This window comes from Hoplias malabaricus, chromosome 3 (assembly GCF_029633855.1).
Source record: "Hoplias malabaricus isolate fHopMal1 chromosome 3, fHopMal1.hap1, whole genome shotgun sequence".
NCBI lineage: Eukaryota > Metazoa > Chordata > Actinopteri > Characiformes > Erythrinidae > Hoplias > Hoplias malabaricus.
In genome coordinates this window covers 43,432,186-43,493,133 of record NC_089802.1, presented here as the reverse complement: position 1 = coordinate 43,493,133, position 60,948 = coordinate 43,432,186, and the positions used below count along the sequence as shown (strand labels likewise).

Here is a 60,948-nt window from a genome sequence, read left to right as displayed (position 1 = left end):
TGTGAGTAATGGACTCTGGAGGGGAGTAGTAACTGCAGCCATAATCTTTAGTTAATGTACAGAAACCTCAGCAATGTTTTGTAACCTCACTAACCTCCTCCAAACGTTACATAGTATAGCTCCTGGAGTGCTGAGCCCAGTGTAGCAAAAACAGTTTCCGCTCTATTCGCCTTATTACAGGTCAAATATTACTTAGTGTTCCTTTAACTCTGATTATGGACATAGACCGTATCTGTGTGTGTTGAAGAACTCAGCTTTTTGTCCTGTACTCTTACAGAGTGTGTTAGACTAAAATCTGTTTCAGTGTATGTTTGTGCCTTTGCTGGCGGCCTGTGTTTCTTCCTCTTCTGCTGCTGATTCCTCCTGTAAAACTAATAATGGCGCCAACCGGCCCCGGCAGCTCCGGCCACACACAGCAGGGGGCGCCACATCTTCCCAAAGGCCAAACGCTATTTTGAAGTAATTGAGAGTCTTCGCTCAAAGAGCTCACATCAGCTCCGTGGAGAAGTTTGTGAACGACAGAACAGCAGAGCTCTCTCTCCTTTTAGATATCGGATGAACGAAACAGTTTTTTCATTCCACTGTTTTTAATCAAAGATTGTTTCAACCTACACTTAAATGACCAAATAATGGTATTTCTAGTTTTGCCTCTTTGTCTTGGTAGCATTCTGGGGTCTTGTGGGACTCTAGTAAACAAGTGGATAACTGAAATTGGCGATAAAATCAGGGAAAATAAGCTGTTTAAAAGAAAAATAACAATATCGTATGGAAGCGCTAAAAGTCCATAGGTCTGAGAATATTCCCAGACAGTGAGTATGTACAGCGCCCTCCATAATTATTGGCACCCCTGGTTAAGAAGTGTTCTTTGGCTTCTAATAAATTCTTTTTTTAAATAATTATGTGGGAAAATCACACATTAAAAAATAAATCTTTTGAATGAAATAACGTGTGCCACAATTTTTGGCGCTCCTCTGGTGTTAGTACTTTGTACAACCTCCTTTTGCCAACAACACAGCACTTAATCTTCTCCTATAAATCTTCACAAATACAGAGATATGGGAGAATAGGAGAATACAGAAAGAGTGATCCTCGACCATTCCTCTTTGCACAACCTCTTTTGAGGACAGGCAAAGGCTTGGGTTTTTCTTGGTTTTGTGTGCACCTAAGGGATGATGTGCGCTAACTGGGTCACATGAAGTTGGTGGTGGTAATGGTTTGTAATATCACCTGTTTACTTGTTAGGTGAGAGGAAGTGGGTGATGGGGGATGCCTACTTTTTGCTGACCGTCCAAAACGCTGTAACCTTGGCTGATGTGAACAGTTTTTGCCTGTGAACTGCTTGAATTGGATTTTATACCGTTGTCGATCGTGGATGTCTGTGGACCGATTCATTGATACTTTTAATGTTTGAACGTTGAAGATTTGATATAAAATAAAGCAACATCAACTGAAGCTTGGACTGGTGTTTTAACAGCAGAACGCGCCGGGCATTAGTTTCCCCTATTCAGCTGCTCGGCGACTCTGAAGTCTATTGAAGTCGCCAAACATTTGTCAGCAAAAAAAGCACGGCAATGGCGGCTTCTGGATTCAGTGCACAGCCTGAACGCTGATGCGAGCCCACACACCACCGCCACTAAACCAACGAAAGCGGCCCGCCCGAGAGAGTCGGGAAGACAACGGTGGTATGTAACCAGTGCTTGTGCTATTTTTGGCTATTGCTTGTTTGAATGCAGTTTGGTTACTTCCACGTTGTGACGGGCTTGTCGCTGTGTTTGTTGGACCATGGCTACTGCCGTTTAGACCTGTGTGTAGACCTGAAGTTCATTGGGAATTTGGCATGTGGGTTGTGGCTTTGCGTGTGCTTAGCGAGCTGTTAAGAAATTGCTACTGATACTGAAGTCGCCTTTAAGCTGGTTTTGAATGTTATTTGTTTGAACGCTAAAAATGAGCGGATCACAAGCTGCATCTGTTGTTGGGTTCGATTCCCGCTCCGGGTGACTGTCTGTGAGGAGTTGGTGTGTTCTCCCTGTGTCTGCGTGGGTTTCCTCCGGGTGCTCTGGTTTACTCCCACAGTCCAAAAACACACGTTGGTAGATGGATTGGCGACTCAGAAAGTGTCCGTGAGAGTGAATATGTGTGTCTGTGTTGCCCTGTGAAGGACTGGTGCCCCCTCCAGGGTGTATTCCTGCCCAATGATTCCAGGTAGGCTCTGGACCCCCGCGACCCTGAATTGGATAAGCGGTTACAGATAATGGATGGATGAATGAATTCAGACAGGAAGAAAAAGGCATGTAAATAAAATGAAAAGGTTAATTCTGTCTCTTAAAGAGCTAATGAAGGATGATAAAAATTATTCACAGCTTGATGAATTAATGCATCTGTCTGAGGATGCCAGTGCACTGCATGAATCTTTGCTGCCTTTAATTCCATCTGATGAGAAAGATAAGCAAAATGCATGGTTTTCAAGCATCACAAATTACAATAAAGGTTTTATTGAGGATGATAAAATATGGCTTTCTGAGGTCGATAAATGTTCAAGCAGGCCATTTTTTGACACTGTGCCATCCCAAGAAACCTCATTAGAGGGGGAAATGTGTTTTCAAGACCATGCTGAAAAGAAACCTCAATTGTTTCTTAATTTTCTACATGACATCTATGATGATGTGTTGCTATCCGATAGTGTATCAAATCAAGGCAGCAAGTTAAGCTCAAAGGTATCGTCAGCTACATCTGCACATCTCAAGGCAGAAGCTGAAATGGCTGCCTTGCTCGCATGTCAACGTATGCTCAAGGAGCAATTGAGGAGAAAGAAAGAACAACTTCAACTTGAAGCAGACATCGCCGCAACGGTTGCAAAGGTCAATGTGCTGAGAATTGGATCAACTGCACATAGTACCGCTTCACGGAAATCCAATGGAATGGAATCATATTTTAAAATGTATTAATACTGATGCAGAGACCTTTTTTTCCACAGAAAATTAATTTAAAAGGAAATACAACTATTAGAAATGTGAAGCCTACTAAAACCAGTGCAGCAAAGCATGAAAAGGGATAAGCCTGCACCTCTCCTAAGGGGGCCTTCTGATCCTTTAAGACCATGTAGCACAATTACAGGTCTGGATGCTGGTCTATCAACAAAGTGTTTCATTACTGCCTAAAAGAGAAATTCCAGTCTTTGATGGCAATCCTCTGCACTTTTATGCCTTCATGCGTTCGTTCGAACTGGTCATAGAAGCAAAAACAGGCAATGCTGACGATTGCCTGCATTACCTCGCACAGTATACCAGGGGGCAGCCCAATGAACTCGTCAAGAGCTGTCAACATATGTCTGATGGTACTGGATATATAAAGGCGAAGACTGCTGTATGACCATTTTGGAAATGAACATGTAATTGCATCTGCTTATCTGAACAAGGTCCACTCACGTGGGTGTATACGTGGGTGTTGCAATGCGATGGAAGAGGTTCATGGCCTCTCTGAATTGAACACGCCTGCCACTATGCTTGCTGTGATTTAAAGGTTACCATATAAGTTGAAAGACAAATGGCGAACAGTAGCGTGTGACGTCCAGGAGAGGCAGCATCTCAGAGTTTCATTCATTGATATTGTTTTCTTTCTTGAGCGTCAAGTTAAAATTGCAACAGATCCTGTCTTCGGAAGTCTATGCGACACTCCTCCAACACATTTAATAGTAAAAGATAGTGATGGAGGGAAACGTCCTTATCCAAGAGCTAAAGGATGCAGCTTTGGTACAACTGCTATTGCATTTGAGAGAAAAAATCAAACAGAGGCCCAAGATCATCACACTTCTGTGGAGATTTGTTTGTTCTGTAAGGGTGGACATACGCTGGAGTCATGCTCTCTGCTTGATAAGAAACCTCAAAATGAAAAGATTTCCTTTCTTAAAAGGAATGGTATCTGTTTTGGCTGTTTGTGTATTGGGCACATCAGCAAAGAATGTAGAAAACGCCTTTTATGTAAAATTTGTGGTTTCAGACATACAAGTATCCTTCATATCCATCACAAGGAGGAGAAAGAGGTCGAGTCTGACACTGAAGCAGATAACATTCCTGTTACAGTTCAGACTAGTGGTCTTACTGGGGCCAGTGAACAAGACTGTAAGCTTGCTATTGTACCAGTTAAAGTAAAAAAAAAAAAAAAAAGGCCAAAGAGCAGTGGAAACGTATGCCTTCTTGGACCAGGGAAGTTCAGCATCATTTTGTACAGTGGGTCTTCTGGACAAATTGAATCTTGCTGGGTGAAAGAACAAGATTATCTTGCATACCATGGGACAAGAGAAAGTGGTGGACAGGACTGGATTGGAAGTTGTTGGGTTGGAGAGTGATGTTTACTGTGAAATGCCTGATCTCTTCACTGAATATAGAATGCCAGTTAATGTGTGTAACATCCCAAGACAACAAGATCTGGATGACTGGCCACACTTGAAGCATGTTTATCTGCCAGGAATTGAGGCACAAGTGGAGCTTTTGATTGGCATGAACATGCCCAGAGCGTTGGAACCTCTGGAGGTCGTCCAGAGTGTAGATGATGGACCTTTTGCCATTAAGACTGTGCTTGGATGGACGGTAAATGGGCCACTTGGCAGGGAGTGCTGTGGAAGACTAGGATGTTCATCAACAGTCACCGCCAACAGAATTTCTGCTGTTACGCTTGACAAGTTATGGAAACAGCAGTTTAAGATGGACTACCCTGAGAGCAGCCAGGATGAGCAGCTGGGACAAGGGAAAATTCCAAGTTCTTGAAGTTGGTCAGTCAGACCACGATTCTGAGTGATAGGCACTACAGTATTGCCCTGCCTCTGAAGGACCGAGATATAAGAATGCCTGACAACCGTGCGATTGTGGAACAATGCACCTTAAGTTTGAAGAGAAGGTTCATCAGAGATAAAGACTTTCACAAGGTTTACACCGCTTTCATGGAAGACCTTATATCCAGGGGGTATGCGCAAAGAGTGCCAATCAAAGACTTGGAGTGCAGTGAGCGCAAGGTTTGGTACGTTCCCCATCATGGGGTTTACCATCCTTTTAAAGGGAAATTCCGGGTTGTCTTCGACTGTGCAGCACCATTTCAAGGCATTTCTCTTAATGCGCAACTTCTAAGTGGTCCTGACTTGACGAATGCATTGGTTGGTGTGTTGACTAGGTTTAGGAAGGAGCCAGTTGTGTTGATGTCTGATATTGAAGCCATGTTTCACCAGGTGCGTGTGCCAGTGGAAGATGCTGACCTTTTGAGATTTCTCTGGTGGCCTGGTGGTGATTTCAGTCAGAGCATGCAAGAGTATAGGATGGGTGTTCATTTGTTTGGGGAGACTTCTTCTCCAAGCTGTGCTAACTATGCCCTACGGAAATGTGCAGAAGATAACAAAGCACAGTTTAGCCAGCAGGTGATTGACACCATCCTATACAGTTTTTATGTGGATGATTGTCTCGCCTCAACAGCCTCAGAAGAGGAAGCCATATCCCTTTATAAGGACCTTGGAGACATCTGCGCTAAGGGCGGCTTCCGCCTGACAAAGTGGATAAGTAATAGCCACCGCATTCTTGCCGTAATACCTGAGAAGGAAAGGGCAAAGGAAGTTAAAAACTTAGACTTGGACTGTGATCTTTTACCCGTTGAGTGAGCGTTGGGAGTGCGGTGGTGTGTGCAGTCAGATGCATTTAAGTTCTGCATATCCATCTCAAACAGGCCAATGACCCGCAGAGGAATCCTTTCCACCGTTGCTCCCGTTATTTTCACAGCCAAGTAGATTCTTCAAGATCTGTGCAAGAAGGGGATAAGGATGGGACAACATTATACCACTCGCAATTTCCCAAGAATGGAAAGACTGGGTGGAAGAGTTGCATCTGTTGGACAACATTAGCATCAGAAGATGTTTAAAACCTCCTGACTTTGGAGAGGTGACCACTGCTCAGTTACACCACTTTGCAGATGCAAGTGAGAAGGGGTATGGTGCTGTTACTTACCTGCTCCTGCGTAACAGTTGCTCACGCACCCACAGTTCCTTCATAATGGGGAAGTCCAGGGTGGCACCCCTAAATCTAGTAACGATTCCTCGTATGGAATTTACGGCAGCTGTGGTGGCAACTCGTATGGATATACTGTGGAGGACGGAGCTAAGGCTCTCTCTCTTAGATTCAGTGTTACCTCTGTGTTGAAATATATCAATAATGAGACATCTAGGTTTCGTGTTTTTGTAGCGAACTGAGTGTCCGAGATTTTAAAGGTCTCCAGGGCCTCCCAGTGGAGGTATGTGAACACAACACACAACCCCGCAGACCTTGTTTCTAGAGGTATGAGGGCAGAGCCTTTTTTAATTAACACTGAATGGATATCTGGTCCTGCATTTCTTATGCAGCCAGAGAAAGAATGGCCTGTAAACCCAGAGAACATGCAGGAACTTCCACATGAAGACCCTGAAGTCAAAGTGTCTGCCGCTATTAATGTTTTACAAGCAAATGATGATGGTGGCCCATTGACTGATTTAATTAGTCGTACCTCTTCTTGGATATGCCTCTTTGGGGTGATGGGTTGGATCCTGAGGTTCAAGACATTGTTTTTGCATTGTGGAAAGGACAAGGCATGTTTTCAGCCTTTATCTGATGCAACTCAGCGTAAGGATGCTCATCGCAAGGTGGAGTTCCGTAATGACTTTCTCTCATTGGAAGAGATTAAGGATGCTGAGATGCAAATAATAAAGTTCTGTCAGTGGAAAAGGTATGCTGAAGAAATCTCCTGCCTCCAAAGAGAGACAGCGTGAAACAAAGCAGCTACATCTATAAACTGAATCCTGTTTTAGAGGAAGGGGCGGCACGGTGGCGCAGCAGGTAGTGTCGCAGTCACACAGCTCCAGGGGCCTGGAGGTTGTGGGTTCGATTCCCACTCCGGGTGACTGTCTGTGAGGAGTTGGTGTGTTGTCCCCGTGGGTTTCCGCCGGGTGTTCTGGTTTCCTCCCACAGTCCAAAAACACACGTTGGTAGGTGGATTGGCAACTCAAAAGTGTGAGTAAATGTGTGTGTTGCCCTGTGAAGGACTGGCGTCCCCTCCGGGGTGTATTCCCACCTTGCGCCCAATGATTCCAGGTAGGCTCTGGACCCACCGCGACCCTGAATTGGATAAGCGGTTACAGATAATGAAAGAATGAATGAATGTTTTAGAGGATGGTGTGCTCAGAGTTGGCGGACGTCTTAGTAGGGCTGTTATGTCAGAAAATTCTAAACATCCTGCCATAATCGCTAAGGATTTTCATATTTCTAATCTCATTTTAAAGGCATATCCATAAAGAGGTGGGCCATAATGGTAGGAACCATATTCTCTCAAGGCTGCATCAGAAATATTGGATTCCTGGTGCGGGCACCTTGACAAGAAGCATCATGTCAAGGTGTGTGGTCTGCAGACGGCTTCATGGATCCTTAGGCCAGCAGCAAATGGCTGATTTGCCTGAAAGTAGAGTGGCCCCTGAGAGACCTCCCTTTAACTTTGTTGGAGTGGATTATTTTGGTCCATTTGAAATAAAGCGTGGGAGAAGTATTGTGAAGCGTTATGGAGCCATCTTTACGTGTTTGGCGATTAGAGCTGTACATATTGAGGTTACCTCATCTCTTGATACTGACTCTTTTATTAACGCCTTACGCTGTTTCGTTGCGAGACGAGGCCAGGTTCAAGAACTGCATTCCGACAATGGTACCAACTTTGTGGGGGCAGAGCATGAGCTGAGACAAGCTATGGAAGAGTGGAATCAGGAAAGGATTGCTGATGCATTGGCTTTGAAGGTGGTTAAATTAATTTTTAACCTTCCAACTGGATTGCATTATGGAGGAGCATGGGAGCGGTTGATTCGCTCCATCAGAAAGGTTCTCAAATCCACCTTGCAGACACAGTATTTGGATGAGGAGGGCCTTCAAACTGTCCTGTGTGAAGTGGAGTCAATCCTGAATAGTAGGCCCATTACACAGGAATCCAACGATCCAAATGATTTGGAAGCTTTAACACCAAATCACCTCCTCCTTCTCAAGTCTAATCCATGCTTACCACCTGGTCTGTTCCAGAAAAAAACGATCTTTATGCACGTAAGAGATGGAGACAGGTCCAATACATATCTGACCTTTTATGGAAAAGATGGGTTAAAGAATATTTGCCACAACTTCAGTAGCGCCAGAAATGAGCACAGAATAAACACAACTTTACTCCTGGAGATGTGTTTCTCATAGTGGATGACTCTACCCCTCATGGTTCCTGGATCATTGGCAGAGTCACAGCAGTTGCACCAGACAAGAAAGGACTTGTACGTCAGGTCTGGGTTAGGACCTCAAACAGCCTTGTACGTAGACCGATCACGAAGCTATGACTTCTTCAGGTGGCTTCTGACTTATGACAACACCTTGGAACCAACTTGATGGGACTACAATATAACTTGATGTTGACAACACTACAGATATATTTCACAGACTGCTTTGATATTTAGGCTAAGTGCTGGTAACCTCTGGCCTATGACTGACTGACAAGAAGAAGAAAAGAAAGAAATAACTTGAATGGATTTTTAAGTGCATTGTATATTCTTTTTTTTTTTCTCTTCCTTTTCATTGAGAATCTGTGATGTAACGTGTTGTATGTCTTGGATTGTGGTGTTAGATGTATAATTATTACTGAGTGGTAATGTGCCTTGGTCATTATTTTGCTGAAAGACCCAGTGAACACTCATCTTTAGCTTTCAGGCAGAGGACACCAGATTCTGATTCAAAATGTCCTGATATTTCTAAGAGTTCATGATCCCATGTGTCCTTACAAGGTTCCCAGGTCCTTTGGAGGAGAAACAGGCCGACGGCATCACCGATCCTCCCCCAAACTTACCAGTGCGTGGTGCAAGATACACTTGCGTCCTCTTCCAGGCTTGTTTGTCACTGTTTGTCACATTTCCAGATGTTTTGAACTTTTTGATGATTGCTCTGTCTGTATATAAGGGCCTCTGCAGGTGAGTGGCTATTTTCTTGTAACCACTGCCTGATTTATGGAGGTCGACACACATCTGCTTTACTTGAACAGTGTGTCCTCTTGTCTTTCCCATGTTTAAAAGTGAGTTAGAGAAATAGGCCTCTGTGTAACGCCATATTTATACCCCAGGGAAACAGGACGTGATACATTACTAATTAAAGGTTCCCAGACACATTGATCCACTTTATACACTACAGTAGAAATGACATAAATGGTTCAAATACATTTATTTCCAAGAAATGTTTAAGGGTGCCAGTAATTGTGGAGCAGGTCATTTTATGTGAAATAATTATTTTTTAGTCAGGATTATTTCTTTCTTTCTTTTTTTTTCACTTGAGTTGAAGATTGCTTTTTTTCTAAATTTTTAAAGAGTGAGATTATGCTTCTGCATTGAAAAAATTAATTTATTTTAAGGCTTTTAACACATTTTAACTAGGTGTGCCAATTTTTATGGAGGGCGCTGTATTGGTCCACTGTCATAAAAAGGCTGGCACACCACTGACTGTAGACCACTGCTGGTCCACCATCGGACCACTCAGATTACTGTCCTTTACAGGATATAACTCATTTATAATCTCCTCAAACAGATTTTACATTCACAGAGACTTTTATTCTGGAAAACAAACTAATACAAATATTACCAACAACTGTAAGAGATATAATAACGAGTATAAGCCTCATATAAAATTATTAAATGCTAAAAATGTTGACACTGTGCTGAATTAAAATTATTTACTAATCTTATTTATAAAGAATAACAAAAGAACCTAATAAAGGGAAAAAAAGGTGGAGCTAAAATGTGGCATTTGTCTAAAATTCTGTTTAATCACCAGCGGTCCGCCCAGAAAACGCTGTAATCAGGTGCTCAACTGATTCTTCTTTCTAATGAAGAGTGTGATGGAAAATTCCATTACACAGTGTGATTAGGTAGGATTCAGTATTTTAGAGTACGAGTCATTGTGTTTAAGCTCTGTGTCTGTGATGCTTGTGCTTTATGATACGAGAAACTACAAGAAGCAATGCCCTGGAACAGAACGTTCTCTTATCATAAAGCTGCTGAAACGTGCTTTTCTGTTCTGTTATATTCTCCCTGTTAGAACCAGAAAGAAAATTTCTGGTTCCCTATAAGACAACCACAAAGGGAAGTGAGGGCTGAATTGCTTTTTGCATTTCTCAATAAAAATGTTACTCGTATGCTGACCTGAAGTATCTTTTTGAATCATTTATTATAATTTTTCCGGGACAAGAGGCATGGGTCTTATTTCTGGAGCAAGTCCTTTACACACTGCTACAGACGTCTTGCCCGTACGCTTTGCTGGTTTAGGGATTGTGGCAGGAAACTTGCCGGCAGACCTGCCTGAAGCCGTGAACCAAAGCAGAGTGGAACAGCTACTTTCTTCAGTTAACTCTGGTCCTGGTTCTCTCCATTTAGGAATCTTTGGAAACCTGATCTAAAATAAGAAACAAAAAGAAAAAACTAATTTCTCATCCTAGAAAAATCTCATGATCACATTAATACAGGCTTAGAACATACTGTCCTAATAAACTGAAATACAACTCCACATTACACAGTATTTCATAACATTATGTAAAATATTAATAATAGGTTTCACTCTGTAACCTGTACATAAATCTCAACCTTTAAAGTTTGGATAACTAATACATTCTCAGTTTCACATGTGATAATCTAAAGGTATTTCCAAGATGTTTGCCTGACTTTTCTGTTCTGCTGAACGTTGTTCGCAGTGGTGGTTTTAATGTTAAGCTTCTCCAAGGTGGGTCTTTTTGGGCAAAGTCTTGAACCACAAGGGTTTGATTCTGCAGGCTGCTTCACTAAAGGATGTACAAATGTTAAGCACATCTGTAATGGCTTTTCCACTGCAGGTTTTATCACCTCAGGCTTCTTCACTGCAGGCCTTTTCAGTGCAGGCATTTTCACTGCAGGTAAAACAGAATATAAAGTTAAACACATTAAAACCTTCTTACGTATTTTGTTTTTAAAAGGTAGAAATGATCTATAAATTAACAAATCATATTTAATTAAATGTTGTAGTTGTTCTCAGATCTTACCGTTTTGTTTTAAGACGTTACCATTATTTCGCTCCTCTTTTTTCACGGTGCCAATGGATGGAAAGGTTACCCCTTCTTTCCAGATGGATTTGGCAACCAGACACTGAGGGATGCTCCCTACAGCAGGAGCCTGAGAGATGAGAAAGTAGAATCATCCTTTATTATAATGATTTAGTTAAATGTTCTCAGACCATAAACATTCAGACACTATGGCAAGACAACATAGAGCTGACACTGAACAAAATCCAAACATTTAAATAATATATATATATATGTTCACTTAAATTAAATGGTCACGTGCACACAGTAACTTGTCTAGCATGGCTGTACAGGCCCTACCGTTTGTTGAAAATTGTCCTGAAGTCTGTTTCTGGGTTTCGGTCCCAGACTCCTCTCTTGCTTTACATGGGCCATTTGAGTGTCCATTGTCCTTCAGCACAAGCAAAACAAAATCTCAGATTAAAACACACTTCACATAAGGCCTCCCTAAAGAGTTTACTCCATTTTGGATTATTGCTTTATAATATTTGATCAAAGCACAAAATCAAGAGGTCAGATTGTCAGAGCATTAATCCATGCCAGTCTAGCCCTGGGAAAAACATTTACAGGCTTGCTTCGTTGGTTGATTTAATATAGCCATGACACTAATTCTAGTGCTTTAACTGGGTAATGAATGTTTAAAATAGGTCAATGTTTACAGGGTGCGGACTTCTCAGGTGGAATTATTCATTAATATATAGGTTTAGGTCCTCATTACATTGTTTTTGTCCAGTCAAAATGTCATATTTGTCTTACACTTGTAGTTTGTTAATGTTATTGTTAATCTACAGAAAATGTAATTATCTAACGTGTAATTCATCTGTGATGTGTTGAGGGACAACGTATGCCGTCAATAAAGCAAAATTATGGTTTATAGCTATGGGGAAGGTAGAGAAAATGAGAGTTGAAGGTATGAGGATGAGGGTCTCTAGAAAGAAAACAGAGGTGGATTAGAAAATAAGGTGAGAAAACAGAAAGTTAGGGGAGGATTAGAATATCTTACATTACTCTCATGGTTCCAGCGCTGTGTCTGTCACCTCCAAGCAGAACTGAGCTTTATATAGAGTATCTCGCGGTGTGACGTCACATGGAGACGTCTATAACATAATTTACATATTCTTATGACGTCACAGACCGAACTCGCTCATAGAAGTGCTTACGTTCAGTGCAGTTCCAGTCTATGGAGAAGTTTCTCACTAATTTGGTCCATCAAAACATGCATGAGCTGAACCAATAGTCCTGCAGGAGGCGCTAACAACCTTCAAATGAAAACGAAGATATATATAAGGGATACATTTTATTTTATTTTATTTTATTTTTATCTGATCACAGAAGGGAAGGCCTTTGTCCTGGTACTCATGTGCTACTAGAGTCAGGCTTTTTTTTTTTTATCTTGGTGTAACCAACAAAACGGTAGCACCATTTGAAGCTTTGGTATTGTGTCCTATTCTTATGGTGGATGTAGACAGTTAAAATGGTGTATGTACACTTCTGAACACTGACAACCTGAGATATTAAAGCTGAAATAAAGCTTTCAAAGTTCAATAGCTTTAAAATGAACTCTGATTTGAACAAAGTAGATCCCTGAATTGACTTGAAAAAATACAGGTTTGATAGCATGACATTTGTAGAGTTGTGAAAGTGACTTTATAAAGTTTATATAACCTTTCTTCCTCATCTGAGGCTTCATACTCCTCTAGCCACTTGGCACTGAGCATGAAGACCTTGGGGTCATGTGCGTCTGATTCAGACACATTCAATATAATGCTTTTCTATAGAAATTATACAAACCATGTTTCACAACAGAACATCTGTCCACAGTGGTTTCACCTATGTTACAGAGTTCACAGATTTTTAAGGATAGCTGTGAAGTCTTTGACATGTAATTATAGCTTGATGAACAGGACGGGTTCACAGCCAAATGCTGAAATTATTTAATCTCTATCTCTTCAAGTAGCTGCTGTTATAGAGGCATCAAACTCCTGTTTGACTTTGTGGGTCGATATGGAAGTCAATGTAAATATTGTATTTGTGGAGCATTTCTATTAGTTCGTTCATTGTGACACTTTCACACAACGCGAAGGGCTGCTGTGTTTAAATGATGTAGTAAACTAAAAATGGACAAAAATGGAGATACATTTTTCCTTTGGGCAGCGACAATAAAAAACTTAACTGACTTAGTGCGGTACACAGCTGGAGTAGAGCGCAGCTGGAATTTACAGTAAAGTAAAATAAATATTTACCAAATGTAGTGTTTATATGTTTATAATGTATATTATTAGGCAGATTTATGTCGGAGCTGCTGGATGTGCTTCTGCTGAATCACAGAGTGCACCTTACCTGGAGCAGGAGAAGATACTGCTCAGACCTGACAGAGGCCCCATCCACACTCCTCTCTCCATTTTTGAACATATCCCCTTCCAGACAAATCCAAAAACAGCTGCATACTCATGCCAGTCCAGTAGAGGGACATGGTAACTCTTAATGAAATTCCTGAATCTAGATATTAATAGTGCATTATATATTTTTAATAAAGCATAATTTATACTTATTCATATGAAGGAGTCTGAAATCTAGTGCTAGCTGCATGTACATTGTAGTTTAATGACTTATGTACTTCATTATAGGGCAGGGGTAATTCATTATAATTCATTAAGGTCCAGTTAGAAAACATAATGTATAACTTGCATTATGATCAGTGCCATATCCTGTACATTAAAATTGGCTTAGAATTATAGCATCATTTTATGTAGTTAACAGCTGAGTGTCAAACCAGATTACACTTTAAATTATGTCTAAAAATATATTTTAACAAGATTTACAAATAATTATAAATAACAAATAGTCTTGTTCTCATTTCAAGTAAAATTTACAAATAAAACAAGGATTTTTTTAAAAAAACAGAAGCCTATTTTAAATAAAGTCCATAATGACTTGTCTTGTAGTTGCAGATGACTTTACTGCTTTTCCATAAATAGCAATCTGATTGGCTCTTATTGCTGAAAGGCAGGACTTTATCCGTAAACAGAATCCATGTTCAGCTTTCCCTTATTTTTAATGTTTCTGGTTTTACCTCACATAACACTGTTGTCCTGAAAGTGTCCCAAAGGAGCTTTTATCATGTCCCTTGGGCTATTTTCACTGGCCTCAGGACAGCGGTGTCTGGAGTCCTCATTGGTGTCAGTCATTGGAGTCACAGTGCTCACGATAATGCACAGCTCTGATTGGCTGAGTAGCCGCTTGTGTGATATGCAGAAACACGTGTGATTAGTCTGTTCCTGGCGCTAAAACTAAACCATAATGACTAGAAGAGTCACACCCCTTAAAACACACACTCTGTTAAAAATTAAACAGCTCTTAGTAGTTTATCTGTTACAGGTCCAGGTCCGGAGAGGACAGCATCTGGGTCCGGACCAGGACTGCGGCCTTCCTATTGGTGACTCCTGTTACAGAGAGACAGGCACGCTGTGTGGCGTCAGCTTTTCTGAAAATATCCATATGCTTTCATCCATAGAAAAGAGTGACAAAGGCATTTTAAAACATCTCCACCTTGGAGAGCATTTTTGAAAACCTGTTTTCAGTGACCGTGTGGATGGGAGGCCAAGACAAATAAACTGAGTTTTTAAAATAAACTGTTAGGTGCTGGATGAGGTGTAGAAAGTGTGAGTAATGGACTCTGGAGGGGAGTAGTAACTGCAGCCATAATCTTTAGTTAATGTACAGAAACCTCAGCAATGTTTTGTAACCTCACTAACCTCCTCCAAACGTTACATAGTATAGCTCCTGGAGTGCTGAGCCCAGTGTAGCAAAAACAGTTTCCGCTCTATTCGCCTTATTACAGGTCAAATATTACTTAGTGTTCCTTTAACTCTGATTATGGACATAGACCGTATCTGTGTGTGTTGAAGAACTCAGCTTTTTGTCCTGTACTCTTACAGAGTGTGTTAGACTAAAATCTGTTTCAGTGTATGTTTGTGCCTTTGCTGGCGGCCTGTGTTTCTTCCTCTTCTGCTGCTGATTCCTCCTGTAAAACTAATAATGGCGCCAACATCTTCCCAAAGGCCAAACGCTATTTTGAAGTAATTGAGAGTCTTCGCTCAAAGAGCTCACATCAGCTCCGTGGAGAAGTTTGTGAACGACAGAACAGCAGAGCTCTCTCTCCTTTTAGATATCGGATGAACGAAACAGTTTTTTCAATCCACTGTTTTTAATCAAAGATTGTTTCAACCTACACTTAAATGACCAAATAACGGTATTTCTAGTTTTGCCTCTTTGTCTTGGTAGCATTCTGGGGTCTTGTGGGACTCTAGTAAACAAGTGGATAACTGAAATTGGCGATAAAGTCAGGGAAAATAAGCTGTTAAAAATAACAATATCGTATGGAAGCGCTAAAAGTCCATAGGTCTGAGAATATTCCCAGACAGTGAGTATGTACAATGCCCTCCATAATTATTGGCACCCCTGGTTAAGAAGTGTTCTTTGGCTTCTAATAAATTCTTTTTTTTAATAATTATGTGGGAAAATCACACATTAAGAAATAAATCTTTTGAATGAAATAACGTGTGCCACAATTATTGGCGCTCCTCTGGTGTTAGTACTTTGTACAACCTCCTTTTGCCAACAACACCACACTTAATCTTCTCCTATAAATCTTCACAAATACAGAGATATGGGAGAATAGGAGAATACAGAAAGAGTGATCCTCGACCATTCCTCTTTGCACAACCTCCCTAAATCGTCCAGAGTCCTGGGTCTTCTCCTATGCTCTCTCCTCTTCAGCTCACCCCACAGGTTTTCTATTGAGTTGAGGTCTGGGGACTGAGATGGCCATGAGAGGAGCCTGATTATGTGCCTTGTGAACCATTTTTCAGTATATTTGGCCACATGTTTAGGGTCATTGTCTTGCTGAAAGACCCAGTGAACACTCATCTTCAGCTTTCGGGCAGAGGACACCAGATTCTGATTCAAAATGTCCTGATATTTCTAAGAGTTCATGATCCCATGTGTCCTTACAAGGTTCCCAGGTCCTTTGGAGGAGAAACAGGCCGACGGCATCACCGATCCTCCCCCAAACTTACCAGTACATTTATTTCCAAGAAATGTTTAAGGGTGCCAGTAATTGTGGAGCAGGTCATTTTATGTGAAATAATTATTTTTTAGTCAGGATTATTTCTTTCTTTCTTTTTTTTTTTCACTTGAGTTGAAGATTGCTTTTTTTTCTAAATTTTTAAAGAGTGAGATTATGCTTCTGCATTGAAAAGATTAATTTATTTTAAGGCTTTTAACACATTTTAACTAGGTGTGCCAATAATTATGGAGAGCGCTGTATTGGTCTACTGTCATAAAAAGGCTGGCACACCACTGACTGTAGACCACTGCTGGTCCACCATCGGACCACTCAGATTACTGTCCTTTACAGGATATAACTCATTTATAGTCTCCTCAAACAGATTTTACATTCACAGAGACTTTTATTCTGGAAAACAAACTTATACAAATATTACCAACAACTATGAGAGATATAATAATGAGTATAAGCCTGATATAAAATTATTAAATGCTAAAAATGTTGACACTGTGCTGAATTAAAATTATTTACTAATCTTATTTATAAAGAATAACAAAACAAACCTAATGAAGGAAACGCTGTGTAAAACACTAGTGGACCTCCAACTTTGCCCTCAGTGGAACAACAGTGGTCCGCCATCTCTTTGCTATCAGGGTTTTACTGCATTTTAATGTGATAAGGGATTATGCATTTCATTATCACGAAATGAACTTTAAGTTATTTTATCATGGCATAGCATATGCTGTTTTATGGAGACAATATATTATTATTATGTCTAATTATTAAAGTTAATCACCACGACCCTGAAATGGAAAAGCGGAAAAGAAGATGATGATGATGATGATGATGTTATCAGGATCAGTTGAATCAGTTGATATTGGACAGAAAAAAAAAACGATTCCTGAATGACAATTTGTAAAACGTTGTGGACGAGCAAATCATCCAATCACAGCTCAACAATAGCTTCCCATTCTCCAATCACTTTCCTGGACTTAGAGTTGGGGGTATGTCCTAAATGACTCGTCGCCCTCGGTGTAGTGCACTACGTAGATCATGAAACCAGGAACGGTTATTATTTTATGACTAATATTAAGCCATAAGTGTTTATCTTTAAATTTGCCGACTTTCCACATAACAGTTAACGTCTTATATTTGTGTAGAAGTCACAGTCTCGTGACCTTTGAGGGGCACTATGTAGGGAGTAAGGACGCATTTGGAACCCCCCCTGGTGTTCTGTACAGGGAGAAGGCAGGACTTCTGGCTGACATGGCGCTGCAGGGGGAGCTTTCGTTAAACGGGACAGTGGCGTAAACAGATAACTGACCAAAACACAGCAATGACATTCATAAATACAGTACGTACGGCGCTGGGAATTCGATATCGTTAAGATATGAACGGAATGTACTTGCCAAAACCAAGCTATATAAAGTGGCAAACTATTATGTGCTGTTCAGTTGTGTTTATGTTGGTCAGCTGCAGTGTATCTAACGGTATCCATCTACTCACGTTAACAATACAGTTATAATAACAATACGACAGCGAGGAGAGGAAACGGAACATTTATGACTCTGGTAGAGTGATTCGTCTTAAGCAGTGTTATTAATAACGACGTTTGTTATCGCAAATAGCGTTATATCTTCACTAATCTGGGTTACGGAGTTAGCGTTGGGTTCACTAGTAAATTAGGGCTCAGTCTCGAATATCTCCATGCTCCCTTTAGAGTGGACGTAGTGTGTACAGTATACAGGGTTGTTGATAACATTCTAGCGTCTGTGCTCTAGTTGGAGATGGACAATTTAGTAACTAGTGCATGTTTTATTTAAGGAAATTTTAATTAAATGCAATTAATTCTTTTGCAGTGTAATATGTAAAGTATTGAGTTTTTGTGACTACTGCATTGGGTTGCTTTAAGAATGTTGTGATCTTTTTGGTTTATTATTAATTTACTTAAAAAAAACTTATCCATTCATCTTCCATTCTTCAGTTAATTCAGTCATTCCTTCATTAATTTTCAGTAAACACTTCATCCTGGTCAGGTTCGTGGTGGGTCTGGAGTCTACTCATAAACATTGTGCAAAAAGGCAGGAACTCAGTGCTCCAGTCAATCATCCATCATGTGGAACGGAATCAGAACTCCCAGAGGAAACCCTCACAGATACATGGATAACATGAAATTGTAATCTGATATGTTTGCCATAAGGCTTGCTCATCCCAACCCAAACCCAGCACTATTTGTCTAGTATGGAACTCTGCACATTTGGCTCAATACCATATGGGTATTTGTGTGACATATCATGCAGTTAGGAAGAGCTGAGTAGGAAATACTCACACACACTCAGGTACATGCACTCAAGAATGGAGTGTGGCATGTGACATGGAAAAAGGAAGTTAATGAAATATTTTCCATGATGTTATTATTATAAAATGTTTTTAGTGTCTGTTAATGACCAAAAACCCTTTCTATACACAAATATTAATAGTGTTAATGAGAAAGCCAGAGTTTCATCAGATTTAACACAAGCTAACAGTTCAGCTCAGTGTATGTCTCACTATTAATTTTATGTTTTTTATGTTATTAACTCTAGATTTATTTAGCCATCGATATTATAAGGCAGATTAGATTGTGAGCAGTCTCACTGTTAAAGACTCTTTTCACTGTTAAAAGATTCTTCTCTTATGGTCCCTCATGGAATAGCGGGGGTACTTTTACTGAATAACTGGGTTGTGCTGACTGCGACCCTGAACTGGATAAGCGGTTACAGACAATGAATGGATGAATGTGGTGATGTATATATATATATATATATACAGGTATCTATAGCTCTCTAAACATGAATCTGTCCTGCTCTCTTGCAGCAGACTGGTGCCCAGTCCTGGGTTTTTTCTCTGTAGGCCCCTGACCCATTTTGATCCTCATCAGCCTCATCAGAATGAATCAATTATTATTATTATTATTTTTAATGTATAGATGTCGGTAGTGATGTTCATTCAACACCTTTTATATTGCATGAGATTAGTAAGAATCATATTAAACAGGGTGACCACATCTAATAAGGTGAAAAAGAGGCCCCTTTTGTTGGGGGGGGCATTCACAGTTGTATGCTTAGCTAAACCTATGTGTGCTCTCAGGTCCTTTACACCTTTATTTGCTACACAAAACATGGGAATTTCTTTTTTAATTAATCCGAGAATTTACATTTACATTTCAGCATAGCTGCTCGAGATGAGGGTAGGTACATGAGTTTTGCCTGACGTGAACAAGGACTACTGACGTGCAGACTGACCAATTAAATGTTTACAGAGAAGATTATCGACCAATAACGGTAGCTCTACAGTCAGACCGTCCAATCAGAAGATTTTAGGCTACTTCACCACGCCCGCTTCTCACTCAAGCGAACCAATCGGAGTAGGGGAGGGCGGGACTAGTTTGTGAACGAAACGCTTCTCGAAAATTCGATGTAAACTCTAGAAAAACAAAATCCCGGACGTTTGTGAAATTCCACCCGGACATTTTTTTAACGGGACGTCTGGTCACCCTATATTAAAGTGTTAAACAAACAAATGGATTTTTGACTTAAGTTAAACTTCACCTCTCACTACAATTACATACAATAAAATAATCTCATTAGATCACGTGAACGATGAGTAAACCTAATTTTTAAGAAGCCTTAAAACCTAAACAGAAGACAAGGAAGAACAAACTCATTCGGCTTTGGTAAACAAATTGACAGCATTTAATAATAAAAAGGTCAAAGGGTTTACTACACAGAATGACTCTAAACCTTATAGTTTTCAGAAAGCAGTTAAGAGAGGTTATGCCAAGCTGCTGTTCAGACAGTAACAGGAGAGCTGATCTTGGATCAGATTCCTCTTTTATTTACAGAGACTTTACTGACAGGAACAGATCAGCACTGAGAAGCTTTATAACCATTGGTCCTGAATGTTTAAAGAGCCAGTGTTTTGTTAGCAAAGAGATGTCAGGGCCAGCTGCTGACTATTGTGCTCTTTAGTGAAAAAGTGTAGTTGACGTGAGTGTTTACTTGTCTGTAGTGTGATGCCAGACTAGAGCTCTATAATTCACACACTGGTTCAGCATCAAGCTTTTCCTGTTTCATTTGATCATTATTAATCTAAATATCACACCCTTTAAAGACTTGAAACATTTGTGTCATAATCAGTCTCTTACAGAAAAGTGTTCATGTGAATAATCACATGTTTTTTAGTCATTCCACTTTTATTTTGACACATGGAAAATGTTTAAACCTGTGCCATGTCGTGACACATCACAAGTGATCAAACATTCACCTGATGTTATTTGGCGTGATGTTATATGGTGTGTTTATTTGTGTATATTTGTGATTTGTTTGTAACTGAGCTAAAGTTTCTGGTAATACACCCAGAAAGGATTCATTTTTAGCTTATTACGTGAGGATCTGTCTTCCCTACGCATGCATAAATATCTTCCTTTTGTACTCGTATTTATAAAAATTTACAGGAACACATGATGTGTTTTAGAGCATGGACAGAAAGAAAGTTCACCAAAACTACGACTGGGAAGATCATGCTGAAGGCATCATTCAGAAATACTAATCTCAGCTTCATAACACTCCATTTAGCATTTTGATACACCAGTGTATCCTTAGTTTTAGAGAAACATTCAGTTAGGGGCTGTTATAATAAGAACCTGCCACTGTGGTCACTGGCACAACTAAAGAGAGCTAGAGGAGCCACAGATTTGCTTTGAAGCCACACCACAAGCAACAAAATGCAATATGGGCAATATGGTCTTGCTTTGTAGCTTAACTACAGTATGTACTTTATTTCTTTTAGGCCTGAGCAGCAGAGATCTCCTGGCCTGTACCTGTCTATCCCATTGAATAATGTCCTGTCATTAAAAATGGGAGGCAGCGGATCCAAGGCAAAGGGAGTCTGGCCTTTCTCTGGCTCAGGGGCCAGCGGAGACTCTCCTGGTGAGGTCAATGAACAATCTTTGGCCCGACTCCGTGGCTCCAAAAACGCAACTCCTTTTGTCTTTACTAGGAGAAGGTAAAGAGTAATTTAACTCTTTAAAGGCTGTTTCCATGAAATGTGTTGTTTTCAGAAGTCACACACTCTTTTGGGAATGATACTTTTTCAGTGAACACTTTTTCATACCTGGGAATTTCTTTTCTTTGCACTGTCTAAACAGCCCAGTTCAGAACGAACAGTTCAACAGCTCTTCATTAAATACTCTGGGCTCTAAGGACACATACTCAACTTTTGCAAATCTTCTTGAATTCACATTTACATACATTTCATCACTGTATGTTTCTTATCATAATATTCAGACTCTAAACAGTTTGTTATGAAACATACAGTGATTACATCGTCTACTCTGAAGTGCATAATCTCTATGTAGGATGCAGCACAAAATCAGAATGATTGATCCAGATCCCTATGCTAATATGCTTCTGCTGTCAAAAAGTGTATTTTGATATAATAATCAAACAGGCATCATGAACCTGTGTATGAATAGTGGCATCTGTTAGGGTTTCACAAGGTTTTGTGTGCTTGCAGTTCCCTGTACTACGACGAAGATGGAGATCTGGCTCATGAGTTTTACGAGGAGACCGTGGTGACCAAAAACGGACGAAAGAAGGCCAAGCTGAAAAGGATCCAAAAGAACCTCATACCTCAGGTAACACAAATCCCAGCAATCCTAGCCTATTCTAAACCAATTAAAAACAAACATACTTTATTTACTACCACACCAAATGCATGTACTGGGCTTTAAATCTATGTGAGACTGAGGAAACCCAGACTGAAGACTGCTTTTACGTCTCAGAGTGAAAGTCTATGTTAGATCATTACTGAAGATGGCAAATTATTATTTCATTTGTACTACTCTTGCAAAATTGTTAATTCATAGATGAAAGCTGTTAACATTCTTATTGTACTCTACACAACATAATGATAATATTCTGAAAAACCGCCTCGAATCATTCTTTTTTGACCAAACTGATTGGAGCGATCATCTTTCACTGCCTCTCGTTGAATGTGCAATGTTTTGTTGTCTTTAGTCCTACTTTAGAGCACCTATGTGAATGTTATATTTTTAATTACAAGTGCCCTTAGCTCCCTGAAGCTTTCATGCATCGTTTTTCTTCAAGGATTGCTTTTATAAAAATATACCCCAAGTATACGGATTTGTTTAATTGTAATTCTTTTTTTAGGGAATCGTGAAATTGGATCATCCCAGGATCCATGTTGATTTCCCAGTCATCCTTTGTGAAGTATAAAGACAGACCACCTGAGGCTAGGAGAGGTTGCAACAATCAAATTTACCACCTCTCTGATACCATCCTACCTTCCTCGATGGGCCTCAACTGCTCTCGATTCATTACGACTGTATGTGTCTGATAAAGGATGAGCCACATTTTCCTCATGTGGCCGGGAGGACTTACTGCACTTTAACAGGCTTTTCAGAGAGGCAGCATTCCAGTGCTGTAAAGTGGCATTTGAAAACCAGGGTGAATTACAGTACTATTTCACACGTCGGTGTACTGATAGACAGTAGACCTGCAATCTCCTGCCTTCTGTGATGTACAGACATGTTAGAGTGTGTGTTGTCAGAGTGTGAGTGAGGGAAAACAGTATTGAAATGCAGGGACTGTACTTAGTTCCTCCTGCATGGTCGTCTGTTGACCAAGTTTGGCATGTTTTTAATTGTATATAACTATTCTATTATATTGAAGTCTGCCTCTGTCTGTTGTATTTGAGCCCAGACCTGCACTAGTAATCATTGATGTATAGTAAGTTATTAAAGTTGACATACTTGAATAAAATGGTTTACCCGGCAAGCTAAGAAACTGCCTGCATTAGGAGAGTCCAGATAACAAGCTGTGACATGGAACACATTAATCATGTTTTGCGAAGTCATTTTTTAGGAAGGTTTCACAAACATGCCCAAGCACTTGCCCGTTGATGTTGATTTCATCTCGGAGACAATTATCCCAGTAAAGACATGCTTTATTTAAAGGGGACATTATATACACATGCAAAACAGAGTTGTAGGGTCTTAATAAAATATCCGTGTTTGGTCACGTTTTGTTCAAAGTACCACAAGGATCAAACAACACAGCACAATTTTGTCCCTCTCCAAACAGAATGGCTGGTTTCACTCTCTGTTCCTTTAAATGCCAAGCAGCCACTGTTTATCCCAATCTGAGAGGCCAGGCTTAAGGAGCGGGGAACGGAGGTTCTTGTCAATAGCCATTCTTGATTCTGGATGTCTTTCTTCTTTGTTTTAATTTTTGTACACCAAAAACAGACCGGGGGGGGGGGTCCTGTTTCACAGTTTGTGGGTTGGTAGGCTTCAGATTCCCAAATTAATCTGGTGATCAATTTTAATCAAATTAAAATGTGATGTTTCCAGCAACCTATATTTTAAAAGCCATAGACTCAACTTAAAATCCAAGGAGGTATTAGCAGATTTTTAAACTAAATGCCCTTAATTGTAGTTTTTAGTCTAATTACATCTGGACAATATGTTGTTTTCTACGTGGACATTGACAGATTGTGATATTTAATATATAATGCACATTATGAAAAGTGTAAGGTTCTGTTTGGTGTTATTTTATGAGAGGAAATGGAACAAAAGGTGGTCATAAGTTAAGACATGAATGTTTAATGTAGAGTAGCAGCGCTCACATGTGTACACTTATTAAATTGAATTGCAAATCAGTCCATTTAATGCTAATCACATGGCACAATATGATTTAATTCACCTATTCTTTTACATCCATTGTCTTTTACATCTGGACAGATCAGCTCCATTCCATCGCGGGGCTTCACATAGTTGCTTAGACACTCACACCAGTGTACAGTCATGAGAAGCCAGTCCACCTAGCCACTTTTATTTTTGGGCTACGTAAGTAACCTAGGGCATGGTGGGGAAACCCACACAGACACGGGGAGAACACAAGAGACTACTCACAGGCAGTGACCTAAGAAGAGGATTGAAACAACCCCAGGAGCATGAAGCTGTGTTGCGCACTTATTTTGTTATTATTGTAGAATTCTTTATAGCAGGTAAGTTTAATATATAAATAATATGTGCACATTTTTAAAGGGTTAATTAGTCATTAGTAAGTAGTGATATTTACAGGTAGTTCACTGTTTCAGGAATTAAAAAGGTTTAAAATGTTTGCTCTTCAGAGAATCCATATTCTCATTCCCATGTGTTATATTTAAGCTATGTGTCGCCCATAGGTTTAATGAAAGACTTGGTGTTTGCAGTCTGTAGCTATGCCACACTGTTCCCAGAGTGTGGAATGTGGGTGCGGTAAGGTGGAAAGGCCAGAGGTTAAGCTCTTTGTTGTATATCCTCTCTTGGTTTGAAGCTTAGCTCTGGTAGGGCCCTCCGGTGGCTTCTACTTTATGGTCCTGGCAGAAGACGCATTATCAGAGCTTGGTTTCTGCTTGAAGGTACATTCCATTGCAAACAGCTGCTTGGGACTGGTGTAAACAACAGGGAGGAGGCTTGCCTGCAGCCACTGGGCAAAGGCCGGCACCGGATACAGTGACATCTCTGAAAGTGCTGGAGACAGGGGTCCCACCCATTCACATATGGTGCGAACACACTGGAACAGGATGGCAAGCCTGTGCACAGTCACCAACACTGATAACGCAGATGAGGTGTGAATGGAAGGGTGTAGCAGCTGAACATTATGAATGTGGAACGTCTCAATCATCTCAGGGTGTGTGTGTGTGTATAGGGGGTTGGGGGTATGACATGTATGGCAAAGGCTATATAACACAGACGAAGGTGCTATCTGTGCAGACTCTATGACACTATGAAGCCTACAGCCTTGTCCTCTAGCCAAAAAAAGTGTTTTATTTGGCCCACCATAAATTACCCTAACTTCACTCTCTCACATATACTGTGTGTGTTTTGTGTGTGTGAATGTAAACATATATGTCCTTTCCCTCAAAATCTCAAATTTTACACATTTTTGTAACATACATATATTAAACTATGTACATTTTTATAAGTATCTTTTTTGTGTGTCTTGGGTCCCCTGGCTCCAACAGCAAAACATTTAGACAACTCCAGATTAGATTAAATAACAATTTTACTTCAAGCTTATTCTCAAAACTCAAACTGGAAGTTGCGGCTACATGTCCTAGGTCATAAGTCAAATTAGTTATATCATTTAAAATACAATATTCTAGCTTGCTCACAATCTTGAGACAAAGTGTAGTCTAAAAGATCTTTAGACGCATGATTATGTGGGCAACATTCTGCAGGCATGAAAAACATCCATCCATCCATTATCTGTAACCCTTATCCAGTTCGCGGTGGGTCCAGGGCTTACCTGGAATCATTGGGCGCAAGGCGGGAACACACCCTGGAGGCCAGTCCTTCACAGGGCAACACAGACACACACACACTCACACCTACGGACACTTTTGAGTCGCTAATCCACCTACCAACGTGTGTTTTTGGACTGTGGGAGGAAACCGGAGCACCCGGAGGAAACCCACGCAGACACAGAAAGAACACACCACACTCCTCACAAGACAGTCACCCAGAGGAAACCCACACAGACACAGGGAGAACACACCACACTCCTCACAGACAGTCACCCAGAGGAAACCCACGCAGACACAGGGAGAACACACCACACTCCTCACAGACAGTCACCCGGAGAAAACCCACACAGACACAGAGAGAACACACCACACTCCTCACAGACAGTCACCCGGAGGAAACCCACACAGACACAGAGAGAACACACCACACTCCTCACAGACAGTCACCCGGAGGAAACCCACGCAGACACTGGGAGAACACACCACACTCCTCACAGACAGTCACGGAGCGGGAATCGAACTCACAACCTCCAGGTCCCTGGAGCCGTGTGACTGGGACACTACCTGCTGCGCCACCGTGCTGCCATGAAAAACATATTAATCAATTTTATCACTATTTAGAAGCATCTGTGTCCATCATCCAGTAAAACTGCTGTCAGTAGATATGTATGAAATGCTGACACTTTCGTTAAAGCCCTGGGAACCTAATCTGTGTTTTCTTTCTAACGAAGTTAACCCGACTCCTTAGGGCCCACAATGTAAATGTACACATTATTTCTTATAAATATCTTCCCAAAATCTAATAAACATTTGGTGTATTTCACCAGTATTGCTCTCCTGACAGTGTAGAATGTGTTTGGTTAAACTTGGTAAAGCTTACATCCTTTATGTATGTACACATAAAACGGAGCATAATTAAGTTAAGCAATAAATCATGAGGCATCTAATGTTGTAAATACATTAAATGTCAATAATATTTTATGATATTTGTAATAAAATTCAGAACTTGGTCAGAAATTATGAGCCACAACTAATTGCTCATATACATTTTTTTATTCTGTATGCAGTCATTTATAAAAAAATAGCTAACTGCAGCATAAAATGAGTATCTATGAGTAATCATATATATTAAAAATCATATTCATTTTTTATTATTATTAATATTAAATCTATTTGTAGTAAAAGCTGTGGCAGCATAAATTTGATTTATAACCTGTATTAAATGCCCATCAAGAACAATATGTCTAACCTAACCTTTACATTTTTTTTTAAACTAAAACAAGCAAAATAATTAATGAGTGACCCTCCAAAGTCCTTGTCCTCTCCCATTGTGTTGAATGGGTGGGCTTATGTTCCTGGGGCATGGGTAACAGAGGGTGTGTGAGAGAATTCAGTTCCCCTCATTTTGTTCAAGCTTCCTGGCTCAGCAGCTCTGATGTAAATGCTTTTATAGGGTGAATGGGAAGTGTCAGGAGGAAGGAAGCCCCAATCTCTCTCTCTCTCTTTCTCTCTCTTTGTCTCTCACTCTCTCTGTCTCCCTCTCTTTCTCAACCCAGTATACAGAAGCACTAAGTAAGTGAGCAAAATGGAGGAGAAATGACAGGACAGGAACTGGGCAAGTCACTCTTGGACAGGAACTCAGTTCTAGCTGCAGGAACAGCGCTGGCCAGAAGTGACCTCATGTCCGACCTATCGTCTGCTCCCTGGAGGCCCTGGACTTCCACATTTCCTCATATCCTCTTCTATAGGACAGTCTTATCTCAGCAATGAATACACTCTTGATCTTCATAATTTCATTTATTTTTTTTATCTGTTATATTATTTATATCAACCTGGTTTTAAAAAACCTGGCCTAATATGCATTTTTTCTTTTGTTTTATAAGAGTTTAATGCACCTAAACAGAAATTATATTTTGAGACAAATGAACAGAACGTATCCAAGGTGATGTGAAATTAATATTTTGTTACATTATCATTAATTAAAAAAAGTGAACAAAACCTCAAATGAGTGTTCAAATGATGCAGAAAAATAAAAATTAAATAAAAATAGGAATCTACAATTTACTTATTGTATTTTAAAATGTATTTTTTATTTAGAGTCATTTGTGACCTTAATGTACCAAACTTCACTGGACAGATCAGTTCTAGCGACCAGGAGTTAAACTTTTTAATGATCCAAGTGAAGAGTTTCCACGTGGATCCCTCCTCTAGTTTTCACTGCGACTGACCGTTGAACAAGCAGAAAACCCCGCCCCCCTTTGCAATATAGAGACGTGGCCACGCCTATCTTCAGAATCATTGGTGATTTCCTAAAGCCACGCCCACTAGCGGCATGTCATAAATAAAGTTGACTTGTTGCTCCGCCTACTGCAACTATTCAATGGAAGAGTAGAAGCGAGAGTAGAACAGAGGAGCTCTCAGTGAACATTAGCACAACTTAAATGTAAATACTTTCACGACAAGCAGAGGTATTTGGTCTTGTGACACAATGCTTCGTGTTTGTAGTGACAGAGCAGTGTCTACATCTGACCCTCAGAGTCCAGGGGGCAACTTTTCATCTGGGAATGTTTCCCATTTCTGATGTCTGTGGTAAGTCAGTTTGGTCTCTTTCTTTATATAACTTCACGTTAAATGTACACACACATAGCCTGTGAGTAAAAAGCCTTCCCTCGTGGACAGGTCTGTAAAGATTCATGAGCTACTTTTTTTTTCAGAATCTGTCCCTGTCAATCATCTCTCTTCTCTTTGAGGCTACTTTACTGGCATGTGCCTGGAGTTTTATGAGCACTGATTGTAAATGATAGTATTGTAGTGGCTGTACTGTAGCTTTTATGATTTTAAAAGGCCAGAACTTACATCTTTGGATATTCATGCCTTTTATTTGTTTCCCTGAGGAAAAGCTATGCTTTTTCTTAGGGTTTAGATTTCCAAAAAATGGGCATTCCCAATACCTTGCTCTATCATATTGGAATTAACAGGCAGTTTTTGTTACTTAGCTTTTATGACTCTATTATATAACTGTGTGTAAATGAACTCTGTTCTGACTGGCTGTCGTTTCAAACTTCAACATGTTCAGCTCACAGCAAGTGCAATTCAGGCTGTACTGTTTTTGTGACATCACTTAACCACAAAACCTCAAAAAGACTGCCTAATTTCTATACATAGAGAGTATGAGCTGAGGTTAAACTATGTGGGGAAAATAATTGTGATTTTTCTGACCAGTACGGCAATTGTAATTTTAATTGTGATCGTTTTCTGGGAATTAGGGTTAGGTCCAGTTTTTATAACCAAGAATATTTAGGGTTCAAGCATGCATAATTTTTTAAATTATTATTATTATTCTTTTTCTCCTGAAAAAGCAGTTGTCGTACCGACCATTCAGACACCAGATTTGGAGAGTAGATATAATTGGCCCGATTCCTCAAGTCAAACCCTACAAAAAAGTTTCAAGAACCCATAAGCTCCGCCCACTTAGAATGTGAGTTAATTTGCATAATATGAAAAAAATCACACAAATGTTACTTCACATGCTTGCTCCCTATGGGTTTGGAGGATAGGATTAATTTGTGGTGCAACTGCAAACCTAGGTGGCGCTATAACAACAAGAAAACTGTCGGTATGCAGGTACTGAGTGACGTCCTAAATCTATGTCATTGATGTCATATTAGAAAAAACATCGGCCAATCAGATATCAGCAACTATTATATATGTGTTTGAATTTCTAAGCAGAATGCCTATAACCGGTCAGCAGAGTATGCAATAATTATTATCGCTCTAGCTTCATCTTCAAATGTCAAATGTTATGATTAATGTAAAAGTGGTATTGGCACCAGATGGTTCTAAAATATTATTTATTATAATGAGATTATGGCTGATTTCTTACTAGTCCATTGGGCATCATTATGGCATGCTTAGCAAAACGTTAAACTTTGAAAATTGAAATATTGCAGTTTATTTTATTTGTTTTATGGCAAACATAGATCAATTAAACAGACCAAAAGATATATGGTCAAAAGGAACTAAACTTTTGTTTATGGTCAACTATTGGTACTTTCTACTGCTATTAAGCCCATGTTACTCAATTGTTCCTGCAGCACGTCAATCAGTCTAAGTAGGTAGATCTGTATAAACTATTTGAACTAAAACTTAAGCAAATTAAGCTGCATCAAGAACAAACTTGGTTTCAGAGTTAATTTTATATTTATTCCTTTATTTATACATACTCTGAATTAGAAATACATCACACACAATCTGACACACCTCACAGGCTGTCAGACACACACAACACACATCACACAGACCCACTCGACCCAGTACCGTTTTGCCATAGCAACAATTGTCAATAAAATATTTCCTAATCAACTTATACTACAGGGGGCATCAGATTTGACCGTGTTGCCATAGTAGGCCGGTTCATGCTTGAACCCTCAGACAGCCCTTAGCAGATAGATTTGGCTTTGATTTTGAATGCTGAATGTAGAGTGCCAGACTGTCATTTAGTTGTGGTTGCTGTGATGTAAAAGCACAGTATTTTGGATGCCTCTGACTGGCCTAGATTAACTGAATTTTTAATCTGTTTTTAAATTGCAATTTCTATTTAAAAATTATCTTTCAGCCTTGTGTTACCCAGTGGTCTGTATAGGTCTCAGTATTTTAAAGCTGTCTACATAGCAAGTCAAAATCATATAAAAACCTAAAAGACCTTGTCTGTCTGTGACATCAGCCTTTAAACAGGAAGCAAAATCTCTCCTTGAACTTTGAATAGCTCTCTATTTCTACGTTTATTTTGCCCAGAATGATTATTTATTGACTTCCTTCCAGTTTAAATAGATGTGTGTGTGGGGGGTCTGACTGGAGCAGTCTTGTTGGTAGAGCTTTACACTGCTATGCAACTTCTTTCCTTTCTCTTTTTGTTTTTTGATCAGACATTAATAGATGTAAAGCTGCTGCTGTGAAGGTAACGCTAAAGTCATGGCTAACTGGTTTTTGTCTAAATGGAGAAGCTGGCTGCTGGTTCCACTAGTCTTGGACTACGTCACTGGCACCCAAAATCTGACGTGCACAAGATGGCCTCTGTTTCCTAATAAGCCTTTGCTCCTTGCCTGGAATGCCCCCACAGAGGACTGTAAAACCCGCCATGGCATTCACTTCAAATTGGACATGTTCCAGATCGTGGCTTCACCTACTGAGGGCTTCACCAAACAGAACCTCACAATCTTCTACAGGAACCGTCTGGGCCTGTATCCGTATTTTGACTATGGAACTCCAATAAATGGTGGGCTCCCTCAAATCGCCAGCCTGACACAACACCTTGAGAGGATGCCCATAGATATCGAAAAGTACATCAAGGACAAGTATGCACAAGGTCTTGCCGTCATAGACTGGGAGGATTGGCGTCCCCTTTGGATTCGGAACTGGGACACCAAAGACATCTACAGGAACCAGTCGCAGGCCTTTGTGTCTAAGAAGAACCCAACCTGGGACAAGAGCACAGTCAGAAAAGTGGCCCAGCAGGAGTTTGAGATGTCCACCCGAAAATTCATGCTGGAGACACTTCGCTTGGCCAAAAACCTGCGTCCAAACCAGCTCTGGGGCTACTATCTGTTCCCTGACTGCTACAACCACAACTACCGCATCAGCCTGGAGAACTATACGGGTCGCTGCCCTGACCCTGAGAGGGCACGCAACGACCAGCTGAAATGGCTGTGGAATGAAAGCACGGCCCTCTTCCCTTCCGTCTACATCGGCTCTGTGCTGCGTTCCACGTCCTACGCTCGCCAGTTTGTGCGGAACAGGGTGAAGGAGGGCATGAGGCTGGCATCTATGGGCGATGGACTGGCGAGACCAGTTTTTGTCTATGCCCGCCCCACATACGCCAATGAACTGAAGCTGCTTACTGAGGTGAGTAATAAGATAAGATAATCTTTTATTAGTCCCACAATAGGGTTAGGGTTAAGTGATGAGTGAGTGTCACAGAAAAAAGGACAATCACAGAAAAACTGTCACTGAGGTGATACCTTTTGCTGTCACTTTTGTTGTACCCTCAGGGTAAGGGTTGCAGAGGGGTGATTAATTTCAGTGAAGTAAATTGCCAGCAGCTTTCCATAACCGGTAACTTTAGCTCTGGAATTTTGGAAATATTCCAAAATGTAAAGTTTCCATGGAAATTTTGGACCTTTGGGAATTTATGAGAATTAATAGGAAATTAAGCAGCAGATAATTTAAAGGAACTATATCATACACTTTCATTAATGTACTATTTTTGCCAACAGCAGACCTGAAGATAACAACACAAAAAATAATGTAATGTCATAGGTGATGTAAGTGGTATTCTTCAGTTGAATAAAATGACAAAGTGTAAAATCATTAAAGCTAATGGTCTTCAAAATGTTAAATAAATAATTAATAAGTATTAATTCTTGGTTACAGAAAACCACTGAGGCAAAAAATATAGGTAGCTAGCTTATGCTAGCCTTGGTAAGCTAACCTCCTGCTAGCCTCGGTAAACATCTCTTAAATGAAATGCTCATTAAGCTTTTCTGATTTACCAGATAGCAAGCAACTGTGAGATCACATCTTGATTTAATAGCTCATTGTTATTATTGTCACCCCATTCTTTCTCCAGGGCGTATTATTTAAAATGAATGAATTACTTTATTTATTTTTAAACAGTTCTATACAAAAGCTTACTAATATTCACTTCTCCTTCTGTAGAAGAAAATGTAATGTAATTTTAGGAAACGCATCTGGATTTTAACAGCACTGCAGTACCTTTACACTGTGCTTTTAATAACAGGTCCTTATTTTTTTTGTGTGTAAAATTCACTTTAATCAGTTTCATAGTAAACCTACATCACTTGATCATCACATCAAAGATGTCTTTTCAAGTGAATCCTCTCACTTTCACCACTTTTTTCACCTCGCTGTAAATTATACTTATTTAGAGTCTTTAGAAGCAATAGTCTGATTTCTTAATATTTTAAAGTGATAGGACACGGACATCATAACATACACACCCTGAATGTAGCTGTTTTATATACTCTTCAACATGACCAGTGAATAAGCAGCCTGCATGCATTTCTCCATCTTAAGTTGATAAATATGGCTTTGGGCCAAACCCCTTACCTCTAAAAATTAAAAACCTAATGCTAAACATTTAACACTTAATGTAGAAGCTTTATTTGAAAGAAGTTAAAGGCGTCATGTGTCAAGTCTTGAGTTCTGAATAATTTCCTGTAAGGAGGAAATTTTCTGTTCTGAGGAAAGACTTGTCTGATGTGTTGACTGAGATGTCAGACAATGGAACAATTTCTCAGGTGATGGTGAGGGTTTCAATTGAATGTTGCTTAATATAAATGAGAAATACCCTCTGAGCCCACCACCTCCAGTCAGTCTTACATTTCCGTTAATGAATCTATAGACTTTTTATTTCTGTCTCTGTGTCTCTGTAACTGACCATACTTTTTTCACTAATTTTTCAGGACAATTTTCCATGAAGATTTGCCTTGTACCCTGAACTGAACCTTCACCCTTTATCTCTATCAGCAGACTTTTCCTGCTCATACCAGTGTGTGTGTGTGTGCGGGTGCGCCTGCAGGAAGGGTGCTGGTCACATTTTTCACCACCACCCACCGTACCAGCCCACCGGTTATTTCCGGTTATTAAAATAAGAGCGGACATGAAACATTGTCGCAAACTAAAATAGCCAGTTTGGAACTTCTGAATGTAGTTACAATTAGCAAGACGTCCTGTGAGTTGTGAATAGGTTTTCAAAGCAAAAATCAGTGATTTCCTTTTTGTTTTTTCTTTTTAGGCTGACCTGGTCTCCACCATCGGTGAGAGCGTGGCACTGGGGGCTGCCGGCATCATACTCTGGGGGGATGCCAGTTATGCCAGTAACAATGTAAGACTTTAAACATTAAATAATCACAAATCATTCAACCCCCCCCCCCCCCCCCCCCGCACACACACACACTTTTTTTTAAAGAAAATAATTTAAAAAATCACCCCAAAGTGAAGGCACAAGTAAATATCCTGTTATATTTTTGAGAAACTGCTGACCACTTAGAAACTACTGTGGAAATCTAATTAAGTACTCTTACCATTTTACTTTTAAACCACCTGCACTGTTTTTGTTTCTTTAAAATTGTTTTACATTAATGCCCTTGAGTATGATTTATGATTATTTAGTGTCGTAACATATAATCATGCCCCAAAAGGACAAAACATAAGTAAACTTCTATCTAAACTCATTTCATCAGTTCCACTGACCGTATAAGAGCACTTTATAGTTCTGCAGAAACTGACTGTAGTCGAGCTGTTGCTCTACAGGCCCTAACCTAAAATACTAGAAACATGGTAGAAACATGGGATCATTGTGCATATTATGCACAATGTGCATATGTGCAATGTGCATATTATGGCATATTATACAAATACATTTTTTATATACAAATATGACCTATTCATTCATTCATTACCTGTAAGCACTTATCCAGTTCAGGGTCGCGGTGGGTCCAGAGCCTACCTGGAATCATTGGGCTTCAAGGTGGGAATACACCCTGGAGGGGGTGCCAGTCCTTCACAGGGCAACACACACACTCACACATTCACTCACACACTAACACCTACAGACACTTTTGAGTCGCCAGTCTCAAACACACCACACTCCTCACAGACAGTCACCCGGAGGAAACCCACGCAGACACAGGGAGAACACACCAACTCCTCACAGACAGTCACCTATTCATATAAAATATAAATATATGGATTACCAATATTTTTTATGTATATACATGGATCACAGATTCAATTTGTGGGCCCAACTCAATCTAACTTATTCCATAGATGCCTATAAACCCTGATATTTATTATATCCCACATAAATGTTCTCAAAACATACATAACAGTCACATCTGAATGATTTCAGAGCTACAGAAGAGCTCTTTCCCATGGTTTAATTTAAAGGTTTTATTAAATTTGACGTGTTAAAATTCTCACTGTTCATTCCTCCAAAGACTGATATTACAAGAGTTTTTCAAGCGTGAATTATTCCCACACCGCTGCCACGATGCCTGCTTCAGTTTAGCTCCATCTACTGGTGTCACTCAGTAGCATAGTGCACATCAGATTCCTTCTTTTTTATTATGCTGTATTAAAGTGCAGCACTACTCAATACTGTATCAATAGTCTTTAAAAAAAAAAGGAACGTTCAGTGTATGATAAAGCCTGAGCTCTGTTGGCAGTCTCTCATTTGTGGAAACCACTTTAATGGAAACCGCGTTTAGGCTAATTGTAGGTTTTGTTTGTGTGTTTATATGTATGTGTGTATAGCTACTCTATTTCAGTAGTTTTATAGGGATTGAAAAGTGAGACATGTTCTATAAAGTTTATATGAGGCTATTCAGGTTTATATGTATTATTTTCTTATGTAATTAGATAATTGTATTGCACACTTATTTTTTACACACAAATATGTAGGATTTAAAATTTTATTGTTCAATTTAATGATTATAATTATAGATATTTTTCTTAAATTTGCTTGTTAATGGCTCAAGAGGCTTGATAGTGATTCTTTAGGAAACAAAGCTTTAGGCAAAAATGATGCTGGATGAGAACTGGTTGAAATCCTGCCTAATTTTAATCTTCGCAAATCTGAACCCAGTCTTTGGGACTCCTAGGCCCTTGTTCTCAGGACGGCTTGAGCAACTGGATACTTAAGAAAAAGTCTTTGTCGTCTAATCTGGTCTCGTTTTGACTGAGAATCGACTCAGTCAAATAAGTCTTTGACCTCTCTCTCTCTCTCTCTCTCTCTCTCTCTGTGTGTGTGTATCTGTGTCTCTTCAGGCCAGCTGTTCCAGTCTGAACGAGTATCTGCGAGGTCCACTGGGGCGTTACCTCTTGAACGTGTCCACAGCAGTGGAGCAGTGCAGCAGCTCAGTCTGCAACTCCCGAGGCCGGTGCCTTCGTAAGAATCCAGACACTGACACTTACCTTCATCTGGACCCTCAGAGTTACTCTGTGGTAAAGCAGGGCACTGACCTGACTGTCACTGCACATCTTAAGACTGAGGAGCTGAAGGACATGTGGAAGGACTTCAGGTGTCAGTGTTTTAGTGGATATCGGGGGGAAAACTGTGAGCTGCAGGACCCTCTTTATCAGAAAGGAGCTGGTCAAACACTGCAAACACTGTGGATCTCCTGTTTCATCCCTCTGCTGCTCATGTTACTGGACTGATTGAGCCTACAATGTGCATTACAAACACTAATTGTGCCTTTATATGCCTCAGTGCAATGAGGCAATGACTAAAATGCATCTATTTTTGAATTTAGTATAGTTTATAATTTATTTCTTTATGACAAAATCCATGGTTTTTGAACATGCTAATCCATAATTGCTGTTTTTCTACTGCAGAGTAAATGGTGTAGAGACTCCCGGAGTATCGACAGATCCTTTAGTCATAGGCTGTGATTATAATAATCAAACTGAACTGGATCAAGATGAAATTGCTGATTTCTTGATGCATTCATCATTACCAAATGAATCACAATATAAATGAGTGGTTATGAGTTCAGAGAATTGCACTCATGGACACTTTCCTACTGCTGGAGGTGATGCTGGTGAAGCTGTGCCTTGACACAATGTGCTTTTTTGTGTGTGCTGTAGAGCTGCAATTGCCTCTTACACACTAATGTTTTTTTTTTTTATTCCTAATTTAATAATTTCAGGAATCATTGCTGAAATATTACATTGTACGTATGTCTTTCTAAACCACTGCACTCTTAAACAAGGTGCCAAAAGTGCTCCTTAAAGAGATGCCATAGAAGAACCTGTTTTTTTTTTTAAAGAACCACTGATTGAAAACTCACTTAGGGAACCAAAAGAGCTTCTTGTATGCCTTTCTTAGAGTGGGTGGGTGCTGTGCTGTTAAAGGTGGTATGGGTGCACAAATCGAAAGTTTATGTAATGTGAAATATACATAAGTCCTGTTCCCAAGTGAGAGTGTTCCAAGATGAAATGTGAGAGTATAAACACAGGAAACTCCATGTCCAAATAAGCACTTGTGTTTATTGTCACTGATATGAATCCACTAAGGGCAGATTAAAGGCTTTATCAGCCTGTAATGACAGTCTTGCCCTATAATTACAGATAATCATACTGATAAATGATGGATTTTCATCATTATAGGATAGTTATATTTTCTGATGCTGGGAAATGTTTTAAAGACGTTAAATACACAAAATAGAGATCACACACAAAGACACTTTATAATCTGTGTTGCTGGAAATTGGTGAGTCCATTACTGAATTACTACTAAAGGAGTGTTGGTTGCTGTTGTCCTGATTCAACCCTTTTTTTTTTCATAAATGATATGAAGTGCTTATTGTAGTGTGTAAGTTTGTGATTTAAATGTCTGATGCTGTGTTTGTTGTTTTTCTATTGATCTATAGATGTTTTTAATTGACCTGTAGGATATGTGAGTGCACATACATAGGGCAAAGCTTTGGACTGCAGAGGAAACAAATAGTGTTCTTATTTCAAAATAAAAAGGGTTGATGTGATATGAAAACACTGTTACAGTGTGACTGGGTGAGTGTGTGTGATGCCCTGTGATGGACTGTAGTCCATCCATGGTGTGTTCCTGCTTTGTGCCCGATGATGAGGTAGACACCAGACACAATTCCAACTTGAACAGGATGACGAGAGAGACATTTTACAGAAAATAAATGACGTATTGATTATATACTGCCCATTCCACTCCATGATTTTTATTCATTTATTTTCAGTAACCACTTTTCAAGAACATGGTTTGTAGTGGGTCTGAGGCCTAAGCCTACCTGGAATCACCAGGCACAAGGCAGGAACAAACCCTGGACTGGGCACTGGTCCATCAGTGGGCACATCTCCCTATTCGGGCTGAAGTTATTAGGCATGTTCCAGCCTGATTTTGAATAAGGCGTAATACAAAGAAGGTAACCATAAAAATTAATTCATTCATTCATTGTCTGTAAGCGCTTATCAGTTCAGGTGCGTCTGGAGCCTACCCAAAATCACTGGGCGCAAGGCAGAAACACACCCTGGAGAGGGAACACATACACTTACACCTACGGACACTTTTGAGTTGCCAATCCACCTACCAGTGTGTGTTTTTGGACTGTGGGAGGAAACCGGAGCACCCGGAGGAAACCCACACAGACACAGGGAGAACACACCACACTCCTCACAGACAGTCACCTGGAGCTGTGTGACTGTGACACTACCTGCTGCTCCACCATGCCACTCCCAGAAAAGATATGACCTCTTTTAAATGTTTATGAAATTTAATAACATATTTGGTAAATAAATTTACACAAAGTGGATCTCATGGGAACAAATTAAAATGCTAAAGCAATATAGAATATGGGTCCTGTTATGTATGTTTATGTCCAGTCGACCATTTTTTATTGCTATTCTTAGCATAAAAATACATGCTGTCAAGGATCTAATATGGTGATGAGGCATAAAATGAGCTGCTTACACACTGTATAATGCTGTACAACTAGAACCTGCTTTGTAAATGGCCAGTACCCTGCCAAGCCACAATTACAGCCCTTCATAAGCCAAGGAGTTATATTTGTGTCTTCTAGCTGATCTCATTTGCAGTATGAGTCATACAGAAATGGGTTGAGCTGACCAATATGCAAGAAGAATAAATTGTTGCTGCTCCAAATAATACTATGTACAGCAGTCATAAAATCCCTTTATGTTAACTTTAGAAGTAATGAATGTTTTTGCCTTCTCCTGTAAATCTGGAAATATGTGTAAGGGGTGGCATTTTTGTGTAACTGGTAGAGTTGCTGTCATACAACTCCAGGGTCCTCTCCGTGTGGGATTCTAGGTGCTCCAGTTTCACCCCATTGTCAATACACACATGCTGAGTGGACTGACTGTGTGAAATTGTCCACAAGTGTGACTGTGTGAGTGAGTAGAAAAGTGTTTGCAATTGTCCACAAGTTTGAGTAAGTGTGTGATGCCCTATGAAGGACTGGTGCCCTGTCCAGAGTGTTTTTACCTTGCACCCAATGATGCTGAGTGGGCTCCAGACTCACCATGACCCTGAACACAATGAAATGGTTACAGAAGATGAATGAATGAGATTCTTGTACATTTTTGCTAAGTGATATATAAATATACAGGGGTTAGACAATGAAACTGAAACACCTGTCATTTTAGTGTTGGAGGTTTCATGGCTAAATTGGAGCAAAGATTGGTTTGATGAACATGAAAGTGAAGTTGAACACCTCTCATGGCCTGCACAGTCACCAGATCTAAATATTATTGAGCCACTTTGGGGTGTTTTGGAGGAGCGAGTCAGGAAACGTTTTCCTCTACCAGCATCACGTAGTGACCTGGCCACTATCCTGCAAGAAGAATGGCTTAAAATCCCTCTGACCACTGTGCAGGACTTGTATATGTCATTCCCAAGATGAATTGACGCTGTATTGCCCGCAAAAGGAGGCCCTACACCATACTAATAAATTATTGTGATCTAAAATGACAGGTGTTACTTAAATGTGACATGGATATCTTTAGAGTGACCATTGTTCACAGTTTTAATTTGAATTACTGAGGTCTTTTCAAAACCTTTATGGTGTGTCCAGCATTTACAGGAATTTAAAAATTGTCGTCCTTCCCTTTCTGTGGAAATCATTGTGTAAATAGAATGTTGCAACCATCTGAATGCCAACAGATTGGAGTGAAATTAAAGATCTGAAATCAAGAAATGAATAACTTAAATTAAATGAAGTATTTTTTCATAAATGCACTGAATACTATGCTTTTGTCTCAAAACCTAGGGAGTTGGGCAACATTTGGCAACCTGAAATGGTATCTGGTTTCGATCTCTATAATTTGTGTTGAGTCATTTAATAACTTAGTAGACCTTGGGTATTTGTATTAGCATACCAACTAACTCTGCGTCCTCAGGCTATTGTTTGTGCATACTAACTAGCCAACATAATCTAACTTGCATTAAAGTATTAACAAACATCCTGTTCAATAATTATCCTGCTTTTAACGTTTGCAGGAGGTAGTTTTTGCTAAATTACATATTGTCAAAACAGAGTGAATCAATACGTTGTTTTATAAGGCCAGTTTAAATAGGCTATAGGGAGAAAGGCAGCACACTGGGCACTGCAAATACAGCTTGTATTATTTGATATCATAAGAACAACCCTGAAGCTTTTAGAATAGTGGCTGTCCAGCTTTGTTAAAAATTTTAGACCTGTTTGTTATTAGCAGCACATACTTTTAGGAAGAAAGCTTTGAAGAAAGGTTGTGGGAATGTGTTCTGTGAATGGTGCCTCCTCTGTTGCCTCCATATGGTGAACAGAACTTGGATTCAATCCTAAAAAAGTGCCAGCTTTCTGATTCAAGAGACTCAGGAGTCAACTCCATCGGATTCGATTCCACATAGTTGTGCTCAAGATCAAGTTATTCTGTTAGCACTGTCCCAAATGGAGCCCTAAGTCCAACCGTACTCCTCTAAGTCTACACTTTGATAATGTCAACAGTATTCAGACTATAGGGCAAACAGGCAGACCTCAAGGTACTTGGTTCAGACACCTGCATTTAGGACAGGCATATGCAATCTGGGGATGCTATAGTGCCTACTTATATTTGTAAATGTGCTCATTTGATAATCTACAGTTCAGATTTCAGGCAGAATGCATTTTAGTAACAGATTTGATTTACATTCACCTTTATATCTTTCTCTACTCTGTGTTTGTGTAAATCTTGTGTAAATCAAACTGTCCATTTGGATTATTTTAGTCAGTATCTCAAGTATTATTTGGCAATAGGTTTCTGTCACTCGTGAGAACCATATGATCTGCCAAATGAAAAATCTAACACCCTGCTGCCTCCTGGTCTTTGTCTGCACACATCTAAATGACAGGCTTCAGTTTCCTGCTCAGGTAATAGTTTATTAAGCACTAATAACTAGGGTTTTATTTTCAGCTGAATTATTATTTCCACTCTTATATTATTGTATCTGTATATATATTTATAAATATCTTAATGTTCTTCTATTTTTTATTTTTTTATTTTAATCTTTAACCAATTTAGTTTTGTACACATACCTAGCATTGGGTGCAAGACAGGACATACATACAGGACATTGAACTGCTTCAGACACTTACAGAATCACAAATACAACACTTATATTTAAATTTGGGGGTAAAAACATTTTATTTCCATCATTTTTACATATTATTCCCTATTTCCAACCACTGTGTAAAGTGCTACCAAGCTTTTCAGTTAATGTTCATGAATATTCAATATTAACTCTGTAAGAACAAATAAAGAAATCTGGCCAAACATGATACAAAATGGTGAATCTTTATTATAATACAAACAGCATCAAAACATGTGGGCCTCAAGATCCTGCAAGACACTGAGCATTTTCCAAACCACACAATATATATATTTAAAAATCATGTCTTGAGGTTTTGGATGTTGATTGATCTGCAGTGATCTTTTTATAAGTAATAACTATTTATATTTCACTCCCAACACTTTCATTTACATAATGTACATTTTTCGTAGCCCCACACTGAAAGCTGCAGCAGCCTTTGCTAAATGAGTTATTGATGTGATAAATACATAAAATGTCCTTTTTGTGATGGGAAAATGCAATATAACATGGTAATGAGCTAATAATGCTAATAATCCACCAATATACTCTATAATGATTGTTATAGACACATACATCCTGATTGAAGTATAGAACATATTGTGCTTAAGCTCATGACCTCAAAGTGCTTATTATATTGTGTCCTCAGGGCACGACCCAGGAGAGAGGGGAACAGAGATATCAGAATAGGAAAGTAGGTCCCTAGATAAATTTGAACTTGACTTAACCGTCTGCAATCATTTTGCTGACAATAGAAGATAACAGATACATGCCAATTAAGGGAATATCTGGGTTTGTGAAATGAGACGTTGTAATAACGTCCGAACGGTACACATGATGCTTGGTGTACGTGCAGAAGGGGCACATGACAGTGGGGTGTATGGGATTGGGGTCCTATATTTACTGCAACAAATGTTTGAATAAACTAGACATTGGAGTGAATATTTGACTCTGGGTCTTTATTCCTCTGATTTCTCCACGGGTCTGAAAATCGGTCTTCCTTCCTGGTTGCACTTAAACAAGCAGCTATGCAAGTTACCTTTGGGGTTTCTGCAATTTCTTACAGTTACAAAATAGGAAAACTTTTCTTATACTGTCCTTTATATGTTTTTTTTTCATATAAAAATATATCAGTTTAAGTGCATCTTATTCAATGTTCATAAACAATTACCAAATGCCTTGCTAAGATAAAACATGAAGATCACCCAGTGTGGACATAGACAAATTGTGCACGCACAGCTTGAAAAGTCACCATAAAAGTGCATGAAATGCTATTGGATGCTCTGAAGCATCCAGTTTCACTCATGACCCAAAAGCCATCATTCATTCATTCATTCATTCATTCATTCATTATCTGTAAGCGCTTATCCAGTTCAGGGTCGCGGTGGATCCAGAGCCTACCTGGAATCATTGGGCACAAGGTGGGAATACACCCTGGAGGCGGCACCAGTCCTTCACAGGGCAACACAGACACACAGATACACATTCACTAACACACTCACACCTACTGACACTTTTGAGTCACCAATCCACCTACCAACGTGTGTTTTTGGACAGTGGGAGGAAACCCACGCAGACACGGGGAGAACACACCAACTCCTCACAGACAGTCACCCGGAGCGGGAATCAAACCCACAACCTCCATGTCCCAAACATGCTCAACGCAAAATGCTGGCTAAAGAGAAGAAAACCCCATCATTAAGTCATGGAGCAGTGGGAGCTTTGATCTCTGAAATAATGGAGTACAATCCAATAAGTTTGGGATAAGCTGGAAAAGTGTTTGCGAACTGGAACGAGTCATCCAGCATCAGTACCTGAGCTCAGAAAGGTTCTTGTGGCTGAATTCCATCAAGTTCATACAGAAATGTTTTAAACATCTAGTGTAAACCCTTTCAAAAAGCTGTTAATACAGCAAAAGGGTTTAAAACCCTGTTAAGGTGTCTGCCAAGTTGGGTTTTATTGATTCTATGACAGCAAATAATAAGTAATAATATATAAATAATAATAATTCTTCAATGTTTTAACAATAAAGTTACAGCTTTACAACAGCACAAATTGTAGTGTGTGATACATTTAATTTCTTCAAATATTAAAAATTATAATCCCATCATTATATTGCCAATAAAGAGCCATGCTTGTAGCATTACTTCAAAATAAATTAATGATATTTTTCCTATTACATTTTCTTTTTCATTTTGATGCTGATTAGCTTCCATAAGGTGTGGGAAAGTGCTATTTAATTCATGGGAACAACTACAGGCATGGAAAGGGGAAAAAACATCTTAAACATTTCCACACCTTATTAAACTTTTCCCACACAGCATTAACCTTCTGGTCGTGTTCACCTCCCGTCCTTTACTACGTCTGTTTTAGCACAAAAATATTTTTCACCACCAAATTTTTATCAACTTTCTTTTTAGCTGTGATGTGAACAATGTCTCAAAGTAGTGTTTAACATGAACTTATAGAATTAGACATAAAATAACTGCAGTGAAAATAGAAATAGGCACTGAAAATGTATTACAAAATGAACATGTAATGTGGGTGCAGCAGGTAGTGTCACTATCACACAGCTCCAGGGTCCTGGAGATTGTGGGTTTGAGTCCCGCTCCGGGTGACAGTCTGTGAGGAGTTGGTGTGTTCTCCCCGTGTCCGCGTGGGTTTCCTCCGGGTGCTCCGGTTTCCTCCCACAGTCCAAAAACACACGTTGTTAGGTAGATTGGCGACTTTAAAAATTGTCCGTAGATGTGAGTGTGTGAGTGAATGTGTGTGTGTGTGTCTGTGTTGCCCTGTGAAGGACTAGCGCCCCCTCCAGGGTGTATTCCTGCCCTGCGCCCAATGATTCCAGGTAGGCGCTGGACCCACCGCGACCCTGAATTGGATAAGCGGTTACAGATAATGAATGAATGAGTCCAAAAACACACACTCCCTCTCCAGGGTGTGTTTCTGCCTTGCGCCCAGTGATTTTGGGTAGGATCCAGACCCACCTGAACTGATAAGCGCTTACAGACAATGAATGAATTAATTAATTTTTCTGCGTGGGTTTCCTCCGGGTGACTGTCTGTGAGGAGTGTGGTGCGTTCTCCCTGTGTCCACGTGGGTTTCCTTCGGGTGCTCCAGTTTCCTCCCACACTCCAAAAACACACGTTGGTATGTGGATTGGAGAGTCAAAAGTGTCCGTAGTGAATGTGTGTATGTTACCCTATGAAGGACTGGTGCCCCCTCCAGGTTGTGTTCCTGCCTTGCACTCAGTGATTCCAGGTAGGCTCCGGACCCACAATGACCCTGAACTGGAAAACTGTTACAGTCTACATGTGTTGTCTCTAGGGGCACAAAGCTCACAGTGCTTCCTTTTCTGTCCATGCCCTTGTTGGGGGAGAGCAGCCAGGGCAGCGGCTGTGGCTGGGGCTTGCACACTCCTAACCAGACTAGCAAAAGGCTGGTGTGTGGGGAATGTCCTGGTGCCATTGAATAAGAGGAGTCACCAAAGCTTTTCCCAGCTCTTGAAACCTCTTAAAACTCTTCGCCTGATTCCAGGTTGGGTCGATGGCTGTCCACACCACATATGCGTTGAAAGCAGACACATCAAGGATGTTGTGCAACAGTGCCACAGGCCAGTCTTCCACTTCTGAGACATCTCCCTCTATCTCTGGTTCAATTTCAGTGCCCTCTTCATCATGTCCAAAAACCTGGACCAGAACATCTTCGACAGATAACCGCTTGGTCAGTCGCCTACTCATTGTGCTCAGAGTAAAAGGAGTGCAAGGCGAACATCAAAAGCATGCACAAAAGCGTGGGAAAAAGATGTGCACCCGCAAAATACATTGTTCAGTCTGAAATGTTAATGAGTGAGTGAGTGAGTGAGTTGGAGGGTGGTGTGGTGTGGGGGTGTTTTCTGTATGATGGAGGATTATAGTCTGGATACCCATTCATTTCCTTGACTGGGAACACCACAGGTGTAACAAGGTTGATTAAAACACTCAAAATTCAATGAAAGAGGTGATCATTACTTTTATATGTTCAATTTCATCGTGTGGAGGATATCATAAGGCCTTGAGACAATCAGATGTAAAACACAATATTTATGAGTGTTTTACGTTGTAAATCGGTTGTAAAAAGGGTTAAGTGGTACGCACTCCTTAATTTATTTGAATAAATATATCACGAACAGGACTTCCTTCCGTACTGATTTTGAACTTGCGAACACACAGCTCCTCTGTGGGATCAACTCTTGGATTCGAATCCGATTCTCATCACTTGGAATGAATAGGCATGGGACTCGACTCTTACCTTCAATGAACCGAACAGCTGCAACTCAGTTTTTTTCTTGTTGTTTTCTCCGCCCTCTCTCTCTCTCCCCCCACCCACTGCCGAATGTGAGGATTCGGTTCCTCTTTATTTAGTCCCATACAAACATAGTCACGAGATTATGTTCAGTCTTTGGTGTTTGTCGCTGATCGTTAATCAAACAGACGAGACATAGGCGATAGGTAAGACTTAAAATTTTATGTTTTGTTAATTCTTAAAGTCTATAGCACTTTTCCTCAGAGATTCGGGAATTCATAGTTTTCCTTCCACATTACCTCGGCACGCTCTGTGTGTCTTTTCAACTTTGAGAAACTGAAGCAGATCAGTTTCTCGTACACATGCTGTTTGAAGCTTTCATGAGTTTGTCTCCGTAGAGAATTAAAGAGAAAGACGTGACAAAGTCAAAGTCTAGAGCCGTGGAAACTCAGTAGGAGCTGTTTCCTCAGAAGAGCCATTTGTTTAGATTTGTCTAGTCATAATAATGAGAGCATTTCTAATAGATTTTACTGTCTACATCTTAGATTTTTTTTTCCATTTCATTGTGTCCTTTTTAACTTTCATTGCCATCATTTAGAGAGGCTCTAAATTTGCAGACAAGCATTAGTGTTTAAATTTGATTCGGTTGTCTGTTGGGAGCCAGTGAAGGTAAAGCAGCAGTGGAGTAACCAGAGAAACCTGATGTTCTGGATGAGCTGAAATGGCTTGATGACCCACAGAAGACGACCAGCTAAGAGTGTGTTGAAGTAGTCAGATTTTGCGATAACATGAGACTGAAAAATCAACTGTGTGGCCTTCATTGGGGGGAAAAGTTTGTAGAGGTGGAACCTGCATGACTGAGTCAGGTTTGAAGCCATTGAGAAAGATAACTGGCCATCCAGAGTTACACCAGGCTATGTGCATCTTCAGATGGAGTGACTGTGGAGTTTCTGAAGGAGACAGCAGTTCCCTGGATGTACAGCAGCTCAGTTTTTCTTGGGCGGGCTGTCATCCAAGAAGAGGTTTCAGCCAGACATGCAGAGATGTGACTGAAAAACTGAGTGTTTGAAAGTGGGAAGGAAAGGTGAGTTGAGTGTTGTCAGTGTAGAAATGGTAGGAGAGACCACGAGAAAAGCGGTATATAGTGTAAAGAGGAAAAGCACTGCTCTTCTTGCAACAGATTTGGCAACACAGGCTAGCACAGTAAGATTGGACAAGATTTCTGTTACTGTCATGTTTTATGGCCAATTTTTTTTTGTTCTGCTGTTCACACTGTCTATATAATGTGACATATATCTGACATCAGTCGGAACAGATCACACTCTTAAACCCACATGAGCATAATTTGTCAGGCGCTGATCAGAAGGAATTGTCTGTTTCATACAAAGCACTTAAATTTTTTAATTGAAGGAATGGGATTTTACAGGTTCACTGTGTAGTGCTGTGTCACAAAAGACCCTAGTTTCTATTCCAAATGAGTTCTATGTTAAAAAACACACAATTAAATAAAGACTGTAAAAAAAATATTCAAACATAAACTGATGATTATTTCACTTTAAGAGCAAACACGTCTTCTCCAAATTAACAAGTGCTGATAAAGTGAGTTTAATATTTCTAAGATCCACATTTGAGTCGCTTCATTCCCATGTGAACAATATAAAACTGATGTAGAACTACTTAGAAAGAAGGTCTTTTCGTGTTTGTTTGATCAAAACACTTAATACACAATTCCACAATTTTTATTTTCTCATAAATAAGAGACGGGAACACTGGTTTCCGTGTCCTAAACACTGCAAATTAAAACAAAAATGCTTTGGACTGTTCAGACAGACTCGCATTGCTGAGATCCAATATGGATCGGATTTCAATAACGCATACAAAATTTGCCCAAACCTGATTTTCAGAAGAGCCGGATACAGTGCAATTTGTGCTGTTGCCACAGCAACACAACTGACACATCTGTGTCTCATATGAAAAAACAGATCGGATTTGGGCCACTTTTCCCTGCTGTGTGAACGTAGGTCATTGATGCAAATGTTTCATTACAGCAGGAAAAATTTCCACACATTGCTATTTTTTTATCTCGCATGAAGGCACTCACTGTTGCTTGAAGTGGATGATTATTATGGATAATAGGCTGTTCAGTATAACATACATTTTTGTTAAAACAAATTGCCTCCCATCATTGAAATTACCTTTTTGAAATTAGACTTCAAGTCACCTTAATTTACATTTAAATTCATTCGATTCATCAACCTGCAGAGGATCTCCTTTCTGGAGTTCTACATTTCTTTTCATATTCTCATGTCACTTCAGGTATGGATGCTAAGGCCTGCTGGACGTCTCCTCTGATCTTCCTCTGCCTTTTTACAACCAGTCCTGTTTTGGCTCGTCCACTTAAGTCGTTACCGCACCTCCCGTTCTTCACAGTATGGAACGCACCCACTGAGCTGTGTGAGTCCCGTTATGGTGTTGATCTTGACCTGAGTGTCTTCGATATTGTCCACAACAAGAACCAGACCTTCGCCGGTGGTAATATTACCATCTTCTACTCAGGCAAGTTGGGCTTGTATCCTTACTATGATTTCCAGAACAAATCAGTGAATGGAGGGGTTCCTCAAAATGCCAGCCTTAAAGATCATATCTGGCAAGCTGATAATGACCTGCGGAAAGTCATACCAGATAAAAACTTTGATGGACTGGCTGTGGTGGACTGGGAGAGCTGGAGACCACTGTGGGAACGGAACTGGGACAGTAAGGAAGTGTACTGGAAAGGCTCCAGGGAACTGGTGAGGATCAAACATCCACACTGGGAACCAGCGCGCATAGAAGCAGAAGCTATGAAAGAATTCGAACAGGCCGCACGTTCTTTCATGCAGGAGACTCTGAAGCTGGGCTTAAGGGAGCGACAGAAGGGACTGTGGGGCTTCTATGGCTTTCCCTGTTGCTACAATTATGAGTACAAGAAGAATGGTACATACACGGGACAATGCCCAGCACTGGAGATGAAGAGGAACAACAGGCTGTTATGGCTGTGGAACACAAGCACTGCTCTTTATCCTGATATTTACCTGGACCTGAAGCTCAGGAATCGTGGCCGTGATATCCTGCTGTACAGTCGGCATCGAGTCCTGGAGGGTTTGAGGGTGAGAGAGCAGGTCACTCCCGTCAAACCACCCGTCATTCCCTATGCCCGCATCGTCTTCACCTACACCCTGGAATTCCTCTCACAGGTTTGGCTAAAGAAAAATGCTATACATTGTTGACATATTTCACACTTAATATCAGTTATATTAATCATGCTACTCTGCTTTTGTTTGTTTTAAAGGAGGACCTAGTTCATACCATCGGAGAGAGTGTTGCATTAGGGGCAGCAGGCATTGTTCTATGGGGAGATTCAAACTTCTCCAAAAACAAGGTGTGGTCATATATTTGTTACTTCTTTTGTTTAAACTTCCGTTTAAAATTCTCCAATAATTGTTTTCAGGAACACGAAGCAGACTTGTCCACTGACCATACAAGGCACTTTATAGTTATACAATTACAGACTGTAGTCCATCTGCTGCTCAGAATACTTTGTTTGTCAACTTTCACCTTGTCCTCCAATGGTTAGGAGCACATATTATTTGGGTGGTGGATCATTTTCAGCTCCGCAGTGACACAGACATGGTGGTTGTGTGATGCTCTGGAATGAGTGGATCAGACACAGCAATGCTACTGGAATTTTAAAAACCAGACGTTGTCACTGCTGGACTGAGAATAATCCACCAACCAAAAATATCCAAAAAATACCTGTTCTTTGGTGGTTGTGTGGTTGTCTTGATCATTGACCAACAGGAGGCAGAGCAACAGATGGACTACAGTCTGTAGTTTCAGAACTATAAATTGCAGTAAAAGGGATGTGGTAGTAATGTTATGGATGATCAGTGTATATTTGTACAATGCAAGGTTATAGTAATCAAACACGAATTTAAAGTTACAGACTCTGCCCTCTTTACCAGGTGACCTGTCTGGCAGTGAAAGACTACATAGACACCACTCTGGGTCAGTACGTGGTAAATGTGACCGAAGCTGCGTCCATGTGCAGCCAGACTTTGTGCTCATCTCACGGACGATGCCAGAGGAAAAACACAAACTCCACTGCTTTTCTCCATTTGGACCCAGCTGAGTGGACCATCATCCACAGAACTCATCGTGCACATGGGGACGTCTCAAGTCCGTCATATGTGATTCAGAGGAAGGTGAACACGGAAAAAAGGGAGAACAAATCTTATACTGATCAGTTTAAGTGCCAGTGTTTCCATGGCTGGGAAGGCGAACACTGCCAGAATCCAGTTGCTAACTAGCTCTGGGATAGAATGTGAACAAACACCTTGAGAGTGTGTATGAACTTGAGAACTGAAGGTAAAGGATTCCTGTCTGTGTAGTTAACTTTGCTGAAACCTGTCAGGGCTGGGTTTCCCAAAACATCTTAAAACTAACAAGATCTTAACTTCACACTAAACACTCTCTCTTCCGGTTAAGTTGATTTTAACACTAAGATGTTTTTGGGAAACTGGGCCCCAGTTTGTAGCAGAAGTGTATTTTTAATGTGTCTGAATAGAAGGATGTGTTAATGTCTGTCTATGTAAGCGCTATAAGCCCAGCTAATGAGATAAGACTATTTTATTGATTTAAATCAAGCCATAGAACACCAAAGCAGTCATCAATATAACTTGCAGCATTTTTGTAAAATGGAAATTATATTAAATTACATTCCTCTGATGTAAAAATAAAAAGGGCATAATACAGTTTAATGACAATTTTAATTATTTAAAGTGGTTTGATTGAATTCTTTACAGTGGTGGAGATTAGATCCTGACACAAAAACTCTTTAATGCCTTTAAAAACAACATCAGAGCATTTATACTGATCGATTCATAGCAGTAATGAACATTTCAGCATGACATATAATAACTCAGAAGTAACATGTATAATCACAGGTAATTTTTTAAGAGTATACGGAATGGTTATGGCTTTATAGATATCTTTATTCCCAGTTGCCATCACCACCATTACTTAGAAATCAATATGTATGTTTACATTACATCATTTTACACCAGCACTCTTCAAAGCCAGACCTTGGATCCAGGTCTCAGTTGAGGATTTAAAAATGGCCAGCTGGTTTTACACTATAGCTTCACCTGTTAATGCACCTCCCTGACTGGCAATGTGTTGGTCATACTGGCTGGCCAGTGTAAAACGCCGACCTGGAAACCAGATTAAAGGTCTAGGTTTGAAGACCTCTGTTTTACATCAAACTGTACTGAAAGACTATGTTTACATCTCAATGATTGAATTGTGCACAAATGCCTGTCGCTGGAATATCCTTTTAATAAAAGATTTCATGCAAAAGCCTTGTACCTTATGAGTCACTGCAGAGCCTAAATACTGCATATGGGGATTAAAAAATGGACTTTAACAGTGCCTTAAACACAGTGTTGTGAATGTGTTATCAATGAGGAAGTTTATTTATGAACAATTGGAAGGAAATAGGGCCTGGAGGTTGTGGGTTCAAGTCCCACTCTGGGTGACTGTCTTGTGAGGTGTTTGATGTGTTCTCCCTGTGTCTGTGTGGGTTTCCTCCAGGTGACTATCTCTGAGGAGTGTGGTGTGTTCTCCCTGTGTCTGTGTGGGTTTCCCCTGGGTGACTGTCTGTGAGGAGTGTGGTGTGTTCTCCCTGTGTCTGTGTGGGTTTCCCCTGGGTAACTGTCTGTGAGGAGCGTGGTGTGTTCTCCCTGTGTCTGTGTGGGTTTCCTCCGGGTGACTGTATTATGAGGAGTTTGGTGTGTTCTCCCTGTGTCTGTGTCTGTTTCCTCCGGGTGACTGTCTTGTGAGGAGTTTGGTGTGTTCTCCCTGTGTCTGTGTGGGTTTCCTCCGGGTGACTGTCTGTGAGGAGTGTGGTGTGTTCTCCCTGTGTCTGTGTGGGTTTCCTCCGGGTGACTGTCTTGTGAGGAGTTTGGTGTGTTCTCCCTGTGTCTGTGTGAGTTTCCTCCGGGTGACTGTCTTGTGAGGAGTTTGGTGTGTTCTCCCTGTGTTTGTGTGGGTTTCCTCTGGGTGACTGTGGGGAGTTTGGTGTGTTCTCTCTGTGTCTGTGTGGGTTTCCTCCAGGTGACTGTCTGTGAGGAGTGTGGTGTGTTCTCCCTGTGTCTGTGTGGGTTTCCTCCGGGTGCTCCGGTTTCCTCCCACGGTCCAAAAACACATTGGTGACGCAAAAGTGTCCGTAGGTGTGAGTGTGTGTCACCCTGTGAAGGACTGGCGCCCCCTCCAGGGTGTATTCCTGCCTTGCGCCCAGTGATTCCAGGTAGGCTCTGGACCCAACGTGACCCTGAACTGGATAAGCGCTTACAGACAATAAATAGATGGAAGGAAATATTTTAGCTGAATCAACCATATGTGTATAGGTAATTCAGTCTTTGGAGCTGCCTCTCAATCCTGCTCATGTACACAGTGCATTGCCTTTGTATCTACATTAGCAAGTAATATTCAATTACAGCTTGCTAGCATCATGACTTATTAACCCTTAGAACCCAAATACAATGTTTTTATCTCAAAAATGCATTCTTACTACACACATACAAAATAATCAGAAAATGAGTGGTCAAATTCGTTAATTATATTTAATAAGTCACAATGCTGTATTCTGTTCATCCAGTCGCAAGATGAATCCATTTTCCTTCAGGAACAGGAGCAGCTGTGGAGTAGTGCAAGTGCCAGAAGCAAAGGTGGAAGAGCCAGAGGCAGATGAGGGAGAGAAGGTAGGGATACCAACGTAAGGGACGAGGATGTGGGGAAAGTGACGAATAATAATTAAAAGGTTTTTTAGCTCACACAGTAGCTCTAAAATGAATATGCTTTTGGGTATAATTCCGTTTGATGGATTTTTAAAACATCCTCAAGTTTGAGAAAGGTGCTATATAAATAAAATGCCAGGAGTGGCATTATTTACTTGCAGAAAGTGTTGAGATATGCCAACAGACTGGGAGAGGAATGTCTGTGGGCAGGAGCCAGCTAATTGTATTAGCATGTTACCAAACGTTTCCCAGTACTGCTTTGAAGAAAATCACTTGTAAATTCCTAGGCAGTGCTGTGAGGATGTTGGTTTTTAACTTTTAAAATGCTGTTTTTAACTACATCCAATAATTTAGATTCACTATTTTAAATGTTAATGTTTAAATGTTAAATGTTAAAGGGATTAAGCCTAGTTCTGGACTATATCCTACTTTCAATGGAAAATAACTTTCCAAAATGCTGTGTAGTCCAGGACTAAGCTTAATCCCTGCCTGGGAACACACCTGTAAATGTTCAGCACTGGTACGTCTTGTGACATTCGGAGTTTACAGTCATGTGTTTTGTATTTAGGGCTTTGAAGTATTGAAGATGCTTGTAAAAAAAAAAGAAAAAAAAAAGTCTGTCACTGCTGCACTCATTATGGAATCCCTGACTGCAAGGAGATGGCGGACCACTGTTGTTCCACTGAGGGCAAAGTTGGAGGTCCACCAGTGTTTTGCACAGTGTTTTCTGGGTGCACCACTGGTGATTAAACAGAATTTTAGACAAAATGCCACATTTAAGCACTTTTCCATTCCACAGTCCAATTTACATTTTTTCCTTCATTAGGTTTGTTTTGTTATTCTTTATAAATAAGATTAGTAAATAACTTCAGAGTCATAACAGAATCCATAATCATTTTATATCAGGCTTATACTCATTATTATATCTCTCATAGTTGATGGTAATATTTGTATTAGTGTGTTTTCCAGAATAAAAGTCTCTGTGAATGTAAAATCTGTTTGAGGAGATTATAAATGAGTTCTATCCTGTACAGGACAGTAATCTGAGTGGTGCGATGGTGGACCAGCAGTGGTCTACAGTCAGTGGTGTGCCAGCCTTTTTATGCCAGTGGACCGATATAAGCTCGCTGTCTGCTGTCAGAAAAAAAACAGCGCTTCTCCTCTGTTGCAGTGCTGGAGTGAATTAACACTTAAAGGTAGTTTCTCAAAGTGATTAAGCTTAGTCCTGAACTACACAACTTGAATACAGTATCCCTACTAAAAGAAAGATAGAGTAAAGGATTAGGCCTAAACCATCCTAGAATGTGCAGATTACCTGAATACACACTGCATATACAACATTTTAGAAAATGCTTATAATTAGTGAATACAGTTTACTTTTACGTGCATAGTTTGCACAGAGGCACACAGCTTATTGCTGATCAGCAAAATAATTGATTAATACACATTATTCAGGGGTAATGCAGTAATACACTATATGTCCAAACATAGTTTTACTGCAACAGGTTCTTAATATTGTGCCCCTGGCGTGGCCACAAGATGGCAGTAAAGGTGCGTGAAACGTATTTATTGGCTCGCTTTGATTAACCATATCCATACCCATTTACATGATCTACTACGTGCTCCAGGGCTCTTACAACGATTTTACAGCTGAACATCATTAAAGGATCAATAATGAAGAGGGGGCTGGACTGATCAGTGCCGAAACAAATGACTCTGTAGAAATGCATAGAGCTTAGCAATCCACCTCTTTTAACACTTGACTCGACATGCCTAAGGCTCAGATCAGATCCCCAGAAGATTTGGCACATAGTCTTTCACTCAGTGATTATATAATGTCACATCAATCTAGTTATTATTTGAAATGCTATTATTTGAACTATTATCCATTCAACTGGAGAGCCAGTCATGGGGAAGCAAGTTGTGAAATTATTTTGTGCTGTTCATGCTAGGAAAACACTTATAATAAAAGTTAGTTGACGCATTGAGATTAGGGAATATATGCTTTGAATCAACAGGTTATTTTCTGAATGCAGAAGAACATGCTGAAATTATTGTTCATGGTCATTAACAGCATGATATAGAGGAAATATGGCACATTGAGATAAAGCTAAAAAGACCTAGCCATTTGGAGTGGATGCACTGAGTGGATGCAAGTCGAAGATGAACTGCTTTCCCTCTGACACCTTTCACATACATTTTCTCCTGAATGAATTTACCAGAATATAACAAACTTCATCTTCCATGGAGTCTTACTAAAAGCTCTGAGTTTACGGTGGATATCTGGGTGGAGGAAAAGCGATGATATTACACAGGATGCAGGGCTTTAGCACTGTCAGTGGAGCCTTTTTTCGGATGCTATTTTATGGCTAGGTTGACCGGAACAAATCAGATTCTACTCCACTCAATTCCATGGGGAAAATATAGCAGGTCCAGATGTCCCTTGGAATTGAGAGGACTCCATCAGACTCAGGATCAAGAGCCACAAACACACCATCTTGATATTTTTCTCTGCTTTGCCAACCTTTCCAATAAGAGTGAGGCCAAAGACACATTTCCAAAAATGGGTTTTAAAAAATGTTTTAGCCTATTCAAACTATTTCTCTGAGTTTCACAAACTAAACTGAGCCATTCTGGAGTATTTTGATCTGTTTTCATCAGTGAACCTATATGAGCATCCAACTGTAAATGCATAGTAAACGTATAATTTGACAGGTTCCAACTGAGAGGCCATGATTAGAGCGAATCACAGGGTGCTTGTGGTGACCTACCAAATCGCAGCTGTTGTTATAGAAAAGGGGTCATCAATCCCAGTCCTGGATGGGCTGGAGTCCAGCACAGTTTGGTAGTTTTCCTGCTCATCAGTTAATTACTAGGTTTAGTGGATGTGTTTGAGCAGGGAAATCACCACACAGCACTGGAATTTATGACCACGGCTGCAGAGTGTACAGAGAAATAAAACAGGCTTGAATAATAATTACCTCAGCCAATCAATTATTTTTGTCAGAACTAAGAGATCATGCTGAGGATACTGCACTGTAGCCTGCACTAGGGCTTCCACTTTAGGCTTTATATGTTAAATGATAAACTGTTTTAGCATAAAACACCAACAAGTATATCCACGAAAAATCATTTCCAAAAAAGTTGGGACATTTTGTTCAATGCATTGAAACAAGATTCTGGGATATGCCAATGCCTTTGAAGCACAAAAAACATTTTCCAATGTTTCCACAGAACAATTTGAATGTATTTTGTAAAAAACATATTTATACCTTCATGCTCACAATAAAAAATATTTTAATTACACTGTTTAATCATTTAGAAACTGAGGTTACTAAATGTTCATTCTGACTTGCTACAAGACTTCAGCTGCTCAATAATCTGTGGTCGCCGTTGCCTGATTTTCCTCTTCATGACGAGCCATAGGAGACACAGGATTCACACTGGTAAGTCAGGCTCACACTCGGTGTCTATGAAGGCAAAATTGTAAAATGATTTTAAAGCCTATGTTCAATTCCTTTGTACGTTTTGTATTCACCAACTTATAGGTTAAAACTGTGTGACATGTCACATAACAGTGTGACAAGGTGGAATGTGTTTTTTTTGTGTTGGGGTGGGGGGGGGGGGGGGTTGGTGATAACAACTGTTGTTTATACCTGGCTGAAGTTAACGTTTCTGTAGATATTTATTCACTGTTTGAATTACCGCAAAAACTAATTTGTAACTCGAGTTGTTTAGTTTTTGGCACTTTCGGTAATGCAGTTAGTCGTCTCCTTAATTTGGAGACATTTCCACATTTAAGTGACACGAAAAATACAAATGTATTACCCACTTAGCAGGAGTAGAGCAATATTCTCTTCTCAGTTCATATTTTTTCTGTTGTCTAAAGGACTCCAGACGCCTCTGCCATGAACACACGAGAGAGAGCCTAGCATACTGGACTGAGAGAGTTTTTTTTTTTTTGCTTATTTACAGAAACCACATTAGTCTGTCTTCCTGTGCAAACCAACTGGAGAGGAGCTGAATGGTGAGGAAACCTCTGAGTTTTATAAAAAGTGTTATTTGATTACAATTGTGAACATTGCATTTAAACTTTGACAGCATTAAATATAAGGTTTCCAGTTCTCACTGAGTTACATTTCAGCTATTCATATTTAGTCAGTAATTCCATTTGTGTGTTTCATTTCATCCTTTTTTGTTGGTGCTCATTAGCCAGATTTAGTATCTAAAAAAAAGTAGATACAAAAATTATTTAAAAATAGAAGAGCAAAGCAGAGTAGAGCTTAATTCTCAAATTAAGAATTCCTACAGAAGTTATAACAGTTCTTCAGTACTTAACTTTGAACATCTTTTGTGTGTTTTTTTCACACACGGTATGAACAAAATTCTTTATTTCACCCAAGTAACAATACTGTTATTTGGCTATGGACGCCACCCACTTTACTAACCTCTTCTGCTACTGGTGTAGACCAAGTGGACTCCAACCCTTGTTTTTTTTTTTTCATGTCTTGAGATAGTTTAGTTCTAACATCAGTTCAGTACAATGTATCTAATTACTCAGCATCTTGATTAGTTATTGTTTGGTCCCTATTCTTAAACTTGAATTGCAGGTGTAATAAAAGTTTTCTCATTCCTAATAGCCAGCGTTATGACAAACGACAGTTATATAATGTGACCAAACGTGAAACGTGCGCAGGCATTTTTGTAAATGACATTGTTATACAGCATTTCAAAGGCACTGTGAGAAAAAGGAATGGAGATGGAATCAAGCCACAGCTTTTAAGTGGCCCCATGCTGACATGGCTTGTCAGTAAGAGAAAAGTGCTCTGGTAAAAACTGCATTATAGTCAAATCTGAGAAAAAACGGTGAATTCAACAAGACCATAAAATAAAACGTAAATAGTATTTCAGCGATTCCACTATTTGGCGAGATGGTGAGAGGATCCTCATTCGCTCACCATGAGATAAGGTAAACAAAGGCCATTAAATTCACTCTCCCTTCCGTACCCTAAGCACCGATTGAATTCTCCCAAAAAAGGCACGCCTGGGCTGATAAGCAGAAGCTGAAGCTGATAATAGACAGGGCTGTTAGGTGCTTTTCCATTTTCCCCCCACACCTCTTTTATCTGTTTCCAAGCTAGAACGCTGCTCCCAAGATGGCCTGAGTGAGCAGCCGTCTGTCTGCTGTTCTCTTTCTGCTGCCCTCTGCACTGGTTTGTCCCTTCAGGCCACATCTCGACTCGCCTTCCTGTTCTCTCTTTGGTGCCATGACTTCACTTCCGTCCTTGGTCACGCCTTTAATAAGCGCTTCGCCACGCGCTCCTTGCCCTTCAGAAAAGGCCGAAGCTACTGATTGCCTTTCTGCGTGAAGAGCCTCTTTCTTCCATCTCAGAGTCCTGGCTGTAAGCCTGCACTTTGTACTTTGATTGTGGGGCTTTGAGATTTGAGACTTTTTTTGGAAGGGTTTTTAAATGTGAAAAGTCTCCCATGTGCACATTTCGGCTCCATGAGCCCATAGTGGAAGTCTTACTCAGCTCTAGAAAGGGGTACAATACTGAAAAAAAAAAGCTGTGAGGTGCATTAGTGAAGCATGAAGTTACACTCAGGGGGCAAGCTAATAAACATGCAGTGTTCTCTTAGTGCTCTTCACACTTAGATTGCATCCAGAGCCTCCTAAGTAAGAATTAGCAAAGCAAATGGCAACAATCCATTTGGATGAATGAGCTTATAATCTAGTGTTAGTTGGGACATTAATAAACCTGCAACACTGTTTGCTTTGTTTTATTCACACTTTGATCACACCCAGGTTCTGATAATAAAAAATTAGCTACTTTACCATATTCAAATGACATTGGCAGTTAAACGGTGCACCAAATCTGAGCAAAATATAAATGTACACAAGTGTTTCAGTATATATTGCTGCTAATTAAATGAAAAATGTATTTGTATGTGGCTAGTTATTTTCCTAGAATCCTTGATTAATATCATTCATACTGAGGTACTTGGTCTTGTGAGGCCTAATAACCCATTCATAATGTGTGAAATGTAAAATATTATGTAAAACATTAGCAATTATTCTTTAATTCATTCATTGTCTGTAAGCGCTTATCAGGTTCAGGGCCACAACGGTACACCCTGGAGGGGGTGCCAGGCCTTCACAGGGCAACACACACCCACACACACACTCACTCACACACTCACACCTACGGACACATTTGAGTTGCCAATCCACCTACCAACGTGTGTTATTTTGGAGCATGGGTGGAAACAGGATCACCTGGAGGAAACACACGGGGAGAACACTGATAGTCACCCGGAGTGGGGCTCGAACCCACAACCTCTAGGTCCCTGGAGCTGTGTGACTGCGACACTACCTGCTGCGTTACTGTGTATATTTAATATATAATATTTACCTCTTGTGTTTTCCCAAGTATTTCAGCCACTTTGTGGTTATAAGAGTACAATGGACCCTAGTGGCTCAGTCTTACCCATCCTGGAAGCTATATTTTAATTAGCCCCAGCTACACAGTAAATTCACCAGTGTTAAATCAAAACTATTAGTGTTAACTTAATTTAACACTAATAGTGTTAATTTAACACTGGTGAGTTTACTATGTAGCATAGTGATCATTAGTAGGGTGACCAGAAGTCCCCTTTTTTAGACTTAAAAAAATGTTCGGGCAGAATTTCACAAATGTCCGGGATTTTGTTTTTCTAGAGCTTACATAGAACTTCAAGAAGCGTTTCGTTCACAAACTAGTCCCACCCTCCCCTACTCCGATTGGTTCGCTTGAGTGAGAAGGGGGAGTGGTGAAGTAGCCTAAAATCTTCTGATTGGACGGTCTGACTGCAGAGCTACCGTTATTGGTCGATAACCTTCTCTGTAAACATTTAATTGGTCAGTCTGCACGTCAGTAGTCCTTGTTTACCACAGGCAAAGCTCATGTACATACCCTCATCTTGAGCAGCTATGCCAACACGTAAATGTAAGTTCTCGGATGAAATAAATAAGAAATTCCCATGTTTTGTGTAGCAAATAAAGGTGTAAAGGACCTAAAAGCACACATAGGTTTAGCTAAGCATACAGCGGCAGCGAGGGGCGAGAGCTCATCACCACCACCCCACCGCCACCCCTCTTTTACTGCATCTCAGATCTGGTCACCCTATCATTAGTATATTTTATGATTTAAAGTGTGTATTTGTGTGTGTATGTGTGTTCGGTTGTTTCAAGATTTGCTATCTTAGCTGTAGTGTTTCTGATGAGAAGTGACCTGACACACTGTCACATGTACCTTATCCTTCTTTGGACAGCTCTGTGCTGTACCGCCTCCCACCTCTAAACCCCATTTATACTTTGAATAGGATGGACACACACACACACACACACACTCACACAGGCACAGACCTCCTGGAAGACTCCTTACAAAAGACGTGGTCTGACTGGTGGTCATCCAGGAGGAAAATTACTTTGACCAATCAATCACCATCAGAAGGCCTCTCCACTCTGTGCTGGCCAATCAATGGCTCACAAAGGGCCACATCCTTTCAGAAACGCCCAATCAATTGCTCTCAAAAGGTGTCTGGTCTTGCATTGTTAGATGGGAAAGCATGTAGCTTCTTTGTCCTCAAGATATCTGCGGTTGCTTAGAAGTACATGAACATTTGCAACAGCGTACCTGGTTTTACATGGTCCACTTATTTCTATGCTCATTATCATATGGGTGCACTTGGTAGGTCTAGATTTTCTTAACTGCTCATCTACCACTGTCCCTCGTCAACCATTTCTTCACTTACAATATCATATGTCTAACATTATCAGAAAGCTTTTTATGAAAACCTTGATTATTAAAGTATGTCTTGATGATCAAGGTGTAGCCTAAATATGCTGAAGATTTTGTGATGCAATATTGACATTTTTGTAGTATTTATAAGAAACATCATACAATGGGATATTTTCATAGTGCCTTACTAATCAATTTTTGTGTAATTACTGGCAACTCTGTGTGTGTGTGTGTGTGTGTGTGTGTTTGTGTCTGTGATGCCCTGTGATTGATTGGTGATTTTTTTTTTTTCTGTGTGTGTTCCTGCCCTGCACCCTACGATTTTCGGAAGACTCGTGACCTTGATCAGAATGAAGTGTTAACAGAAGATGAATGAATAGATGGACAATGAATTTAACTGTAGATCTATAGCCTGCACATATAATGGAAAGTGGACTTGATTAAAATGGCCAGTGGAAGAGTACTTACTTGTGGCATCTATGAAGTTAGCTTTTAGCATGTTCAGTCAAGCTAAATGCAAAAAATGTTCTTTTCATTCATACCCCATTTTCTCATATTACGAATATAGAAATGTTAGTTCAGTGGTGAAGAGGGGCTGTGGGAGATCAGCAGATAAGGATCTGCAGTTGGAGTGATATTTGACCCCCTGAGCAAGAGCCTTTAGCTCTAATTGTTCCAACTGTGCTGTACAAATGGAGGATTATAATGTGGTCAGAACCTGCTTCAAAAATATATGTCAGTGAAGGAGAAGAATCCCCTTTATTGATCCCCTTAGGGACATTCTGCACTTTAATCCAGCCATGGCAGTGAATACACACTAGTGAGCAATACTTAACATACACTAGGGGCAGTAAACACACACACCTTGCTCAAGGCACTTCAATTGTGAATGATTTTTTTTTTCCTGACAGTCCTGGGAATTGAACCAGCCACCCTCTGGCCTCAAACACACTCCTCTAACCGCAAGGCCATTGCTGCCTCCAGCATAGCTTTGAGGAAATAAGCTTCAAAATGAGAGACACACACTAAAGCTTAAATTGGCAATATGGGTACTATGGGTTTATTTGTGTTTATCAAGTTTTCTTGGTAGAAATAATTATATAAGCAATGTGAATGAATGAATTTGTGATGAGTGAGAGAGTGAATGAATTTGTGAAGATAAAAAGCTAATAAAAGAAGACACTAGGGCTACTGAGATGTGTCTATGATGGTTGAGTGCTGTTGTGAAAGCCCATGATAAAGTGCTACAATGTACCAGGACCTTTGGCACAAGAAAACCGCTTCTCCCATTGGGCACTATTCCAGTACCAAGGTTTCCCATTTGATGATACCAACAGA

The 60,948-nt window shown here is 40.1% G+C and overlaps 4 protein-coding genes across 11 annotated transcripts; 3 read left to right on the top strand and 1 right to left on the bottom strand.

Annotated features, from left to right (window-relative positions):
* Positions 1–1,555: 1,555 nt before the first annotated feature.
* tusc2a (tumor suppressor 2, mitochondrial calcium regulator a) lies at positions 1,556–23,405 on the top strand. 7 transcript variants are annotated; one of them, XM_066665732.1, is made up of 5 exons: positions 17,430–17,540; positions 18,202–18,362; positions 21,017–21,232; positions 21,743–21,863; positions 22,399–23,405. In XM_066665732.1, the coding sequence occupies exons 2-5, from the start codon at positions 18,301–18,303 to the stop codon at positions 22,462–22,464; spliced, it is 465 nt and encodes a 154-aa protein (XP_066521829.1). In that variant the 5' UTR covers positions 17,430–17,540; positions 18,202–18,300; the 3' UTR covers positions 22,465–23,405. The 7 variants fall into 7 exon arrangements, with proteins under 7 accessions (XP_066521834.1, XP_066521830.1, XP_066521829.1 ...); XM_066665737.1 differs by lacking the exons at positions 17,430–17,540; positions 18,202–18,362 and adding an exon at positions 1,556–1,682; XM_066665733.1 differs by lacking the exon at positions 18,202–18,362 and having other exon boundaries at positions 17,396–17,540.
* On the bottom strand, positions 10,226–12,137 carry LOC136690866 (uncharacterized). Its single transcript, XM_066662921.1, has 5 exons — positions 12,122–12,137; positions 11,419–11,509; positions 11,080–11,209; positions 10,727–10,947; positions 10,226–10,460 (listed from the first exon to the last, which is right to left on the bottom strand). Exons 1-5 carry the CDS (start codon positions 12,130–12,132, stop codon positions 10,236–10,238), a joined length of 678 nt encoding a protein of 225 aa, XP_066519018.1. The 5' UTR covers positions 12,133–12,137; the 3' UTR covers positions 10,226–10,235.
* Positions 23,406–27,926: 4,521 nt separating the features above from the next.
* On the top strand, positions 27,927–40,823 carry hyal2a (hyaluronidase 2a). Its single transcript, XM_066666303.1, has 4 exons — positions 27,927–28,129; positions 30,466–31,441; positions 33,354–33,443; positions 35,387–40,823. Exons 2-4 carry the CDS (start codon positions 30,512–30,514, stop codon positions 35,774–35,776), a joined length of 1,410 nt encoding a protein of 469 aa, XP_066522400.1. The 5' UTR covers positions 27,927–28,129; positions 30,466–30,511; the 3' UTR covers positions 35,777–40,823.
* A 4,251-nt stretch (positions 40,824–45,074) lies between these two features.
* Positions 45,075–50,380, top strand: hyal1 (hyaluronidase 1). Of its 2 annotated transcripts, XM_066662614.1 has the most exons (5): positions 45,100–45,202; positions 45,927–46,080; positions 47,313–48,229; positions 48,325–48,414; positions 48,998–50,380. In XM_066662614.1, the coding sequence occupies exons 3-5, from the start codon at positions 47,315–47,317 to the stop codon at positions 49,340–49,342; spliced, it is 1,350 nt and encodes a 449-aa protein (XP_066518711.1). In that variant the 5' UTR covers positions 45,100–45,202; positions 45,927–46,080; positions 47,313–47,314; the 3' UTR covers positions 49,343–50,380. The 2 variants fall into 2 exon arrangements, with proteins under 2 accessions (XP_066518710.1, XP_066518711.1); XM_066662613.1 differs by lacking the exon at positions 45,927–46,080 and having other exon boundaries at positions 45,075–45,202.
* Positions 50,381–60,948: the final 10,568 nt, after the last annotated feature.

What these genes read in the sequence shown, in the direction of transcription:
- LOC136690866 (XM_066662921.1), bottom strand. An exon ending in AGGACAATTTTCAACAAACG is followed by an intron (nt 11,210 to 11,418) that starts GTAGGGCCTGTA and finishes CTCATCTCTCAG; the next exon opens with GCTCCTGCTGTAGGGAGCAT. An exon ending in ACGTTCAGCAGAACAGAAAA is followed by an intron (nt 10,461 to 10,726) that starts GTCAGGCAAACA and finishes TTCTTATTTTAG; the next exon opens with ATCAGGTTTCCAAAGATTCC.
- tusc2a (XM_066665732.1), top strand. Translation starts at nt 18,301, where the DNA reads ATGTGGAACGGAATCAGAACTCCCAGAGGAAACCCTCACAGATACATG. An exon ending in TTTGTCTTTACTAGGAGAAG is followed by an intron (nt 21,233 to 21,742) that starts GTAAAGAGTAAT and finishes GTGTGCTTGCAG; the next exon opens with TTCCCTGTACTACGACGAAG. An exon ending in AAAAGAACCTCATACCTCAG is followed by an intron (nt 21,864 to 22,398) that starts GTAACACAAATC and finishes TTCTTTTTTTAG; the next exon opens with GGAATCGTGAAATTGGATCA.
- hyal2a (XM_066666303.1), top strand. Translation starts at nt 30,512, where the DNA reads ATGGCTAACTGGTTTTTGTCTAAATGGAGAAGCTGGCTGCTGGTTCCA. An exon ending in AACTGAAGCTGCTTACTGAG is followed by an intron (nt 31,442 to 33,353) that starts GTGAGTAATAAG and finishes TTTTCTTTTTAG; the next exon opens with GCTGACCTGGTCTCCACCAT. An exon ending in CCAGTTATGCCAGTAACAAT is followed by an intron (nt 33,444 to 35,386) that starts GTAAGACTTTAA and finishes GTGTCTCTTCAG; the next exon opens with GCCAGCTGTTCCAGTCTGAA.
- hyal1 (XM_066662613.1), top strand. Translation starts at nt 47,315, where the DNA reads ATGGATGCTAAGGCCTGCTGGACGTCTCCTCTGATCTTCCTCTGCCTT. An exon ending in CCCTGGAATTCCTCTCACAG is followed by an intron (nt 48,230 to 48,324) that starts GTTTGGCTAAAG and finishes TTTGTTTTAAAG; the next exon opens with GAGGACCTAGTTCATACCAT. An exon ending in CAAACTTCTCCAAAAACAAG is followed by an intron (nt 48,415 to 48,997) that starts GTGTGGTCATAT and finishes CCTCTTTACCAG; the next exon opens with GTGACCTGTCTGGCAGTGAA.